The sequence below is a fragment of the Sarcophilus harrisii genome, chromosome 1, assembly GCF_902635505.1.
Source record: "Sarcophilus harrisii chromosome 1, mSarHar1.11, whole genome shotgun sequence".
NCBI classification, from domain to species: Eukaryota; Metazoa; Chordata; class Mammalia; order Dasyuromorphia; family Dasyuridae; genus Sarcophilus; species Sarcophilus harrisii.
In genome coordinates, this window is record NC_045426.1 from 183,792,243 (window position 1) to 183,864,331 (window position 72,089).

A 72,089-nucleotide genomic window follows, 5' to 3' on the forward strand; every position below is an offset into this window, starting at 1 on the left:
CTGTTGTAACAGTCCTGGGGAAAGCAACAGGTTCAGTGAATAATTAACCTTTCACATTGTGAAGTTTGGGCCTGGAAGAGTTGGATTGAGATTTTGTTTGTAATTCTGTAATTCCACAATTTTTGTTATTATAACATCATGTAGAAGTTTGGAAAAAATTGTTTGCTTCTCTTTTTTCTCTTCCAAAGAGCAGCCTTAAGAATGTGAGAGGGAATTATTAATAGATGAGTATGAGCGGGAAGCACTATATTACTAGTAAAGAATTATGCATAAGTGATGGTATAAAAGAGATTGTGAAAGATGCATGACCAAAGATAAGGTAGTCATATAGTAATAAGTAATGGGCAGCACACATACTCCACTGTTATCGGGGCAACATTAAAAGATCTAGAGCAAGGCCCCTCACATTTTGAATAAACCTCTTATGTAGGTTTCACATGAGGATGTGGATAATAGTATCAATGAATGACAAGTTAGATGACTTATAATTTTCATCATGGGAAGAAGACCTTACATTAATGAGATCATCCTTTCACCTGCAACCTGTATGGAGATCTTAAAGAGATAAATGCTTGGAATCCCAGATCAGTAAGGAGTTTATAAAAGCATTTCTCTCTTTCTTCAGTGAGTTTGTCACCAAGCCTAGATAAACTACATCTTATGACACTGAAAAAAAAACTGCTAGGTATAACTGCTGAGCTGCTATCACTAATCTTTGAAAAATCATAGAAAATGGGAGAGTTTCATAGCAGTAGAACGCTGCAGACAAGACAAAAATCATCCTCTCCTTGTGGATAAAAAATGTTATCTTGATAATAGTACTGTTAGATGGATTCATAACTGAGTGAGTGAGTGAACCTACAGAGAGATATCAATTTGTGAATCAATGTCAACCTAAGACAGTTTCTTCTCAACCTTTTTGTATGTCAAGGATCTGTTTGAAAGTTTGGTGATACATATGGGTCCATTCCCAGAATAATATTTTTAAGCATATAAAGTAAAATACATAGGCTCACAAAAGAAACCAGGATAATTTTTAAATTAAAAAAAGTTTACAGATCTTCTGAAATCTATTCATTTTGAGTATTTACAGACCACAGATTAAGAAGGTGATAAATGTCCCAGAACCAGTAGTTCAGTCCTTTGCTATTCATTTAACCCATTATTTGAAAGAAGACATAAAGGTTGAAGGCATAGCTAACTTAATGACAACAGACAGCTTCCAACAAGCTACACAGACCAAATAAAAGAAAATTAATTGTATTAGGAATAGGCAGTGTGGAGAGAGAAAATTTTGATGAGAAAGGCCTTTACCATTATTCAAATTCAGGTTCTAACAGTAATTCTGTGAATTTGGGCAAGAAACTGTACTTTTTTGTGCTTTGAGCACCTCCTTAACACCTCTCTGTTTAGTCACAGACAAATTTCTATCTGCATCAGAGGCTAAAGTTCCCACATCATGAATTCCCACATAAAAAATTGCATATTCTCCCTCTCCTCACTTCCATTTTTTTGAATTCCTAATTTCATTCAAAGTTAATTAGGTTCAAACATTACCTATTATATTAAATATTTCTTAATTCTCACTTCCAGTAATATCCCTACTCTGAAATGACTTTTTATTTGTTTTTTATATACGAATATGCAAGAATGTGTGTCCCATTTATATTCTGGCTTGGAGACTTGATAAACTATGTGTCTAAAACAGGATTTTATAGTTGCTGTTTTAATATTCTTGATTTTTCAAAAAGTGAAGTTTAAACTACAGTTGAAAATGTATTTTTCTTCTTCTAAGTACTGGGCTGATGCTAGGGATACTAGGTTAGGCTAAAATGAAAGAAACTTTCCCTGAAGATGCTTATATTCTATCTAGGGAAATTGTATATACATATATAAAAAGTAAATATAGACACTCAGATCTCTAATTAACTAGCTTCCTCTGTGTGTGTATATGTATGCATAAAACCCACAGGATATGCCAAAGTCCCTCAAATAATCTAAACAGACTTTTTGCCTCCTTTAGTTGAAATACCTTGACTGAATACAGATATCCAGACTTTGTTCAGACCCAGTTCACACCTCTAAATAGACTGATTCAATTGAGCTGGATTCTCATCTGAAATAGGTATCAAACTATATTTTTCACTTATTTTAATTGAGAAGAAAGTCCATTCCAGACATAGGAATATGAACATAGATGGCAGATACAGAACTGGGTTTAAGGAACAGAGAGAAGGTCAGTTTGGGTTGGAGGCAGAATGTCTTCCAAATAAGATTTGTATTTATGACCTGTGGACTGCTAGGTGGCACAGTGGATAGAGTTCTAGGCCTGGCATCAGAGAAGGATCTTAGAAATCTAAAACTGTGTGACCCTGAAAAAGTCACTTAACACGGTTTGCCTCAGTTTCCTCATCTATAAAATGAAGTGAAATAGAAAATGACAAACCACTTTAGTATATTTGCCAAGAAAATCCCAGATGGAGTCTTGAAGAGGTGGACACTACTAAATGACTAAACAATGGTGATAAAGACACTCATGGTCTTCATTTCTAATTCAATGAAATTCTAACTTGATAAACTCCAATCCATTTATCCCCAAGCTCATCCTGTTGTTACATTTAAGTTTCCCTTGCTCTTTTCCATCTATCCAAATCCTATTTTCTCCAGCTTTCCCTGGGAACTTTTTCCATCTACCCAAATTCCACATTGATGTCTCCTATCTCTAGGAATAGGACATTGTCTCTCCCACTTGTTGGGCAAATACTGAAATAAGTAAAAGTGTTTGTCTTTATAATTTTTCACTCATGCACATGTGTCTTATCTGTCTGATGAAATTATAAACCTTGTATAAACCGTGGGAGTAGTACCTTAAATTTCTCTTGTAAATCACACTTTCTCAAATGGAATTAGTAATTTTAATTGGTCTTACCTGATTCAGAAACACTATAAAGTAATTGTTTTTAAATGTGTATTTTTAACAAGCTTTGTGTTTGGATTCTGAAGCAGACTGAATAAAGACACAGATTTATCTGGTACTTCTGCATCCATTTTTCATCTGGCTATAATAGCATCAGCTGGTATGCATTCATACATGTGTCAATTATTATTGCATATTTTCTATTACCATTTTCTCATGTATTTTAAAATAGATTTTTAAATTTGTATCTTTTGGTTTTTTACACCATCTAGATTACTCTCACCTATTTATAAATATATATAAATAGGAAGGAGGGAAAAGTCACTTAACATTTCTCTTCCTCAGTTTCCTCTTTCATAAAATGGGGATAATAATTGTATGTGCCTTTCTGATCAATACATCTCCCAAATAATTTATTATATTGCAATTTTCCATATTATGGACTCCTCAGCTACTATAAAGGAGCAAAAGGCAATGTCTTTTCCTATCTAATCTTTGGTTATTATAAATGTTATCTGTCCATTTGGTAAGAGGTGTGTGTTTTATTGTTATACATCCCTATTAATGGAGCATTTTTTTGCTGTTTTACAAATTTCCCTTTTACTAAGGGTATGTACATACTATTATCTGAGCATATAGATATGTTAGTCTTTTTGTCAAAGCAGCCTGTCAACTGATACAATGATTTGCATTTTACTATGCCAGCTGTATATAACATTAATGTTAATGTGAAACAAGTGGTACAATGGGATGATTACCTGTGATATTGGGATAATTACCCTAGATATATTGAATGCCATTGCTTACCATGATGTCTATAATGTATATTTGCAATAATATTTTTACAGGAGCTGCAAAATTTTGAACTGGAGAAATAAATGTATTTGGTGCTTCTATGTTGCTTTTTTTCATCCCTATGCTAGAGTTCCTGGGACATGAGGCTGCATAAAGTTGAAATAAGAAGGTATAGAAATACTCAAGACAACACAAAATAGACAAAATTTATTTTCTTGACTAAAACGATGATCTTCCATTTAATTCAACAGTCATTAAGTTTCTTATATCTGCCATTCACTTTGCTAGGCACAGGAGATACAAAACCATAAAAAAAGTAAATAATTCTTTCCCTCAAAGGTATTGCACTTTGTGGGGCTCTGTTAATCCATTTGATATGTCAGAATTTCAGAAATTAAACCATTATTGTCCTGTTTAATTCCCACAAGGCTTAGGATTTTAAAATATATTATGTTCTGGTGACTACCATTGAAATATATAAACTCAGGTTTCTTCACTCATTTCTGGTGGCAGCCAACCACACTAGATGTGAAGTCATAATTTTAACATTGATCTTTTGGGAAAAGTTTCACTAATGAAAAGAATAGAACATTAAAATGTGTTTAAATAAAAACAGCATTTCTTTTAACTCATACCAAATAAATGGCAAGCATTCTCATCCCCCCAGATATTACTAAAATATAGAATTGTTTGTTGACTATGAGAACAAATCTCTTTTGACAATTTCAAGCTGTGACCCTCTGAGTCACTGGACATTAAACTTATTTCAAATATGAATTGGTTTAACTAGCAAAGTAAATCTGTCAATCTAGTTGCCATTCATCCTTCCAGGGCTGTCAAAGATGATAAGAAAAACAACCTCAAGGAGAAAGAAGTAGCAAGAATCATGGAGACAGTGATGGAAGTTAATGGTTCACATCCTGCATAAACAGCCAATGAGAAACAGAATCCTAGAGAAAATTAAAGGTATTTAGAATGATTTCAGTCATATTGTTTAAAACTAGAAAGTAAAAAACTAATAACTTCTATCTTGAATCCTAGACGCTGAATAAAGAATATTTTTGCCACAAAGATTGGTCTTCTCTCATTGGGCTTCATTCTGAGAAATGTGCCAGGAGAGGTAGAATCAGTACTGTGATTATGTAAGAAAGTGGAAGGTGCTATGCAGTCAAGTAGTCTGCTCTTTGTCAGACACCAAAGTGATATTTCATATTCGAGCTGCACTTTAATTAAAACCAGTCATATCCTTTTGTTTCTGTTCAATATCTACTCTAACTTGAAATAACTCAAGCAATTCAGCTATTTAAAAATATATACATATATCTCTGGCTGAGTTTATAATGGTGGGTGTAAGTTCTATCATCATCAGGATTTAATTGCACAAATCATTTCAGTGGGAGAATAGAACCTCCAAGGTATGCATACAATTAAGAGGCATCCACGACCTCTATTATCATTGTGTTAAAGCTGACTAGTGTCTGCATGAGTTATTAGGGAAAATATAATAGTATCCTAATCATCATGCTTATTTCTCATGAAGGACTGATTCCAATATGAGCCACTAGCCTTCTGTGCTACTATGAAGTATGCAATTTTATGAAGGTGAATTACATTAGATTTTCTTAAAGGTAATCAAATATTCAGGATTCATACTCTATAATGCTAGATTATATTGCTATTTTTGCTTTCTATCTAAAACAGGGATTCTTATCTTGAGTTACATGATTTTTTAAAAACTGCGTTAATTTTATTTTGAAACAAAATTGGTTTCCTTTGTTATCCTATGTATTTTATTTTGTTTTTTGAGTTTAAAAACATTACTCTTGAAAAGAAACAAGTTCTTAGGTTTCGCCAGAGTGTCAGAGGGTCCTATGACACAGAAAAGGTTAAGAATCCCAGATTTAAAATTTTAAATAATGCATTACGTGACAGTTTTTTTCTTAAGCCAGTGTTTGAACTCTTTCCTTTGACTTCAGCTGTGTTTCTCAATGAGTAATACATCATCCAAACACATTTTAGAAATTAGACCTTGCAATCCATTATGCATTCAGACATTTATAGCTAGATGATAAACCTGTCTCTACCTCTGGGAGTTAGCTTTATAAATCAGTGCTTCCTGTAAAAAAAAAAAACACATTCCTATTGGAAATTATTGGGATTTTATATCTTACATATTTCTGCTTCCTGTTCAGAAATATGAATTCCAACAAAGGGAAAAGATACAAATATTTGGATTGTGACAAAATATATACCTCCCTTGAAATAAAACTGATTTAGGTGGGTTTCCTTGTAGAACTTTAGATTATTTTCTAAGTTTTCTATTAATTAAAGAACTTAAAATAATAGTCCTTCTGACAGGCAGAATTCTCTCTGGTTTGAAATGGTCTATACAGAGAACATGAGCTAAAAGATATTGTTTAATCTTTTTTAATCACTTAGAGAATTATTCTTGAATAATAATGGGAGAAGACTACATGGTAGAATAAGATAACTCATTCACTTCCCATTCCTGGTGTTATATATTTAACATCTAGTTTACCAAAAATAAATAAATAAATAAATGTGCTTATTTTAGCAAGACTTTATAAATCCATGCCAGAGTCCCATCCAACAAATCAGGATTCTACAAATAGGTATTAAAAATGTATCTTCACTAAACTAGTTGCTAATGTTATAAATTCTTGTTTTGTTTGTTTTTTTTTGAGTCAATTGGTGTTAAGTGACTTGCCCAGAGTCACACAGCTAGGAAGTGTTAAGTGTCTGAGGTCGGATTTGAACTGAAGTCCTCCTGACTTCAGGGAGGCTGCTCTACCCACTGTGCCACCTAGCTGCTCCTATTATAAATTCTTTATTGTCACACAACCCTTTTCAAAATGCTGGGATTCCCAGAGAAGATGGCAACACAGCTTGCAACGTCTCATCCCCTTTCAGAAAAGAGGGGAAGCTCCTCCTGACAGAAAGTTTGGGAGCAGTCCCCTGATCTCAAAGACAAATATAATTCAATGTTATTTTTTCTGGTGATTTTTCCACTCCTGAAGGAATGGGTATGAACTTGTATGGAGCAAGAAAAAAGAATACGAATGTCTATAGTATATAAGATTGGAAAGTATAATAGAATAAGATATTCATATCAGTTCTACAAAAGTCTTCCCTAAAACTAGAAATTATCCATCACTCTTCTTGCCTTGTAATTTTTTTTTAGTTTCTATCTTCCATCTATATTATAAAAGAATCATTTGCTATATGTTTAATTACATTATATTATATTTGTTATATATATGTACATACAAGTGTATGTATTACATGTAAATATATATTTAACAATTTTCCAAATACATTTTCTTATCAGAGAAACATTTCCATTTTTTAAACCTCCCAATTTCCCAAATTATGCTTTATTCTAATCTTTTATTTTAGTTTTTAACTACATTTTATGTTCTGAATATTTATTTCAATATTTAAGCTATCAAGTGTTCAAATATAATTAGTTAATTTTACCTATAGAATTTTACCTTTTGTAGTTTCATTATAGGGCTGATCTGCTAAAATCAAGGGAAAATTTGCAAGTTCAATTTTTTTTCAGTGCAAATGGTGATTTAATTTTGTAGATAACTTTTTTCTACCATTAGCAGATCAACACTGTTTTGAAATTTATATTTTTAAATAACTGATACTGAAACTTTAAATGACTTGCCCAGTCATATAACCAATAAATCAGTCAAGTCTTGAACCTTCTTGAGTTTAAAATCATTCTTCTATCCATGACACCATGCATCTTCTTGAGTTAGGCCTACTATAAAATAAATAAAAAATGAGCACATATTGCCCCATGTATTGTAATTAGAAAAGAGATAATAAAAAAGCAGGTCTTGATTTTAATAGTTTTAACTTAGTATCAATTCATTTTATTTTTGCTTGTATTTTTTTTCCAATTGAATTTAAAATTATACCACCACCACATAGATTCCCAACAAGCAACAAGCAGGTCAAACACTCATTGATATAGGACCAATATAACACTAATATAATATATTGATATTATATTTCTGTGGGAAAAGGGAGAAGTTTCATTATGGTGGGACAAAAAGCTGTGCCTTATATAATACATGTGGCAAAGAGACCTATAAAGGGCAAAACTAAACTGGTATAAAAATCCTGTTGATATTGTTCCAAGACACTGGGCACATCCTGGAAAATTCTGACGTGCCTGAATATAACAGCATGTACTTTTTACAGAGCCAGGGTCACTGCAAGCTTTGGCTGACCTTGCTTTCTCCTGGAACATGAGACCAAACTCTCATTTGTGGCTGGTATTCAACTAGGGCTTAATAGCCACTCACCACCTTGGATACCTATGAAGTTTCTTTCATTTCAAAGATGGCTTACAATAACTCTGCAGTAAGAGTCCTGTTTTGCTCTTCAGAGTTTCCAAGTACTACATCTGTCTTTATGTAGTACTTTTATGAAAACCTTTATGAAACCTTTCCAGATTTCCTCATCCCGATTCAAGTTAGATACCAATGGCTGCCTTTTAAATTACTTTTTATTTATTTTTTGCATTTTTTTTTTGTATGCACACATTGTCTCTCCTGGTAGAACACATGCTCCTAGAGGACAATAACTGTTTTGTTTCTGTCTTTATTTGACCAGAGTTAGGGATAACATGGTTGCTTAATGAACCAATGTGTTTGGTTGCTTATGAGTACACATATCTAAGGTCTAAATAATTTACATTATCAAATAGCTTATATTTTTTATCAATATTTATATGTTATCTATGAGAATTGGGAGCATTTTTTTTTGGCTGAGGCAATTGGGGTTAAGTGACTTGCCCAGGATCACACAGCCAGGAACTGTTAAGTGTCTAAGATCAGATTTGAACTCAGGTCCTCCTGACTTCAAGGCTGGTACTCTATCCACTGCATCACCTAGCTGCCCCAGGAGCAATTTTTAAACCATGACCCACCAAATGAAAAAAATTTCACTAAAAGCTTTCAAGTCTCTTGTTAGTGGATTTTCTAAGTATTTACTATGTGTCAATCACAGGAATAAATGATGAAGATGCAAATAAAAGCAAAAGGCAGCCCCTGTCTTCAAGAAGCTTAGTCTAATGGATTCAACATGCAACCAAGAATGTACAAACATGCTATCTAATGATAAATAGAAAATAATCAACAGAGGAAATTAGAATTTAAGAGAGGGCCTCAAGCTGAATAATTTCTCAAAAGCTTTCAAGGAGATTCTGTAATATAAATACTAACTTCACCTTGAACACAATACCAAGTCTAGTCACTGGGAGTTAATGAATATTTTATTTTTTGCAGAAAGAATCAAGAAGTATCTTTTTTTTTCCCCACTTGGTTACATGTACATGCAAAAGATAGAAAGGATAGGAAATAGAAAGAAGGGAAGGAATCAGGAAAATCACCTAGGCAGGGACAAAGGAATAAATTCAGGTCAAACATTTCAGAATTCATGAACATAACCAAGTAAAAATGTGAATATGCATATAACATATATAAGCCCATTTATAATATATATGAATGTCTAATATTTGCAATGTATATATTTAATTTATTATGTGTTACATATTATAAACACACACAAATATGTACTTAAATTTACATAGTTTATCAGTTTAAAACATATGCATCTTGTTTTTTCCAATGCTTTATTTCATTATTTATGTGACTTCATATATTTCAATGAAGAACACCACAAAAACCCACAAAGAGGGAATATTTTCCCCCAAATATTGACAACCCAAAAATTATATTGAAGGGACTATGTTGGAATATTATTAAATAGGGAAAAAATAATGTAAGTTGTCCATTCATTCTTTGTTTTTCATTTTGAAATGACTATCCTTATTTAAAATGTCAGAAATATCTTTTTAATACATATGTAGCACACTTGCTCAAACAGGTACCCATATGGCTCTTAAACCTCTTGATATTTCCCAAGATCTTTTGCTGGTTTTGATCAGTATCCTCTTAAATCTACAGCTGAGTCCCTACACAATGGCTCTTACCAGACCAAGACAAATGACACAGGAAATTAGAGTAAGAGACATTAAATTAAAACTAGATAGCAAAGTAAATAACAAGGGAGCCTCTCACTAGGCTCAGAGTGGGAACTATCTCCCATGGATTCTCACACCATCTCTTAGGAAAAGAAATGGTCCTTTTGAAACAATCACATTACTTATTTGTGTCTTGCCTGGAATACTACTTATACTCATGGTTCTATCACCACTTTATGCCAGCAACTCATTGTGCTTCCATGCTGTTCTCCACTTCTCACATAGCTACTGGATACTTCTCTACAAAGTTTCTATTCCCAACCTCTACTTAGGCACATTTTGGCCAGGAAAAGGCCCATCATCAGTACACATTAGCTCTTGTCAAGCCTATAGACATACCCATACAACACTAAAAAGAAAAAAAAATCTTCTCTTCAAATTTTCCTTTTTGACAGTCTTGCTTCCTCTCAGTGGAAAGTGCTTAAATTGAGTAAATTTTTTCAGGGTAGCTAGGTAGCTCAGAGGACAGAGCCAAGGAGATTTGTCCTCCTTAGTTCAAATCCTGCCTCAAGTAGTTATTAGCTGTGTAACTTGGCCAAGTCACTTCCTCTGTTTGCCTTAGTTTCCTTATCTGTAAAATGAGATAGAGAAGGCTATGGAAAACCACTCCCGTATCTTTACCAAAGAAACCCCAAAAGGGGTTACAAAAAGACTAAACAAGAAAAAGAATTTTAACTCCTTCATGCCCTGGCAAGCTATCAGACAAATGCAAATTACTCTGAAAATTCACTTGGCAGTTCTAAAGCAGCATGATATAATTGGGAATTTTTGCTTTGCTTTGCAGCTACAACCAAATTGATTATACTTATACATGAAACATGGGATAGCATAAGTCTTAGTTATCTTGATACAAAATACAAGTCTTGTAATATCTTCTTATTTCCAATCTCCATTAATCAAAGTATAGACTTTCAGGACCTGGAAAGAATGCTGGCCTAATACCCTTGATTTTCATAGCCTTCCCAAATAAAAATTGGGGAAATTTGGAAATTTGGAAAATTTTCCCTTTGGGAAAAAAAATAACAGATTTTTTTAAAAGCCTTGGCTTATTTGAACAATATCACCTACCTATTTATGAGATCTAATGGAATTGGGGTTTGGAGTGCTTTGTAACTCCAAAACAAAGATGGGGAAGGAGACCCTTAGTTGGCAACTATCCCTCCAAGTCGGGGGGGGGGGGGAAGGGAAACAAGGCATCAAGTTTTGTGGTCCTCATAATAAACCTCATAACTGAACCTGAAGTTTTGTGGCAGTGACTCTATGAATACTTGCTTCTAAGCAAACTTTTATGAGATTAGTAACTAATAAAACAGTGGTGAAGAAAGAAAAGCCTCAGTAAGAAAATAATCCTAATCTGACACAATGTCCAAGAGCTCTGATGTATAACAGAGAGCCATGTTTAGCACTACACTGAAAGAATTCTTGAGTCCTTTTCCTTTGGTAGTCATGACTATCTATGACTAAAAAATGTTTTACTTCAGCAATTGTTATGTGGTTATGACCAGACAGATGGAAACTAACCAACTGAGAGATAGAAAGCAGCATATGGGTCCCTCTCCTGAATACATGAGAAACTACAGAAGGAATCAAGGTAAAGAGCAAAGCCTCATTTCACATGCAGGAAAAAATAGGAACCAATAAGCAAAGCTACTTAACCCCAAGCAGATAACTACGAGTATTGCCCCCCTTACCTAGTCAAGGTTAGCAACTAGTAGGAATACTTTGTCTTTAATAGTAGGAAATATAGTGAAAGAACCTAGTATTTAGTACTGTAAATGACTAGGCAATACATTTATCTTAGGGGGAAAATGTTGTTCATTGCTTCTGTTTTGCTTTTCCCATTCATTTGATAAAATTTCCCTTCTTCAATATTGTGAACTGTATGATTCAAGGGGAATCAATCCTCGTATCCTTGGAGGAGTGAAGACCTAATTTTTCCTAGATTTTTCTAGGTGAGGAACCATGAACTAAAATAGTAAAAAAAAAAAAAAAAAAAAAAAAAAAAAAAAAAAAAAACATGCTATGAGAATCTCTGACACAAAGTATGCAGAAGAATATAACAATTTTGTTTTATAATTTAACATTCACAATTCACTGTCATATATACTAAGTAGTTTTATCTTCAGTTAGGACTTATTATTCCCAATTTGCAGATAAGGAATCCAAGGAACAGTTTTTGTTATTTATTCAGTCATTTCAATCATGTCCAACTCTTCTTGACCCCATTTGGGGTTTTCTTGGTCAAGATACTGGAGTGATTTGACAAATCCTTCTCCAGTTCATTTGACACATAAGGAAACTGAGGCAAATAGGAGTAAGTGACTTGGCCAGAGTCACATAGCTAGCAAATATTTGAGGTCAAATGTGAATTCAGGAAAATGAGTTTTCCTAACTCCAGGCCCAACAGGCCCCAAGAGACAGCAGTAGCCTCTTTTAAGTGCAGAGTCTTAAAATCTAGTAGAAAATTCAATTCAATTCAACAAACATGTATTAAATACCTACTATATGCAAGGCACCATGCTAGGAACTGGAGTTATAGATAAAAAATAAGACTTTTTATAAAAGATATATGCCTTAAATTAACTGTCTCCTAAAGGCATATTGCTGTGGGGCTAAATTTCTACTTAAATTTTCTACCTAACTCTATTTTGGATTTTCCTTTATATTTCTACAGGTAATTTAATCTAAATAGCTGGGGAATAGTACTTACTTCATATTAGATCTGAATTCAAAATACCAATATCAAATTAATGAAATTTTACAGATTTCAAAAGCTCACAGTGACTACAACTCTAAGAGAAATGATGTAGATTATTTGTAAAAACTGGTATAGTCTCCAGAGTAAATTGGTTGCTTTTTTTTCACAGAAGGAACTGTAATCTCTAGAGCTTCCTCCATACCATTCATCACTGCATATAGAGTACACCAAGCTACAAAACAGGCAAATGAATCACCACACAATAACATTCAACAATGATTTGAAAGAGTTAACATCCCTAGGGTGCCAAATTTGAATAAAGCTATAAATTTTAAAAGATGGGTCAATACAGATCATCACTTTTAGCATAATTTTATCATATTTTTATCATACATATACATATTTAAGTAATAGGTTTATATCAGGATGGAATCTGTATATTAATTCTATTAAAAAGTACCAAATATATAATAATAAAATCATAAATAGAAATCAATAATAATAAAAACTAACATTTATATAATGCTTAATAGTTTACAAAGTGCTTTTATAAATTTTACATCATTTGATTTTTCCTTTTCTTTTTTCTTTTAAATCTCTCCATGTCTTCTATATTATAAGATATAAGGGCCATCAAAGTCTGAATTCCATTGCAGTTTGCTATGAAAGCTTTGACCACTTCCATTTTCAAATCTGGGCTAGTTCACATCCAGAGATTCACTAGATTGGCTTAGCTCCTGTAACTCAGAACTCTAAAGTTCAAGAGCTCTGTTATCCTCATACTCTCCAATGGCAGCAGCACAAGTATGTACCTCATTTGATCCTTACAACCACCTTGTGAGATGGGTGTTATTCTTTTTTTATGGATGATGAAACTGGATGAGACAGGTTAAATAACTTACCCAGTCACACAGTCATAAAGTGGGTAATTTTACTCCAAAGGGATGGAAATAATAGATATAAAGAAGAACTCAAGTACATTATTGAATGCAAAATGGATAATTTTGATTATATTAACTTAAAAAGGTTTTGTACAAAAAAAATCAATGCAGACAAGATTAGAAGAGAAGTAATAAACTGGGAAAAATTTTTGCTTTCAAGGTTTCTGATCAAAGTCTCATTTCTAAAATATAAAGAAATTAACTTTATAAGAATACCTTCTTATAAGGTATTCTTGAAGAATTCCCTTCTTCAGTATTGTGAATTGTATTTTCTAACTGATAAATGGTCAAAAGATATGAACAGCCAATATTCAGATAAAGAAATTAAAAACATTTCTAGTCATATGAAATCTAGTCATATGCGCTAAATCACTACTGCTCAGAAAAATGCAAATTAAAACAACTCTGAGGTACTACTAAACTCTGAGGTACCTCTCAGATTGACTAAGATGACAGGAAAAGATGAGGACAAATGTTGAAGGGTATATGTGAAAACTGGTATACTAATACATTTTTGTTGGAGTTATGAACTGATCCAACTATTCTAGAGAGCAATTTGGAACTATGCTATCAAACTGTGCATACCCTTTGATCCAGAAGTGTTTCTATTGGGCTTGTATGCTAAATAGATAATAAAGGAGGAAAAGCTCTTTTGGTAGTAGTAAGAAACTGGAAACTAAGTGGGTTCCCATCATTTGGAGAATGGCTGAATAAGTTATGGTATATGAATGTTATGAAATATTATTGTTATATAAGAAATTATCAGCAGAATGATTTCAGAGAAGCCTGGAGAAACTTACATGAACTGATGCTAAATGAAATGAGCAGAACCAAGAGAACATTATATAAGGCAACAGCAAGATTATATGATGATCAATTCTGATGAATATGGTACTCATCAACAATGAGATGATTAAAGCCAGTTCCAATGGTCTTGTGGTGAAAAGAGCCATCTGTACCCAGAGAGAAGACAGTGGGAATTGAATGTGGACCACCACATAGTATTTTCACTCTTTTTGTTGTTGTTTGCCTGCATTTTGTTTTTTTCTCATTTTGTTTTCCTTTTTGATCTGATTTTTTTGTACAACTTATTTGTGGAAATATGTATAAAAGAATTGCATATTTAACATATATTGGATCACTTGCCTTCTAGGGGAGAGAGTGGGGGAAGGGAAGGGAAAAATTAGACACAAGGTTTTGTAAGAGTAAATGTTGAAAATTATCCATGTATATATTTTGAAAATAAAAAGCTTTAATTTTAAAAAAAGAAAGAAATAGGCAAAAAAAAAAAAAAGAAAGAAAGAAAGAATAGGCATTTCTGCATTAAAAGACAGTAATAGAGGACAGGAGCAGAGTAAAGTGGTTTATTAGTTCCTATTATTATTAGTCAAATTAATCACTGGCCCCTCATCTATAGTTCCCTTAAAAAAACATAATTAATTATTGTAATACTTCTGTGATAGATAAATATTTTTAGTTTTTTTTCCTTACATGTTGATCCTTTATTTTCTATCTAATAATTAGAATATGAACTCTTTGCCAGCAGGTATCATTTCTATTCTATTCTTCATGAGTCCTTACTTACTCATGGTAAAGCACTCTTGACATACGAATGAATTTATCACTCACCATTTTCAGTCTCAGATAATTTCATTTCTAAGATCCTATGTTTCTATTTACAATGTTCTAAAAATGTTTGAAAGTACATGATCATGACACTATAGTTTCAGATATTATTCTTGGCCAAGGAAATAGTATATGTGAGAGTGGCTGGGGGGAGGGGAAAGGGAGAATTAAGTTTTATATAAAGTACATAGATGTGTTAAATGATCTTAAATTACTTAGCCCAGACACTCATATACCAGGATATTAAAAGGCTTTGCCATTGCAGTAACTGAACAAGCATACAATTACAACTCTTTGTAGATATAAAGTAAATGAAAAGGGGGGGGAGGGAGAGAAGGGGGACTACAGATGACCAAATACTATAATTAAAAAAAACAGAAAAGAAAGACCATAGAAAACAGAAATAAATCAATAGATAAACTAGATAGTTTATTAAACAAGTAGTTGTGAGTCCTTGAAAAAGGAAGTAATGATTTCTTGGAGGCAATGCATATTCATGAAGAACAAACCATGCCACATAATCTTATTTCCATTTTTGATAGGATTTTCAAATAGATTGAAAAAAATACTTTAGAAATAGTATATCTGGGTTTCAGCAGTATAAATGACAGCATTTTTCAAGCTAAATGACAGTGCAAAGAAGTGCAGTCCTAGCTGGTTGACCAGCCATACCCAAAGAATGTTAATTAATAGATAATGTTATTTAATGGACATCAGCTATCTGGAAGGTGACTATATTAAGCCACAGATCTCTGACCTGTATTCTGGTTTCATAGGATTTAGGACAGAAAGAGACATTAAAGATGATATATTACAATTCTCTCATTTTACAGTTAGGGAAAATGAAGCACAGAGAAAATGGAGAGCTAGGATTCAAATTTGGTATTCTGATTCTACGACTAGATCCTATACCCATTCAATACTGTATTCATAAAATGAAGGAAGATAAAGTAGGATTTACCTATTTATAGATAACATAGAGTTGAGAGGAACAGCTCATATATAACTGAGAGGTTTAGGTATTAGATAAGGTTTTTCCTCATCAACCTTCATAGAACTCACCCACTGGATCTTGTTATTGTTGTTGTTGCTCAGTCATTCTTTTTCATCTCATTTGGGGTTTTCTTGGCAAAGATACTGGAGTTGTTTGCAATTTCCTTCTCCAGGTCATTTTATAAATAAGAAACTGAGGCAAAGAGAGTCAAGTAATGTGCCAAGTCACACAAGCTAGTAAGTGTCTTAAGTCAAATTTGAACTCGGGAAGATGACATTATATTAAGGTTGATGGGTTGATTGATGGCCATTTCACACAATTGGTTTAACATCTTGCATTTGGTCTTTAAGATGGAGATAATAGATGGAGAGAGAGAAAGAGAAGAGTGATATGCACATATACTCATTTCCCTCAAGGGGAAACGTTATCTTCATTTTCAAGGGGCAACATTTTCAAAATCTCTCAAGTCTCATTGAAGAAATGTGATAGATGAATTCTATAGCACATGTACAACATGCTGCTGGACAAAAAAAAAAATGAATTAATGTAAACCAGTAGTATTGAAAAAATAGAGGCAATAGAGGTCTTTGACCAAGGGAGAGCTAGAGCCAAAAGCAGCAAAAACAACAAAACTGGGTTTTTCCTTTAACTAGTGTTGAGTTATGGGGACCTTGCAAATCTGAGGAAAGTGGTAGTCTTGCTAGCACTCCTCCTGACTTTCCCCTAAGAGCCCTAAGTAAGTAAATAAGTTGTCACCAGAAATACTAGGGGAGTCTTGATTAGTTCAGGTATAAGTCATTTGGATTTTTCATTTTTTTAACATTCCTAATAACCTTTTATTTTGTTGTTGTTTGCCTAAGTACTTGATTGGTTGGCTAATGTTCTCCATGTTCAAAGAGAACCAATATGACACCATTCTGTTGGGGTCAATTTACAATAAGTCCATCTGTGACTAACCAGATCAACATGAGCTCATAAAGCTCTATCACCGTTCTGACACATTCATATGAACATTTGGGGGGAATGTCTCTAAATTTGTGTCTCTCAGATTCCTTTTAAGACACTGCTTTGCTCATGGAGCATAACACATTCTTTGATGCAGCACACCCGACTGGATACTCCTGTGCCAGTGTGCCAACTGTGTCTCATAAAGTTCTTCAAAGAGACCTTGACATTGTCCTTGCATTAGTTGTCCTGATCTCCATATGAGTGTTCATCTTGTGGGAATTCTATATAAAATAGGTAAATGTATGTCTGATATTCAAACAAGGTGGCCAGCCCATCAGAATTGTGCTCTCTGCAGAAGAGTTTGAATGCCCATCAGTTTAGCTTGAGAAAGGACTTCAGTGTCCAGTACCTCATCTTGCCAGGTGATCTTTGAAATCTTCCTAAAACAATTAAAATAGTAATGATTCAATTTCCTAGCATAGTGCTGGCCAGGGTTCAAAGAGAATAGAATAATGGGTCAGTAAAATGTAGACCTTCAGTTAGGTAGGCAGCCTAATATCTTTCTTTTATACATTTTCCTTACATTTGAAACCTCACAAACACCAAGCTAGCTTTAGCAATAAATGTGTCAATCTCATCATCTATGTGTACATTCTTGGAAATTAAAGAGAATTTTCCACAGCATTCGGAATTTCCGAGGGGAGGAAATCCCAGCCTATTAAGTTAGGCTTTGGCAAGAATCTTGTCAGCAATTACTAAGAGAAAGACATTCTCCACTCTCTGATTGTCACAGGACAACCTATTTCCCTTTCCTTTATAGAGATGAACAATGGAAGCATCCTTGAATTCCTGGAGGATAACTTCTTCTTACCATATAACCTGAAAAATTTCCATCACCTTTAACATGAACAATAGATTTCCTTACCTTATAAATCTCAGCTAGAATAGAATCAGTACTAGAAACTTTGCCACATGAGAGGAGCCTAATGAAATTCAAAACCTCTTCTTCAATTGGATGTTCAGCTAGAAAGACATTGACTTCAACCTGAGGTATACAGTCAATGGCTTTGGCATTGATTATGACAGTCTATTGAGAACATTATAGAAGTGTTCAGCCCAGCTGTCTAAGAATATGACCTTATTACTAATCAAAGTGTTTCCATCAGCCCTGAGTAGTTGAGATGCATCATCTGGCCAATAAATAGCTTTCAGTGCATCATAAAAGCAATTTGGGTTGATTTCTATCAGCATAAAACTGAATTTCATCTATCTTCCTACTAAGCCTAAAATTCTTATTTTTCATTTAGCAGCTTCTGGAGTCCTGTTAGACCAATCTTAATACTTTCTAGTTTTCTAATCCACATGAATCAATGAGATGTTATACATCAAATATCTTAAAGTTTTTGCTCCACTATTGTCAACTGTGTGTTGACTCAGCTTTCCAACAAAGTGTTAATGTTCAGAAAAGCACTCTAGCCTTTGACTTTAAGTCTTTTGGTAGTCATTTTGCCTTTAGACTGCTGGTTTTATTAAATGCAAATGTTTAATTTAGAAAGGATAAGTCTATGATTGGTACATCTACTCTGCACCACACATTGCCTTCATCACTCTTACATCCTGTCTCTCTCTTCTTCCTATAATGACATAGTCTGTTAAACACCAATGCTTACTATGAGGGTACATCCACAAAGTTTTATTGCATTTAGATAAGTGGAAGACAGTGTTGGTGATGAGAAAATCATGAGATGCTCAAGTCTTCAATAAGAAGTGGCCATTGCTGTTTCTATTTCTGACTCCATTTTCCCTAAGAACTCTCTACCATGTCTAATAGTCTGTACCTACTCTGGTATTAGTAACCTAGAATTACAAGTTTGTCCTCTCAACATATTGATGATGAGAATCTCCAGGTCTTCATAAAATTTTTCTTTGACCTCATTAGGATTTGTCATGTTGGGAGCGTTCTAATGATGGTGGCATGACATATCCCTGCATTGGGCAATCATATTGTCATGAGTCTGTTGTTCACTCTTTGGGGAAGCATAATTTTGATCATAAAACCTATGCCAACTTTATGGTGTCCCCCATCACTATGGTCACATGTGTATCCAGCTGATTTCACTAATCTGGTGTTCATTTGTGAGCTTTACCTCATTCAGGGATACTATTTGGATGTTGTACCTGCTGAGTCCTCTCACAAAAAGAATGGTTCACTTTTCAGGTTTCCTGAATTTCATAAACGTGTACACATTCCATGCCAACAACAAGTGGAATCATCTTCACAAAAGTTTTTGTACATTTTTGTGGTGTTTTGACAACAGAGTAGGGTTCTACCTCCCATGATAAGCAGGCTAGGATTGGGTAAAGCAGACAATTTTAGGGAACTTTTTCTATCCCCTTCCTCACACTAAGAGGTAAGCAAGGTGTTACTTTAAAAAGGCTACTCAGACATGCAGGAGGCTGCTGAATGTCAGTGCTGCTTCAGTCCAGTGAGAAAACAATCCTGTGGCTTGGACTGCCTCTGTGCAGGATTGCAACCACACCTCCCAATGTATTAACATCTGCTGCTTTGTCACTTAACTGTTGCCACAGGACTTTGAGGTAAATAAAAATGGTAAAATGGAATGAATCATAAGTTGTATTTGAGTGAGACAGGGTTACAAGTTGGTCTCACTTTTTTTCAGTTATCAAAATCCAATGGCAAGATAAAAAGATAACTAACAATGGTCCAAGATGCAGTAGATGACATTGGCATGTTAGATATGTGGCCAAGCTCTAAGCACTCTACAATGTCTGCTTCAGATGTCTTTATGGTCATTGGAACAAATTGTTCTTATCTATCCATTCTAACAGAGAAAATCTTTACATGCTTAGGGTAGATACACCCCTAATTCACTAAGGGGTTTGAGAGCTCCCAGTTACCCCCAACCCGGTTTAGCCCACATGCCAAAAAGGTTTATTTAGTAAAGTTTCTTGGAGCCACAGGTGAGTTGAATGGATCAAGTGAACATCAAGAAATCCATGTCTGAAAGCTGCCCTGAAAAGAACTTAGCAGCTCTCATCCCAGATATTCCAATCTTCCTTGAGCATCCTATCCACAACCTACATGTTTACATAAAAGCTAAAGAAGTTTTGTCTTTGTTTATGGAGATCTGTTCTCCATATTCTGATGATTCCAGAAGAAGTTCTGGGTAGTATTTAGATGAACCAAAAAGTAATTATTGGATAGTTTCCCAAGAATTCAAATGTCCAGATGAACTTTGATTTGAAACTTTGGTCCTGGGCCATGGATTTTCAGTAGCAAGATTAAATTCAACAATCAAAATCACTCAACTGCGTGCAAAGAAAAAAAAATGTTTCACTTTTTTAGTTGACTACAATTCAGTGACATATCATTAACCAAAAGTTAATTTGTTATCAGTTTGATCATAAATAGATTAATAGAAATAATGTCAAGAAGGAAGACTAAAATTCCATTGCATTTAAAAGAATATAAGCAACTTGAGGGCAGGAATTATTTCATTTTTATCTTTGTATCCTTTAGGACATAGTAAGTGCTTCATAAATGTTTATTGATTGATTGATGTTATTGTTTTGTTAATAATATTGCTACTACATAATTAACATATAATAATATGTTAATACTTATAGAATTAGGGAAGAATGGAGTAGAAATAGTTCCTTCTTTTCCTAAATATGAATTTCCAGATCTAGTAACTATAGATAAATTAAAGGTTAGAATTCAGGTTATGTTGATGTTAATGCTAATATTGTTAATAAATTATTAATTACATTGTCACAACATTGTTATGTAACATTGTTACATACATTAATACATTGTTAATATTGTTAATACAAATATGTTAGCAATAATAACATAGATTGTTAATAATATAATATTGTATTAAGATAGTGCTTTAATGCTTACTAATCATGTTATCTCACTTGCTACTTACAATAATATTTAAAGATATATGATATTATTATCCTCATTTTATGAAAAAGGAAACAGGAGAAAAATTAGGTGACTTGCCCTGGGTCTGGAAGGTGCCTGATGTAGGACTCATCTCCACCTTGCATCTAGCTGATATCAAGAGGATCCATGCCTGGAGTATGAGTATAAAATAAATGACAAAACTCTGTGATGTTCAGACTATTCAAAGTAGACAAGGCAACTTTGGAGGCTGCTCTAAAAGAACACAGTGCTTAAAACAAAACCCAGAGCACTTATTTCCTCAAATGGGAGAAGCACTTCTAATTCAGAGGCCCTGTCTCTCTTTTTTTCCACAGTTCAAGCTGTAGTACCCCTAGCTCCATGAAATAAAATGTATAACCTTGGCATAGATAGGGCAATTTGGGCTAGTGCAGTGGATCAATCTCCAGGGATGTATTGAGTGACTCTTCAGTAAATGCCAAGCACTGGAAAAAGGCACCATGGAGGTTATGAAAGGAATTTAAGACCCATTGTTCCTCTGGGAGCTTATAAAACAACTCAGCAATTCCTACTCTGGAGATGGATCTGAGCATTTTTAAAACATCACTGGCCTAAATATTCTGGAAATCATTAAATCCCTAAAAGTAGGGGGTGTCCCCTAACAATCACAATTAATCAAGGTCTTTTAAAATGATCAGAAAAGAAATATAGACTTCACATATTTTTGGACATGGACAATATTGGAATTGGTTTTGCTTGCAAATCTTATTTATTTTACAAGTATTGTTATTTTCTTCACTGATGAGAAAGGTGGAAAGGAACAAAAACGTTTGATGACTAAAAAATTTAATTTTAAAAATTAAATATAGGTCTCAGAAAAGTTGAGATATCACAGAGAAGTTAACATAGATGAGCAGGAATAAGATGGACCTTCACATTTGAAGAAATTTCAAGTTGTTTCATAGAGAAATAGTATTAGAGAAGAAAAAAGTGGGAGTAAATCCATCTTTTTCTAGATACTGATTTCCAACTCCAACTACTATAATTATATAAAGAGATAAGTCTAGGGCCATGATCCAACTTCATTGGTTGAAAAAAAAGTGATCCAATACAAGGTGTGGGCACAGAAGGTGGGCACTGTCAGTATACCAAGCCCATTATCTCTGTATGCTTGTAACAGCAGTATTTGTGAGAAACTTAAACTTTTAGATTAAAAAGGAAACATCTGTTTCAGATGTTCACTAAAAAGCTTGCCTTCAAGTTAAAAAAAAATAGTCGATGCATGTGTGGTGAAATGTTGTTTTACCTACCAGATTATTTGGAAAAGAGAAATATGTTGATAGCAGCTGCAGTATAGCCTTGATTATTAATTTTTGTTTGTAATTTTTTTAAAAAGCAAAACAAAACAAAAATCATATTCTATAGCAGAGGTGTCAAACCCACTGCTCTTACTCCCCACACACACTGCAGCTGGAGACAGATTAAAATGCAGTGGGGAAATAACTAACAAAGCAAATAAAAATACAATAAAAGATAAATAATGATAATCAGTGATTTTCAAAGTTGATATACAACAGCAGAGATGCTCATGTACTTTTTAGTATCCCCTATTTCTATTTAATAGAGGGGGAGAAGATAGAGAAGTGAGGATAAGCCAGAGCAATGACTCATGAATTTGAGACAGAAGAATGATTGGAAGATATCCAGGATCTTTTGCCTTAAGGGTGTTATCCCAAGATTTTTAGCCTAGTATTTAAGGTTCTAGATCTTGTCGTACATACCACAATTTGCACTTACCTCACTCTACTACCTTTCATAAGTAGCAGGTGGCTACTACTGATGTAAAGGACAAAATTTGTCTGAAGAGGACTTTTCCTCCTCCCACTAGAAAAGGGGCAGAGCTGATTCTTCCAGGACTCTGTCTAGGTCCAGCTTGCTCAGCCTTGACCTTCCTTTGGTTCCCATATCAATTGATCCTTCCATGTCAGAGAGTGGAGATTCCCTAAGGCTCCTTTGTTCTTATTGACTGTATCTAGTAGCAGCAGAGCCTACAGAGCTTAGAAAAAAAAGAAAAATTCCAAATACCTGTCTTTTGGAAAAATTAATCAAAATTATTAAAAATAACAACTAAAAGATCATATCATGAATACATAGCTCATCAAACCTTTAAACCAGAATGTTCTGAACACTAGGACAAGGCTAGACACCCCAATCTATTCAAATCTTGTGCACTTCAGCTAGATCATCTTTCTACTCAATATGTCCTCTCTGTATGCAATTGAAAACATAAACTTAAAATAATAATAATAATTAGCATCATAAAGTACTTTAGTGTTTATAATATCTCATTTTATTATTCTAATGACTCTGGAAGATGGGTGCTATTATCACTATTTTACAGATGAGGAAACTGACGCAAACAACAATTAAATGACTTGTGCAGTCATGCTGCTAGTAAGTGAATGAAACAAAATTTGAACTCAGATCTTCCTGATTTCAGGACTATATATATTATATCAATTAGCTGCCTTAAAAGGTCCATGAAAAAGCAATTATAGTTAATCTCATAGAGAGAGATCTATCTATAAAGTATTGTAAAAAAAAAACACAAATGAATAGTTTAAAAGGAATAGATGTAAGATTAAAAACCTCGTCTTTTTGGACAGAAAACATGTATTGTTTAGGAGAATTCCATTGCCTAGGATGGGGAAGTTCCCCAGTGATTAAGATTGTCCCCAACTTTAATCATATAGTTTTGCCTACTCTAATGGAGGAATGTTTACGATTTATTTTTTTTTTTTTTGGTCGCTGTTAATACTCATTTTTATGTCCATGTTAGGCTCCTCCCTTCTTATTTGCCCTCTTTATTTTTTTTTTTGCCTTCCTTCCACTCCTGTTGTCTCTGTGTCTCTGTCTGTTTCTTTTCTTTTTTCTCCCCTCCCTCCTCTCTTCCTGTCTCCTTTTTCTTCTCCCCCAATCTTTTTCTCCCTCTCTTCTTTTCCCTTTCCCACTGCTTTTATATCTTATCCCCTTTCCCCAACCCTCAATTTCCTTTTCCCTCTCCTTATTCCTATTCCTTTTTTTCCTTTCTTTCTCTTCTTTCTCTCTTCTTCTCTGACCCCTTTCAGTCTCTGTTTCTCTGTTTATCTCTTTTCCCTATCTCTCTGTATTTCTGTATGTATCTCTCTCCCCTTTTTTCTTCCTCTCTTTTCCTTTCACCTGCCTCTGTCCCCTTCCCTCTTAATCTCATTCTCTCCCTTTCTTTTTCCTTCTTCCTCTCCCTCTCTCCTCCTGTTGTTCATTCCTCCATCTCATTTCCCCCTCCCTTCTCATTCTCCTCAGCCCCTTTCTCTGTTTCTCTGTGTATCTCTCTCTTTATCTGTCTCTCTTTCTGTCTCTCTGTCTCTGTTTTGTAAAAGAGAGATCCATTCATACAAAATGCTTGAGGAACTTTTGAGGTGAGAAGAACCTCTATACTTTTGTTCATACCATTTCCTATATCTGAAATTTGCATCCCATCCGTTCCCCCCATTAAAAAAAAAACAAGAATCTATCACTAACTTTCTATTCATCCTTTAAGGCCTGGTTTAAATAATATAAATCTTTTAATAATTTTTTTCATTCTTAAATTTTAGAACTTAATTTGTCTTTCTCCAATCTTGTACTTATGATCATAAATTCAGAACCACAGAAAATTCTTGAGGCCACCTCAAGTTATAGACAAGAAAATTGAGGCCCAAAAAGTTTAAATTAATTTATTTAATAAATGCCTATTAAGTATATACTATATGGCAGGCACTAAATGCCAGACATTTGTGAGAATACAAAAAAAGAAAGAAAGAAAGAAAGAAAGAAATCCCATCCTCAAAGGGCAAAAGTTCAGTGGTGGGAAAAGACAAGTATATGTGTATATGTAGAGGGCTAAAATTATTAAATTCAATGCACTGAGGTCAGGACTACCGAGCACTTGAGGCTAACTACCGATTAGATAATACTCTATGGGCATATGCTTGGAAAATGGTCCTTCCCATTATCCTGTGCTGGCTCAATAATTGGTGTATACAGAGGATTGTAGGAGGGACTAAGGGGTGGAGTAAGAAGATCCAGAGTCACACTTTGGCCATAGACAAAAGAGAGAAGGCAGTTGCAGAGATTCTGCTTCCATCCTGTTCAATCCTGCATCTAAAGACCAAGAATAAAGACTAAGGACTTTTGCTTTTGCTGACTGGCTGATTCTGGTGTGTCCTGGGTGCTAGCATGGTCATCACAATTTATAGATAAACAAATATAAAATATGACTGAGATGGGGAGAGGAAGATGAATCTACTGAAAGGATAAGGAACTAAAGTGATAACATTTAAGTTGAGTCTTAAGATACTTCCCAGTATACACAGAGAGTAAGTGACAGAGATAAGATTTGAGTTCAGAATTGGGAAAGATTGATGGCAATAGGAAAAGGGGACAATGGAGACTAGGATGGATAGTGTCATGGAAGCAATGAACATGAGCTTGGACAGATTTCAAGAGATAGTGGAGAGTAGAAGAGCTTGGTATGCTCTAATCCATGGGTCATGAAGAATCAGACAAGACTGAACAACTGAATAACAGCATAATTCCACTTACCAGTCTTATAACTCCAACAAAAACCTTCTTTCCCAAACTACCATTATCTCTTCCATTAGATCCTTGAAGGTCAGGATTGGTTCACTTTATGTCTATGCCCAGACTTGTCACAGTGCTTGGTACATAGTCAGTATTTAAAAAATGCTTTTCATTCATTTATACTATTCCAACTTCTTTCCTATGCCCTGCTTCTATATTGTTTTTATACTCCTAAGTACTTGTACTGGAGTCTACTGCTTCTAGCTTTGTTAGGATTACAAAACTCATGAGAGTGGGGGTAGTTCTCTAATTGTCTTTGTAAATCCTATAAAAGCTAGAATAACTGTTTTTCACATAGAAGAAACCAAGTTAAAATAAAATAAAAAGCATTTGAATTAATGAATTGAAAGTTAACTTTTTGAATAAATATTTTTACTTTACTGGTTCTTTGGACAACATATCAATTGTTGGGGTATTTAAAAACCACTATTGCTTAAGTTACATCAAATTTAGGGTTAGAAGTGAATTTAGGATTAGAGTTAGGATTAAAATAATGGAAATTACCAAGCAAGGGATACAAAAGTTGTTTTTCTTTATTTCAGACTAATTTAATGTTTAATGTCATTTAATTTAATTTAATTTAATTTAATGTTTAATATTTAATGTCATTTTGGTTCTCCTTGTAAAAGTTCAAAACAAATTCTGTTTCCTTTAATTCTCCTGTCTGGTTCACTAACTAGATAGTAGGTAACCTTTCCAGCAAAGGCAGGATTTTTTTTATTTTAACTCTGCAAGTCATTCTCTTAGCCTGCAGATCTGTTAAAAAAAAAAACACTCCAGTCCCCTGGGATCTGGTGACGTTCACAAAATCAGGATAGGGATGGAAGAGAAAAGAGAAGGGAGGAAAAAGGAGATGTAAAAGAGGTTAATGTGATGTTTTATGCATTGAAATTAATTTAAATATTAATAGTTACTATGTTACCAAGCTGATTGTATTGATTTTCAATGATAAGTACTAAATACGCTTTTTTGAAAAGCAAAAGAGTGAAGAGGAGCACACACACACACACACACAAAAAAAAAAATCCATCCTCATTCTGCTACAAACACATCTTACAGGGTTCAGTTTTCCATCTGTCAATTTAAAGTGCTGAAAAGATTGAAATTGAGAAAGTATACTGTAAGTTTGTTTCTCCTATATGAAATCTAAATTGATTCCATTTTTTTGCAGAAAAAAATCTAATCTATTGCAATGGAAGCCAGGAAATTATTAATATTTTATCTTTTATAACACAAGGGGATTCATTAATAATCATTTATTGAGGCTGTTTGCCTCAAAAGGCTTCAGTATAGTGTATTTGTGGAGATCAGTACACACTCCATTTAGTTTCTTTGAAGGGCCTGTCTCTTTGTTTAATGCTCAATAAATACTATGGTGCCTTCCCTGTGGCTATTTGGGGAGCTTATGTGCAAAATCTTTTCATCAGTTTACTAACTTCTAGGGTAATAAGGTTTCCCTGATTCATGAGCGTTAGTCATTACTGACATTTTTAGTACTAACCTAATCAAGCTTCAGATTGATAGAGTTTCAACATCTGTTTTAGTTAATGTACTGACACTATTCTTTGTGTATTTTACTTAAGCAAAGATGTTGAAGATAAAATACAGTAAAAGGATCTGGGTTTCATTTTTTTTTATTTTTCCACCCAAATAAATTTCCTGAATTTCTCTCATCAATATTAAAGACCAAGTCATTATGTTAAAATGTGGGTCCTACTCTGACAACACTATAACTCTACCAGTAACCCAGGCAGAACTCAAAATTATTTGCCCTCTAGTCTTTTACAAATCTCCTTTCAAAAATGAATAGAAGTAGAGAAGTACAAAAAAAGACAGCTAAGGAGATTTTCTCTTCCTGTCTCCTACTGTAAAAAGGATTTCACAGGATGTTTACAAAGTTGACTAAAAAAGAATCTAGGAGTTTGACAGGCTTCAATCAAAACTGACCATCACAATTTAGGAAAACAAACAACCCAACAAAATTTTAAATTGTGATTTGGAAGTGGTAAGCAAAATGTTAAGTGTAGGGGAAAATGGATATAATTGCTTTGGTGGCTCAACTAATGACCAAATAGCTTGAATTAATGGTCTTATTGTAATACCAGGAAATTAATTAGAGCCTACCTAACAATGCAAATAAGCAAGACATATCAGAAACTATATGTTCATGTTTTTCACTCCAATGTTACCATTTTGGATGTAGACATGTTTCATCGAGTAAAGATCAGCAAAAATAGACTTTAAGTCCAAAATGACTTACTGATATGAGTACTGCCCAAGGAAATGATTCCAAACACTAAGGAAGAAGCATCTGGTTTGTCACATGTATTATATGTTTGTATGTGAATGTATAAGTATATGTATATAGATATATGCATTTACATTGTGTTGGAGAGGAATTAGGAAATCATGGAAATGGCTTCTACAAAATTTAAATTGAAGAGAGATTAAAACATAGTCACTTTGTTGCCCAATGGGCCTACTCACCCTTTATAATTTCCCAGGGGGAAAAATACTTTTCCCTGGCTTCCACTGCCATATATGTGTTGTTTTTCTCTACTAGAATGTAAGCGATTTAAGGCCAAGGATGGTTGTGATTTTTGTATTTGTGTCTCTAGTGTTTATCATAGTTCGCTGCACATAGTAAATGCCTAATAAATATGTTTTCATTCATTAAACCATAGTTAACCAGAGAATTACTTGTGGTTAATGTTTCTGGGAAGAGGGAAAGAGGAGAGGTGGAATGGAGAAGGGTCACATAATTAGAAAATTTATGCTCCTTTTATAAATGCATGTTTTAATTACTGAAAATTCCATTCTTCATGATACGTGTATTCTTATCCTATTGTATGTATTATAGTATACTATATACCTATATATTACATATTATGTGTATAATATTATAGTGAAAACTGAGATCTTTTAGTGGATAGTAACAATAACCTAATCATGGTAATGGGTAGGTAGGTGGCACAATGGATAGATAGGGTCTGCAGTCAGGAAGATTTGAATTCAAATCCATCCTCAGACACTTGCTAGATGTGTGATCCTGAGCAAGACATAAACCTTGTTTAACTCAGTTTCTTCATGTATAAAAGGAAAATCAACTAGAGAAGGAAGTGGTGAAACACTCCTGTATCAAGTCACTTAACCTGTTTGATTCAGTTTGACTCAAGGAAATGGCAAAGCACTCCAGTATCTTTGCCAAGAAAATCTCAAAAGATTTCACAAAGAGTTGGATATGACTTGGAAAAAAGATTAAACAACAAAATGGCAGTCTACAAGTAGAGGAACTTTATGATTGAACCAACAAACACAAATGTCATTTTCTGGCTCTGGTTTTCCCTCATCTACATGCCTGCATTTCCTCTTTATTTAGGTGTTGTTGGTGTTTTGTTTTGCTTTTTTGCAGTGACTAAGGCCAGATGTAATTTATTAAGAACTTTGAAAGTTCTTTAATTGGCAAGATGGCAAGGACTTCTAAAGAAGGAAAATTTTGCCAAGTTTATAATCCTTAAAGTTAAATCAAGATAAGAAGACAGAAACATGGCACAAGGTAAAAGGGCTAAAAAATAATATTAAGGAGTTGAAATATGTCAACTCCCACTCACCCTACCTTCCCCCTAGTTTATCCTGCTCTGTTGGATCTAGTTTATGAAAGCAGGCTTGGGTATCAAGATCCAGATATTGTGGCCTCTACTCTTTCCCACCACTCAGATGCACAGATTGAAATCTCAATAACCCATAAGAGAAAGAAGATGATCTTGTATAGATATGCATGGAAATGAAACTATGTTAGGGAAAGAACAGAAGACTGATAGTACAGAACTGTTAAGAGGGAAAGGGGCACTAACCTCACTGTGGTTAGTGTCCACACTTTAGAGCTTACTCAGGGAAGAGAGTCAGTCAATTAGGAGAGTCTAGGGCAACCCAACCTCAGGAATCTATGCAGCAGAAGATGTGTATGGACCATACCAATGGAATGATTAGAAGTCAAAAAATGAAAAAAGAAAACAGAAAAACAAAGAAAAGGTTGAAATGCAAGAAGTAAGAGAAAGGCTATATGTATAAATCTAAATCCCAACTAAATAAACCAAGACTCATAAAGATAAAACAGAAAATGACTAAGTTTTAAAGAAACTATAATCAATGACTAGGTGTTATACTTTAAATGAAAATGAACCATAGCCATCTTTAAAAAAATTGAAACATTACATCTATGATTTCATTTATATAGAAGGAATTTATGGTTCAAGAAATGTCTTCTTATTAATAAGTGATTATGTCCTGTGCCTATGGTATCTAAACCTGTGATGTTAGAGAGTTTCCCATAGTGCTGAGACATTAAGTGATTTGCTCCAAGTCATATGTCAAAAATGGGCTTTGAACTCAGTCTGGTCTTCCTAGCTTCAAGGTCAATTCTTTAACAACTGAACCATTTTACTTATCATAAAAGAAATAGAAACTAAAATAATCCAGGGGATCTTCGAAACATCATAGGAAAAAATTAGCAAGAAACACTAGAATAATTCAAGAAGTAAATAAAACTTTTAAGAGAGATTGTTTGAATGAAAAATTATGTCAGAAACCAGAACTCTAAGAATAGAAATAACAAAAGAGATCATTTAGAACAAAAAAATTTCTCCAGAGAGATAGAAAGGGATTATGAAAAGGATAATAACTTATCTAGAACTCAAAGATTGAGAAGTTGAAGAAAATGCAGTAGAAAAGAATCAGAATATATATTAAAAAATAAAAACCATAAATTCTATCCAAGACAACTGACTCTGAAGAAAGGAAAAAGAAAAATAATTTCAGTCATAGGTCTTTCAGAAAAGTATAGTACATTAAATAACTAAACACTATTACTAATAATAATAATAACTGTCCAAAAGTTTTGACACATAACAAATTACTGATTATTTGAATCTATAGTATACAGAGTGACCATACTCCAGTAAAATTATCTCATCAGATGTGCTAAATAAAGCAGGATTAGGGTAACTGACAGGCTTCACACTTATTGGTGAATTGGGGAGAAAAGAGGTATCTACATCAATCATGTGAAGACTTCCCCTAACAGGATTGGGCAGAGAAGAACAATTTATTCCAACAGCCACACAGGTGGTTGAAGCAAGCTCTATGAGGTAATTAGAGTTTGGTCAGCTATCAAAGATGTCAAGGTAATTTACTACATCCAGAGTCATCATCAATTATCTGGACTTTGGTCTTGCCACTGGATTTTGATTACTCTAGAAAAGAGAGTGGAGTTGATGACTGTGTAATTCTGCCTCACTTAAATCCAATTCACATGCAAGTCAAGGCATAACCCTGTGATTTCACTGGTTCTCTTTGAAAATGAAGGACAAAAAAGCAACACATTATTATTATGGAAAAAGCCACACTACAAATCAAAAATTGTGTAAATTAAAATTCAAAATTTCACTGCCAACCAAAAAAATGAATCAATTAGATAACAGATTGCTTTTCAGCTATGAAAGAAATTGCCCAGAATTATTATACATGCATGATAATTGAAGAGAGAAATCAGTAAGATATTCCTAAAAGTAAAAGAGTTAGGGATGCAACTCAAAATAACATATCCTGAAAAAATTTAGCCTAATCATCATGAAAACAAGGACCTTAAAAAAAAAGATAGTAGTTAGAACTTGAAAAGATCTTAGAAGCCATAAATCCAACTCCCTCATTTTCTAGTTGAAGAAATGAGAACCAGAAAGATTAAGTGACTTTCTCAGGATTACATTGCAAGGACGTTTCTGAGGTGCGATTTGAACCAATGTTTCTGCTTGTAATTCCACTGTCCTATTCATTATGTTATTTGGGATATTGAAGAAAAAAGTGAATAGAGCATTCAACTTTGAGACACTAAAAACAAGAGAAATAGAATAAGGAAAATAAATACAATCAAGAAAAGATTAAGCAATAAAAGTAATTGAGATTAAGCAATTCAATCATGTTTCTAGGTTTTACTTTTTGTTATTGAGAGACTGGATTGAATGGGTTAAAAAAAAAAGGTTCATCAAGGTCTAAAAAAGATCTTACGCACTAAGCTAAAGAAATCTTGAAAGGAAGAATAAGAAACTAATTTAATATTCTATAAAATTTATACCACATTTCCTCATATGTGAATCAATATCTTTTGGAAGAAATAAGATAATAACAAAGCAGAAAGATAGTCCAGAAAGGAGAAGTAAGACAAAAAAAGAAAGGAGCTGGAGATGCCCTCTCATCAGGTTTAGATGAGAACAGAGAACATTAAAAGAATAGAAATTTCAGTCATCTTTTGACAAACGAGGCACAGGAGAGAAGAATAAAATCATTTGATGAAAAGATATAGGAAGGGGGCAGAAAGGAAATTAGTTTCACCCTAGAAAGGGAAATAGAAGAGTGACACCACAACCTATTCCCATTGGGAAAGTGCTTGACATCCCAAGACTTCATAATGGATTTTGTCAAGGTCATATAATTACCTTAGGATAACACTTTCTCCAATTAAGGGTTTTTCTTTCTTTTTTCATATCTCCCCCCAAAGCAGAGTAAATATAGAAGACTTTGCTGGAAATGCACAAAGGATAATAGAAAAATTATAGATCAAGAATTGCACATTAAGAACATGGTATACTTACTCCCATCCCCACACACTAATAAAGGGGAAGAGAGATGGGAAGAGATCTACTAACATAGACACAAAATAAAAGAGGAAGTTCAATTTTTGTATTCCAGAAATCCAACTTTCATGGGGGATACAGAAAGGGAATGGAAGAATAGAATTCCTAATACCCTAGAAGGGGATAGAAATAAGGAAGAGAACAGAGTAAATTAATATTTCTTGGAAAAGGATACCAAAAAAAGAATATCATTTAAATTAAAAGATATGAAAGAGAGCTGTATCCTTGTCAGGTCATATTTATAAAATATATAAACATGCAAACATGTGTATATATACATATATATATATATGTTTGCATGTTTATATATTTTATAAATATGACCATATATATATATATATGTATATATACACACATGTATATGTATATATTATATATATATACATATAAATGAAACATACAAATATGTGTATACATCTACTGTGAGCATATATTATGCCCCAAAAAGAAGGAAAGAAAGAAAACAATTTATGTAAATTCAAAGAACTTGAAATGGGGTAGATATATGAAACTCATAGAAAACTTGTAAGAAAAAAACTACCATCAAATTAGTGTCAGCAAAATTGATTACAAGGAAAATGTGATATCAAAAAGGAATGAATAAAATGAACAAGAAGGAAATGTGTGGTATATGGAAGAAAACAAAAATCTAACAGTCATAATGTCAAATGAAAATTATTAAATAATTCAGAAAAATAAAAAAGTAGCAGAATACATAAAAACAAATTTTTAAAATCCCCAAATTCAGTTTATAGAAGAAGCAGGTCCAAAAAGCAAAAACACATATAGAATAAATATGAGGCTTGAAGAAAATTTGCTATGTATGAGGAGTTACAATCACAATATAAAACTAAATAAAAATTAAAATTCACAGTCAAGATAAATATATAAAAATATTATTCTTATAATTTATATAATAAAATCAGAAAATTAAATATTAATGCAATAAATGTCATGACATCCAAATTCACAAGTAAAAAATTAATAAAATTTTTAAAATATGATAAATAAAATAGTTGAAAGCTAATTTAATTTTTCTCTCTACATAGACTTAAAAATATATAAATCTAAACAAAAAAGGACAAAAACAAAATTATAAAACTGATCAGAGAAATTATAATTGAATGACTCATAGCTTCTTATGAATGGAAATATTTTAAAAATACATATTTCTCAGCAACATATGGTTCATTTATACAATACATGTGATAGAGCACAAATAATTTGTAAAAAGAAAGAAATATCAAACATGTCAGGTGCAAACTATAACACAATTAAAATAATAATATAGGGAGCAAAACAAAAAACTAATAACATTCTGTATAATGATTGGATCAAAAACAAATCTTAGAATTAACAACTGTGTGAGACAGAATAGCAAGGAGACAACATGCCAAAATTTGGAGATGCAACTAAAAAGAGGTGTCAGAGAAAAAGAAGATATATATACATACATATATTTCTGGGAACACACAATTAAAAATAGAAAAGAAGATTAACAAATTGAATGGTTTGTATTTTTTTTAACAAAGCAATCAGCAAGTTAACAAACCTAAATAAAACATATACACAGACATGTTGAAAATTAGAAAAGAAATATGGAAATGAAAATAACAATAAGAATGATAAACTCATTTTTGATTCTCAGAAAAGACTAACAAAATCAATACATTATCAAATAAATTGATAATAAAAAAAAAAGAAAATAGACCGCAAAATCAGATTGCTAACAAAAGAAACCTTAACAAAATAAAATCACAACACAGGGGAAAGAAAAAGAATTTCTCAACAGCTATATATTAATATAACTAATCACGTAAATGAAATAGAAGATTACCCACCAAAAAACCCAAATGCCATGATTGAAAAATAATCAGAAATAATGATCTTAACCTTTTCTCAGGAAAATTGAACAAGACAAAGGAATCCACAAAAGAAAAAATTCCTATTTAGGTAGGTTTATAAGTGAATTCAATTAAATGTTTAAAGATCAAGTAATACCAGTGATACAAAAATTATTCTCAATAAGTGAGAAAAAATATTTCCCAAAGTCCTTTTATGAGCAAATATGGTCATACCACATAAACCAATGAATGATAAAAGATTAAGAAAATTGTAATCAATTGTCACTTATAAACATTAATTAAAATGTTCAATAACATCCTAATTATTAAAGCAACATAAACAAAGAATTATTCACTATGAAAAAGTTGATTGATATCAGGGATGCAAGAATGGTTCAAAATTCATTTTTAAATAGCTTACTTAACTACATTATAAATAAAAAGTAACCAAAAACACTGTATCAATAGATGGAGAAAAAGCATTAGACAAATTTAGCACTCATTCATGCTTTTGAAAAAAATGCTCCTGGTATGACAAAACAGATATTTCAACTCATTAATGTAGTTTCGACAGAACCCATCTTCTATCCCCTTTATCATAGCATGAAATTTCTCTGATCAACTTGAAGCATCAGTCTGAGGAACTTGAAAGAATAGTGGTGAGAAAGGACAAAAACAGAAAAACTCTTCTCATGTCTACTCCCACATCCCCATTCTGGCTTGCATCAATATTCAGTCATTCACGTATTCATTTATTTATCTAACAAACATTAAGCACATATTATGAAGAATGCTATTTACTGTTCTTCCATTGCATTAGCATCTGGGTAGTGCTTTGGGTAGGGTGCAGGACCTGGTGTCTGAGTTCAAATATGGTCTCAGACACTTACTTATAACTTGTATGTCCTGAGGCAAGTCACTCAATCCGGTTTTCTTCAGTTTCCTCAACTGTAAAATGAGAGGAAATGGCAAACTATTTAGTATCTTTGCCAAGAAAAACCCAAATGGATTCATGAGTCATATACTGCTGAACAAGAACACTAAAATGTACTTGTGATTTCCTATATCATAGTTCTATGTGCTAGTGTTTTATTTCCCACTTAAACTGTAAACTCTGTGTGAGCAGGGACTATATCTAATCTCAACTTTGACTTTCTCCTATCTGTGAACTCTATACTCTGATTACTGTAGGGTCTCACTAAATGGTCCTTGGGCTTGTGTTGTATTTTCTTTCTGCAAGATTTCCCCTCATAATAGTAGCTGCAGAAAGTTCCCAGGGGTATTGACCAAATTAATGCTCACCATTAGCATCAAAAGACAATCAAGAATTGACCATAACATAGTCAAGTTGTTTCTTCTAATTACTTCCATCTGTATTTTCTCTCTCAAATTATAGGAATTGTCCTTCAAATTCATTAAGGAAAGCAAGTCTTATTTACTTTTCCATTCCTTTATCTATTATACGGCACCTTATAAACTCTCAACATTGCAGAAATAATACAATGACAGGATTCTGGACATTGTGGTTAAATAATTGGTGCTATCTTGATAGCTACTTGGAATAATGTAGTTAAAGTATGACTCTCAGTTGTGTAATTAAATAATTAGAGTTGTCTTGCTTGCTTGCTATTTTTATTATTAGCTGTTTTCTTTTTTTTCTTCCCCGAGGCAATGTTGACATGTCTCCAGAATGTACTGTTCTTCTTTGGCTGTTTCCTAGAGTAAGATCTTTTCTTTTCTCCAGAGATACTTTCTTTTTTTTTTTCTTTTTGTCTGTACAAAATATCAAGAATTGGATCAGTTGTAGAAGAATACGAGAAAGGGCAAGTGTAGGGTGCCATAATTCCTGGATTCTAGGAACTGATCAGAATTGATATAGAATTTTAATTGAAATAATAATGAATGGATGAAATATTTACTACTCATTTAATATGTACAGAGCATTTTGCTAAGCACTAGGGATACAAATAGAAAAATAAAGTTGTCCTTTTTTTTGGTAATAAGGTAAAGCAAGCTTCAGTGGCTAAGGAACAATAATAAACAAAAGAAGTAGAAAATTTCAATGAAGTGACTTCTCATATATACAGAACTCAGCTATCCAACCAATAGTTTTTAGAGAATAGTCAAAAACCAAAAAGGAAGCAAAAATATTTTCTTAGTAACCAACAGAAAAAGTTATCAGAAAGTCCATATTTTAGATCTTATTCAAAAGAGATCCTTTCATGACCTCACTCAGAGGCTTTTTTCTTTTATTTTATATGCAATTATTTTTTGTTTTTTTGCTTTTTTTTAAGAGGCAATTGGAGTTAAGTGACTTGCCCAGGATCACACAGTTAGTAGTAAGTATTAAGTGTCTAAAATCAAATTTGAACTCAGGTCTTCCTGACTCCAGGGCTGCTGCTCTATCCACTGTACCACCTAGCTGCTTCTTTACATACAATTCTAACATGCCAATGGAAAGCAAAATCTAAAAGAAGTCAGAGTGGAAAAGAAAGAAGAGTCAGAGCAAAATCAAGTATACTGACATCAATAAGATTAAGAGATGAGAAAAAAAGCAAAAAATAAAAAGCAATATTAAAAAACTCACAATATTCAGCAATATGGGTCCATGTGATCATTATCATAATCATAACTAACATTTACAGAGTGTTTATTATGTCACAAAATTCAACCAGAATGTCTCATTCCCTGGGGATTCTAGATAGGTAAATTTGTCAGTATTTTGCTTTTTTCAAATATGATTGTCATAACTACTAATGGTCACAAAGTCAGTATCCCCCATCTCATCAATTCTCCATCAGCAACATCTCTCAAATTCCTTCCCTTAATTCCAGTCACATAATCATCACCTTTATCCACACCTGCATCATCTCTTACCCAAACAAAGGCAATACTCTGCTAATTGATCTCCCAGCTTTCAGTTTTTCCTCTTTCCAAGCCTTCCTTCACACACTTGCTAAAATAATCTTCCTAAGGCCCAATAATGGATAACATTTATAGAGCACTTTTAGAGTTTGAAAGATCTTTATATATAGTAATTCATTTTATCTCACCTAATCCTAGGAAATAGGTGCCATTATTTTAACCTTTTTACATAGGAGAAAACTGTGGCCTTGAGAAGTCAAATAACTTTTCCGGGATCATACAGCTTTAAGTGGTTGAGGTAAGAACTTCAGTTTCCCTGATTCAAGGTTTAATACTTAATCCACTATATTATTAACCTGATCATACCACTGCCCTTCTCAAAAATCATCCTGCTTCAGGTATAAAATATGAACTCCAGGTTTTGACTAAAAGTCTTTTATTCTCTATTTGGTGACAGCCTTTTTTTTTTCAAATTTTATTTCACATTATTTCTCTTCACATACCAGAGGCTCTGGTCAAACTATACATGTTGTTCTTGTTATTATGTCCTCTGCATTCCATCTCCCATTCCCATGTCTTTGCTCAAGGCTATCCTCCCCACTATATAAATCACTACCTCCTTAGTGATGCTTCTTAGAATATCCAGTTTCCTTTATTTCAAGACTCTAGTCATCTGGCACCTAGAATGGGGGAAACATTTTCTGATTTCTCTAGTTATTAGTGCTTTCTCTCTTTTTAAATGATCATATTGAAACATATCTATTTACATATTGTCACACATATACCTAGCTCCTAGAAAGTGAGGTCCTTGAAGACCAGAACTTTTTTTCCTTTTATATGACCATTGACTAACTCTGCTTTGCACATAATATAGTTGCCATAATACAAATGTGTGTTGAATAAGATTGAAATAGGATCAGAGATTTAGAACTTAAAAGGGACTTTGGAAGTCATTTAATTCAATCCTATTATTTTACAAATCAAAAAACTAAGATCCAGAGATGTTACTGACTTGCCCAAGATAATACAGCTATAAAGTACCAGCATTCATCAGTCTTCCAAGAACATTTCAGAAGCGTATGGAAAATGATTACATTTACTAAGGTCATGTAATTAATGAGACAGTCATTAAAAACCATGTTTTCCAAGGAAAATACTGGTGTAATGTTTAACATTTATTGGACTACTTGCCATCTAGGGAAGGGGTAGAGGAAGGTGGGGAGAGAATTGGAACACAAGATTTTGTAAAATATTGAAGAATGTTCCATGCATATGTTTTGAAAAATAAAAAGCTTTAATAAAGAAAAAAAAGAAAATACTGGTTTATTCTAAGTGGGATATAACCAACCAACTATTATTTCTCAAAAGTCTAGCAACTAGTCCACAGGGGATAGAATACTGGGCCTGGAATTAGGAAGAGTTAGTTCCAGCCTTAGACCTTTACTAGCTCTGTGGTCCTGGGCAAGTCACATAACTGCTGTCTGCCTCAGTTTCTTCATCTGTAAATTGAGGATGATAATAATAGTATCTACCTTCCAAGACTGTGGTGAAGATCAAATGAGATAATTTTAAAATACTTAGCACAGTACCTGGCACATAATAAGCACTTTGTAAATTAAGCTAACTCTTTATTATTAGATGTTTTGCTTCTGCAATAAGAATATCACAGAAAATAAATTAAGCTAATTTATAGTCCATTTCCTGATGCTGACCAATTCTTTGATTTGACAAATAATGATACCTGGGATTTGAGTTGTAGAGGTCAGGTGTAAAGATAACATCTACTGGAGGTAACAAGATGTGCATTAGGTATGTCAGAGAGTAGACTTATCCCTATTTCAGCTGATATTGTGCCAAAGACTAAATATTGTTAGCTTGGATCATCTCAAAAGGGGGAGAGAATTCAGAAATGTGGTCTGTGTGGATTACATATAGATTTTAAATATATCCCTCAGATTCCTCTGTTTTGTTCAATGAGCACCAAAAGATGCAAAATAGTCCTAGAATAGAATACGTAAATGGAAAGGCAAATACTTAATTTATTGCATAGTGAAATAAAAATAGTGCTGGATTTGGAATTGGGAAGCCCAGAGTTCAGATCCTAGCTCTGAGGCTTATTTCCTGTGTGTTCTTCATAACCTAACTTCACAGGGCCTCAGTTTCCTCAATTGTAAAGGTCTTTGAGACACATTTCTATCGCATTGATTGTGATAGTATCATGATCAATCATAGTTTCCCCCGCCATGGTTTAGAATAATCTCTCCCCTCCCAGACTCTCACTTCAAAGGAGACAATGCTGTCCCTAGAACTTGATTATTCTGGCAACTTCTAGGTAATTGTTGACAAGACTGATGCAGATTCTTAGTCACCTATGGGTAAAAAACAGCCCACTGAGACTTGGCAGATGTCTTGATGTCTCTCAAGCCTCCACACTCTTCCCTACTGACCAGAAGGACCTTCCTAAATGCTACCATTTCCTTGTTGAGTGTTCTTCCTGTCTGTGAATTAAGCAAATATCCTTTTGTGAACCATTAAATGACCTATGAAAGTCTCATTTCATCTCAACAGCAAACCTAAGCTAACAGTATACCAATGTCTCTTGGAAATAACTAAAGGACTATAAATCTTTCCTTAATACCAGTAGAATATAAGCTCTTGTTCTTTGTTCTTTGATTTTTCACATCTAAAGCTTGTTGTAGCCACTAAATAATTTTTTATTGAATTGAATTGAAGGAATGTGTTCAGACAAAAGGTAACCTCATTATCATTTAATCAGTTCACTACAGTTTTAGGTACCCATAAGAGAATATAATTCCATTTTGATGTCTCTTACCTTTGTTTCCCTACAGAACACACCTATATACTCATCTAGCTAACATCACTTAAGGCTTTTAAAATGCTGGCTGGAAGCAGACTTTTTCCCCATGTCTCAACATACAGATTTTGAATTCAAAAAGCTATGCTATAAAAGGAATGTATCACAAAATGACTACGTTAATAACTGATTACCCAAAAAGCCCAATTGTGTCATGTTTGCAGTTTCTGTTCTTCCTTCCACTGCCCTAATGATATCTGTGCATGATTTCCTTGCATCAGTCACTCAAACCACCCTGTTTCAAGTTCTGCCAAGTATCAAAAATAACATTAAATGCATTCTATATGATGTATCTATATTTAATGATAATGGATGAGATCTATTATGACTTTTTTTTTATTTTGTCTGTTTCTCCTCTTGGAAAAATGCCTCATTTGATGTCTGTCTGTGTTTATACTCCTCATTTTGAGAATATAAATTCATGAGAAGCAAAAATCATTCTTAGGCTAATTTCTGCAAAGTCTCTACTACTTGGAGGAAATTAACAATAAACTTATGTTGAGAAGAACTGGCTTCTATAAGTTAGAATATAAAGAATGGCTGTATGAAAACACAATGTCTCAAAAATGGAGACAATGAAGCTTGTTTAAAGGAGGCCTCTTTGTCCCAGACACAAGAAAGGCAATAAGCAGAAAGAGCTAGAAATACAAATAGGTCTTTTAAGTGATGCTAAAGAAATTTTGCCAAAACCTGTGTTGATCCTTCTCTAGTCTCCTCATGATAGGTGCAAAGTTACTTGGGGTCTTCTTACCCAAGTATGTTGAATTCACAAAAAGTCCCAGGTCTTTTTTTCTTTTTAAATATAAAGCTACCTATCCAAATTAACTACAGATAATCCAACTCATCATTAAATTCTAGGTAGGCCTAGTCTAGCTTAATTTTGTGCTTTCATCCCTACCAAAATTAGAACCAAAATGAATTGATTCTCAAAGTAGCAGAATATAGATAGGTAGGTACACATACATACACACACACTTAAATCTAAATACATAGTTAGTGCCAGCTCTTTCTCCTCTCTCGCTCTCTCTCTCTCTCTCTCTCTCTCTCTCTCTCTCTCTCTCTCTCTCTCTCTCTCTCTCTATTTCTCCCCTCCTCCTCCTTCTTCTTTTTCCCTGAGGCAATTGGGATTAAGTGACTTGCCCAGGGTCACACAGCTAATAAGTGTTAAGTGTCTGAGACCAAATTTGAACTCAGGTCCTCCTGACTTCAGGGCTGGTGCTCTATCCACTGCACCACCTGTCTGTCTGTCTGTCTCTGTCTCTGTCTCTTTCTCTGTCTCTTTCTCTTCTCTTCTCTCTCTCGTTAACCTTTTTTTTCTCTTTTGTCTCTCCCTCATTTTCCCTCTTCTTATCTCCTTTTCTTCCTTTATCCTCACACTTTATACTTTATACATGTATGTGCATGTATGTATACATATGTGTGCATGTGTATAATGCATTCTCCCTACCTCCTGCCAGAGACACAAGGAATTGAAAACACAGAATCAGACATGTATTTTGGATGTGGTCAATAAAGTAACTTACTTTGCTTGACTATGAATAGCTATATCTAGATTATACTCAGACTTTCTCTTCTATGCCCCAGAAACTTCTTAATCCTTGGAGATCACTCACTCCAATCCTAGTATTCACACAGTGGAAATACCCACTACCCCTTCCACCTCTTCCTCTGATTGAATCCTCCAAGAAGTTCCACTTAAGGACAGTGCCCAGACCAGGCATGTCTCAGACTACACTCAGAACTTTCTCTACCATGTCCCCATCCTCTCCCCCAGCCAACTTTCAGCTCCCTTTTTCATGCTATTTTTCCCCTCCCATTGGATTATAAATTTCATATGGGCAAGAACTGTACTTTTTTTTCCTCTTTGTATTTGCATTCTTTGCACTTAGCACAGTGTCTGGTACATAATAAGTATTTAATAAATGCTTGTTGACTAAATTGCTTTTTTTTTTTAACAGGAATCCTTTTCCCTGTTCAATGGGTAGAGTGGAGGAATTAAAAATAAAATAATTCTTAGTAGGAAAAATTAAATCATTTTTAAAAAATAAAAAGAATAAATCTCAGCTAGGAGAACTTGGCCCATCCTCAGTTTTATAACACTTGCCTTCTTATCTGGATGTGGTATCCCAAGTCCCAAATAGCTAAAAGCCATTCCTTTTTAGAGCTCTTTCTATAGTCCCTCTAGCAATGGTTCAAAATAGCTGGTAGGTGACCCCCAAAGAGACAAAGCCTAAAAACAGACAATAGGGAGTAAACCCAAAAGTAATTGAATCTATCAGTGTTACAGTCTCAATGAAGGATCTAGATACCAGAAGAGACAAAAACTTAGGTTTATTCAGAGATATACTTCCCAGTAGAGGGCAAGATTAGATAGATAGATATACTAGATAGAAAATAGAAACTGGGTGGGGGGGAAGGACTGGCCTAGAGAAAACCACATGTTGTAATGAGATCACAAAATAATCAATAATCCAACAGTTTCAAAGATGTGAGAAGGCCCTCCATACTTATGGGTCTGACCATAAATGTTCCTAATCCCATGTATGATCTTGATGCATTGCATTCTTACCATTTCATTTTTCCACTGATGGTATATGTATTTATGGGAGATATTCCTCAGGTTTGGGAAGGAATGTTCTATTTCTACTTTTCTTACCATATTTGCCTTTGATTTGAACCAATTGTGTCATCTGACTTACTAGTAAAAGTGTATCAGTAGAGACTTATGCAGTATCATACTTTGAATGGATATAGGTACCACAGTTACCCTTGACCTTGAAGTAACTGTCCTGAGATAACAATTGCTACATTTATTACCAACAAACTCTATTAACAGATCCATTGAATAAGATATTTTTCCTATTCTTTAAAATCTTAGACCAGACTAATAAGACAAAATGTATATGGAAAATTAAGTGTTCTGGGGAAAGAGGCAGCTATGGCTCTTTCACTCACTGATTCTGTAGCATTCCATGATGTGAGCTAAGTTGTAGACAATGGGGCTGTCACTCCTAGATAATAAAAAGGAAAAAAGGGGAGGGGCACAGGTAAATATTTCTCCCCTTTTTTAAATGTGTATAATTTATATTCTTCAATCTTCAAGAGCCAAAAGGAAGACTTTTTGCCAATTATCATCATATGTAGTGATCCTGGTTTTTTTTCACTTCGGATGAAAATTTTTTGCAAAAGAATAGTGAAGTGGAAAGACCAATGGGGCAGGAGACCAGCTAGCTCTATTTCTGATTCTGTGAGTTTGAGTAAATCTTTGTTTCCTTCCCAGTAAAGTGGTAGCTGTGATATCTGCCCTACCTATTTCACAGGGTTGCTATGGGTACGAAATGAGATTGGATATGGGAAAGAACTCTGGAAAAAAAAATTAAGTACTATGCAAATGCAAGGTATCTGAGATGTAGTAATTGAAGCTGGGAAATGAGAATGAGAGCCAAATGATGATCGGCTTCCTTTCTTCCCTCTCTTCCGATGCCATCGTTATTATTAGCTAAGTGCATCAGACTAGGGAGCAGACATCACTTGTGCATAGTTCTACAGGAAGCATAATAGGTTTCATACCTGGAAGAGGCAGTTGGAATCATCTATTCTGGGGTTCCAAATCCCATTTTGATGTCATGGACTCTTTTGACAATTTGATGAAACGCATGGGTCTTTTCTTAGGGAAAAAAAGTCTTAAATGCATAAATCAAGATACATGGGATTACAAAGGAAATTAATTATACTGAAATAAAGTTTTTAAAACATATTTTTAAAGATTAGAAGGAAAGCAGGGACCTGGAAAAATGCTTACAGCAAGTTTCTCTAATAAAGGTTTCATTTCTTAAATATATATTTCTTAGTCAAATTTACAAGAATATGAGGCATTTCCCAATTGCTAAATGTTCAGAAGATATGAACAGGCAATACAATGATCCACTGTGAATGTCTTAGCTATCATTAGCAATACAATGATCCAAGATGATGCCAAAGTACTTATAAAGAAAAATATCCATAACCAGAGAAAGAACCAATGAAGTCTGAATGAAATTCAAAATATATTTTTTAAAAATTTCTTGGGGGGGTTTTAGATCTGTTTTCTTTTGCAACATGACTAATATGTAAATATGTTTTACATCATCTCACATGTATAATCTATATCAAATTGCTTGCTTTCTCAAAAAGAGGTGCTGAAGGGAAAAAATTGGAACTTAAAACTTTCAAAAATTAATATTATTTTTTACATGCAATTGAGAAATAGTGAAATAAAAATATGTCAGGGGAAAATTTTTTAATGTTTAGAATATCCAGGCTAAGAAAGCCTGACCTAAAGCAATTTCTTGGTTGTACAGATTATGAGTTATAAATGAACTCATTGTTTTTCCTCTGAAACTTCTACCACTACTACTTTCCCTTTAAAGGACTACACCATTCTCCCTGTCCATCAGGATCACAATCTTGGAGTCATCTGAGGCACCTCACTATCTCCCAACATCCCATCCCACTCCATCCAATTTGTTTACTATGTCAATTTCATCTCTCAAATATGTCATCTTCTGTCTTTTGGAACTGCTAGAGTAAGCCCCTATCATTCCACACCTATATTGCAAAAGCTTTCTGGTGGGTCTGTCTGCTTAAAGTTCCTCCCCATTCTAGCCTTCCTCCTTCAGTCACCAGTAATTTTCCTAAAACGAAGGTATAATCATATCACACATACCATCCCCCACTACTGGCTAAACTCCAATGGCTCCTTATCACTTTCAGAATCAAGCACATAATGTTTCGTTTGCCACTCAAAGCTTTTTATAACCTAGCACCCTCCTACTTTTCCAGTCTCCTAATCTCTTATTCCTCTACACTTACTCATTGTTCCAGTGACTGCCCTTCCAGCTTGTTCCATGAACCATATACTCCCTCTCTCAGCTTCAGGCATTTTCTCTGGCTATTTCCTGTGCCTAGAATGCTCTCCATTCTCTACTACCTCTGACTTCCAATCTGATTTCCTTTAAATACCAACTAAAACCTTTTTTTTTTTTACTGGTAGTCTTCCTCAACCCTTTTTAAATCTATTTACCTTCCATTAGACTCTAAGTTCCTTGAGGTCAAGGACTTGAAATGAAAGTTTCAGGAGTCCTTTGCCATTTTTTTAAATCCTGAATGCAAGGCACAGTGAGTACTTAATAAATGTTGATTGAAACTAGCTAACATTTACATAGCACTTGAAAGTTTTCAAAGGCTTTACAAATATTATCTCATTTTAGACTCCCAATAATCCCAGGAAGTAGGTATTATTATTATTATTCTAGTTTTACAGTTGAAGAAATTGAGGCAAACAGGGTTAAGTGGCTTGCCCAAATTCTCAGTTAGTAAGTGTCTAAAATTGGATTTGAACTCAAGTCTTTTTGACTTCAGGTTCAACACTCTCCTTACTGGACCACTTAATTATCTCTTTCTTCCCTTAGATGCCATAAAGAATTCAGAGAAGTAAAGTGACCTACTGAAAGTAACACAGAGCCAAAAGCAGGGCCAGGAGAGGTTAAGTTTCATTTGCATATTATTTTTAATGTTTTCAGGAACTGATTTTGATTAAGGATATAAAGACTATCTTTAAAAAGCAAGCAGTTCAGTATAGGATAGCATTGTTACACAAAGTTTCTCTCTCTCTCTGCATCTGTCTGTCTGTATATCTAACTCTCGCCCTCCCTTTCTATCTGTTTCTGTCTCTGTGTGTCTGTCTCTCCCTCCCTTTCTCTCTCTCTCTCCTCTTCACTTTCTCTTTCTCCCTCTCTGTCTCTCTATATCTCTATGTGTGTGGCTGTCTCTGTCTCTCCCTCTCTTTCTTTCTCTCTCTCTCTCTTTCTTCTCCTCCTTCATCTCTCTTCCTCTCAAAACACACAGCCATACAACAAAACTTCTATTTCCCAATTCAGTTTACTGATAACTATCTCATCTTAAGTTTTAATAATACCTTAATGCAGAAACTCAGCATTTTTTGTATGTGCCACAGATGTCCTTCACAATCTAAACTCTTTTAATAATAATTTTTCTATCCATAAAATAAAATATATAAAAGAAAAGAAAACCAATTATATTGAAATACAATTATCATTTTTAAGCTTACAGAACCTAGCTTTAAAATCCCTGAATATGAAATCAGAGAGAAAGGAATATGATAATTCCTTAACCCAAACGTTAAAGTTAATATATTAGAATTTCAGGAACAAGATTGGGAAAGATATTTTGGCCAACCATGCCACATAGATGAGAACCTATTCCACTATGGGTATGACTTGCCCACCCTACAAGTCCCAAATTTATATCAGAAGGCAAGTTAGAACAAGAGCCATATGGTGATTAGCTTCCTATGGGATACTTTTGGCTTTTAAAAAATAATTTCTTATTGAAATGAATAATAATTTTCATATTTAGAAGTTACATTCTGAATTACTTTTGCTTGTTCACTGTTGATACTCTCAGTCTGATGAGTCTAAAAGTCAGCCTTGAGGAGCCTTTTCAAGATACAGCATATCATCTTATCACTCGATGACTCATGAACAGGCACATGATGACTCACACATTGCTTCTGTCATAACATATCAGACATGAGCCAAAAGTCTTCAGTTATATGAAGAGATGTTGGATAAGTGACGGTGAGCAGCTTTTCACTGTTTCTTCTGGGAATTAAAAATAAAAGAAACAGTAATGGACTAGGTTGCAGTAATGAACTAGACATTTGTAAGAACTTACCAACGATAAAAATAGCAAGAGACTGAAATTCACCATCCAGTGAGAATGTAGAGCAATGATTGCAAGCTTCATGTGCAAAAATATATTTATCATTTGCCAGAAAGTTTATGGGAATAGGAAGGGTGGACAGCCAAGCCCCAGTCCAAAACATGGCATAGTGTATAGCTGTCACTTTATCCCTTCCAATTGACAGTCTCATCAAACACTTTGGGAGGAACATGGTGAAAAGCAATCAGCTTAATTATCAGGTACTTGTTTTTTCCCTACTGATTTGGGATTCCTGTTGTAGAGTAGTTTTCTCCAGAGATTTTTGTATATAGGTAAATCACTAGTTTTCTAGGATAGTTAAAATTTAGCTCTTCCTGGAGAAAAGGGAGTGAACTAGAAAATCTTATGATGTCCTTTCAAGTCTTCTTATGAAGAACATTAGAATATTCTGGTCCTGACAGCCCTACCTAGCTATGTTATCCTGGGCAAGTTGTTTCACTTTTATAGATATCTTAAGCTCAAATAGAAGTCATTATTTTTGTCCCAAAATTTATCTCTCTTCTTAATTTTTCCCATTTCTATTGAGAGTACCACCATCCTTCCAGTCAATTTCTCACTCTCTCTTACCCCAGTCTGGATGCTGTCTTTTCTATATATTTCATGTCTTTCCCTTTTCCCTCTCTCCCACAATCACTACCAAAGTTCAGGTCTTCATCACCTCTTACCTAGATTATTAGGAGCCTTCTAATTGGTCCTATTCTACTCCATCATCAATACAACTGCCAAAGTTATTTCCTAAAAGTGTAAATTTGATTTTGTCACTTAATTATTCAATAAATTCCACTGATTCTTGATCATGATATATGCATAGACTATGGAACCATAATCTGTGCTTGCCTAGGGTCCCTATGACTTTTTAAGATTAAATATAAATTCCCCATTTGACTTTTAAAGTACTTCACAACATGACTGCAACCTATTTTTCCAAACTTATTGTGCATATAACCTCAGTCCCAAAGTCCATTGGTAATAGTCTGTCTCCTGATTAGTGGAGATGGATGCTCTGCTCTTACATGAAGGATAAGACAGAGATCTAGAGACTAGAAGAGAGGAGATCTTCAAACTTCATTAAGCTTTTTTTTTCCAAGCTGAATATCTTTGAGCATAGCAGTCATTTGGGGCAATTTTAGGTTCAAGACAGAAGATGGAAAATGGCCATGATACCTTCACTTCATGTTGTCAAAAGAAAAGACTCTGGGGAGAGACTGACATGTGAAGACTGCAGCTCTTTTGCTTCTTCTAGATTCGTTTTATTTTTTCCCAAAGAGGTGAAATGGATTTGACTTCTTCCATCTTCTCTTTCAAATGTGGAAGCCATAGTTGGCCAAAGATACTCAGCTCACAGAGCTCTCCTCTCTCCCAGTCTCTCAAACCCCACACCACCCTCATGCAGATTTCCACCGATCAGGAAACAGTCTTATACCAATGGGCTTTAGGAATTACTACCCTTCCCTAATTTCAGTCAGATTGATCTTGTTCCTCACACATGGCACTCCATCTTCCATCTCTGAAGCTTACAGAGATTGCCCTTGTTTAGAATGTACTTCTTCATTTCTACCTCTTAGAATCCTTAGTTTTCTTCAAATTTCAGTTCATGTCACCTTCTACTTGAAACTTTTCCCAATCAGCTCCCATCCAGCTGCTAATGCCCACCCTTGTGTTATTACCTTGTGTTTATTTTGTATGTATACTGTATAACATGAAACTCTCTAAGGTAATGAGTTGCAGATCATGCATCACTTTGAATCCTTCAAGTGAATTTCTTATAGATATAAAAGCACAGATTATATACATATGGCATGTATGTATACATGTGTATGTATGTGTTTATATATATGTTATATGTATTTTTACATGCATAAGTTACCTCCCTGATGGCATATAAGCTCTTTGAGTCCGAGGACTGTTTAATTTCTATCTTTGTATCTCTGGCTTTAGCACCATACCCACATGCATTGTTGATTATTAAAATCTTATTAATTGATTAATTAATATCTGGGCTTCCATCACTAATCTACAAGATAAGGACTTGGATCAGAGGATCTCTAAGACCTCTTTCATCACTAAATTTTTGTTGAATGAATTAGATGATATTATCATAAATTTCTATACTTATCTTCTTTGAAACTGAAGAAAAAAGTCCTTCAGTTGTTTGAATGTCTCAAGAAATAGGATTCCCTACCACCTATTCAGATGGGCCTCAGTAGCTAATCATCTGAAGCTGAGAGGTATTTGAAAAGAATCATTGAGTTTAACCATGTGTTTGCTTCTTGATGCTACTTACCTCTTATTTAATGGACATAATTGGATCTTACTATAAAACAGAATTCTTTAATCATTTTGTGACTAAAATGAATTTTAATGGTAGGTGAATCTAACTTGCTAAAAACCAGCTACCACTACAATACAAAAATGGGGTCTCTATTTTTAGTGCAACCTAACTTTCTAGTAGCTGAGTTCAGCCTCCAAACTGCATTGCAAGGGAGAAAATTTCTGAAAAGGACTACAATAGGCCAGAAGTTTCTAGGACCTTGCTTATCTAGCCTCCCTAGAAATCAGGATTGCAATGAGATTTAATTCCCTATCCTCAACCAGGGTTAGAACTTTATCAGGCCTGTGCAAGGGCTGAGTGCTGCTAGTTCAAGAAGGAAATCCTCTAAATGATTTGGTAAATGCTAAATGGAAAGCCTTGGATATCTGACATGAAATTCAAAAAGTAATAGCAGCAGTAATGCAAAAAGGAACTTGGGTGTCTCCCGGGAGGGCATGTTAGGCTAAGTGAAAGATCGCAACAGTTTCAGCAGCTGAAACCCTGAACCACTTTCACAGAGCTAAAGTCCTGCCATCTTAGAGACATTAATGGAGCCCGGATGGGAATGATTTCCTTGCTTCATCATGGAAAACGGCAAGCCACACATCGATGTGTTTACTTCTTTTTGTAATAATCAAAAACGCTTCCACAGATAAGTGTCCTGTCATTACATGTAAAAATAGTTTTGAATCTTTTTTTTTTTTTTCTTGCTTGCAGACACTCTGTCTTCAAGCACCTATAGAGCTTGAGCTAAACATTCTGTGCTCTTTCCAGTAATCAGGGTTCAATCCAGTCAAACACAAGTTTGGCTCAAAAATGGCAATTCAATTTGGCTCCACATATATAAATTGAACCTAAATTTCCATAATAAGGAATACATTCTGCAGAATGGAATGGGGGTGGGGGAAGGGAAGGAAATAGCTTTCCCTCTAATGAAAAAATTATGAGCCTCTTAAATGGAGCTTAAAACAAGTGATCTGAATCAGGTTTTAGTTGTGACCTCAGGTATTTCAGTTCCTAGGGTCTTCTATAAAAAGGAGAAAGTTATTTGGCAAAAACGTCATTGAGACATATTTGGCTTAAGCTTTTCTTTAAAAGGTTAAAACACATCCTTCAGCTCAAGCTTTTCCTTAAGAAGCAGTTAGAGATCTATAATAAGGAGCATTCACTTCATCCATAAAGGAGTCTCTGATGAAGCAAATTTTCATTTCAAAACATCACTGATCTTCTTAAAAACAAATGCAAACAAAATTCCCACATCCAGAACTCAATTATCCCATGACCACACAACTCTAGAACATAGTTGAGAACCAGGAAATAAAAAGGAACAATTTTCAAGCAGCTGAATTAGAAGAAAGTCAAGAAGTCTCAGTATTCTTGTTCTAAGAGAGAGTCTCATATCCTCACTCCAAGCATAAATGCTTTTGCTTTACACATAAATGTGACAAATATGATTATATGTGCTTTGAGTTCCTGAGAGATTATAAGCAGAAATTTAGAAAGAGAGTAGGGAGAGAGAATAGGAAGTAAATAGATGCTCTATGTTGAAAATAAGCATATTCAACACAATTGCCAAAATGATATTACTGAATCAGTCTTAACCAGATTACTATTATATTCTCCTTTATGGTGTCATTAGAAGGACCAGGTTTTATAGATACCTCAAAGTACCACATTGTGTCAATTGATGCAACACATTGTTTTTTCCTTACCATAAGGCAAAGAAAATGAAGATAGGGTGCTTCTATTTTTTTCTTTTTGTTTTACTTCCAAGGAAAATTTTAACAATTTTTTGTATTGAATGATGTGCCTGATTCTGATTACTTGTTCAGTGAGAAGTTTTGCAGAAGAGAGCCTATTCCCTGGCTGGATCATTGAGTTTTTGAAAAGGATCAATATGAAATAAATCTAAAAAGGTAGGGAGCAGAAGAGGGAGAGTAAAATAAACATTTATATAAATGCCTTGTAGGGCACTTATAAAGTGTTCCAAGTCATTGTGCTAAGAGCTTTTTTACAAATATTACCCCATTTGATCCTTATAAGAACTCATCAAAGAAGATGCTATTGTTATCCTCATTTTACAATTTAGGAAATTGAGGCAGATAGAGGTTAAATGATTTTCTTGGGGTCACACAGATAATAAAAATGTGAGAACTTGGATAAGAATTCAGATCTTCCTGACTCTAAATCCAGAATGCTACCTAACAATGCCAACTTAGGTCTTTGAAGGTCATTAAATGCCAAATAAAAGAATTTTTATTTGATCTCAGAATATTTAGGAAGCTAGTGGAAGTTTCTAAGAAAGAGGGTTATTAATAAACTTTCAGGAAATGGGTAAAATCCTCTATCTCCACTTCCATAAGATGTTTAATCTTCAATACCCCTAAATCTATTGGACTTCCAGGATTCCTGGGATCTTTTGACATTTATCTTGGCATACCAATAAAGCTGAGCTCACAAAATAACTATAAATTTTTGTTCTAGGAAAAGAAATTTATAAACGGTATCTCAGAAAATAGCCCATAGAAAGAATTCTTAGCTCAATAATAAACATTGTAATCTAATGTAAGTTGAACTACCAAGCACTTGATTCATGGATGACTAAGGGAATCTTTAGCTTAACAAACCTAATTAATAATGATAATAATAATGATAAAAAATCTGTAAATGCTGAGTACTATGTAATAAAAATATAATCCATAACAATAATCCCAAACAGAAAAGATATTCTGTTATTCTTATATATAAAGCATGGTCTTAGGATAGCTTTCCTTGCTTCTGTAGGTATTTTTGGATCATGATTACCTGGAAAGAGAACAAAAAGAAGACAGAACAGACCACCACTCAGCTCTGCTCTAGTTCAGAGAACATCCAGGTCATCAAGCAAGGTCAAAAGAAAGGCAAGTCAAGGAGGAACAGAGTCACTAATTTCTCATTCCAATTTTAAATACACAAGGAGAAGAGTAGGTGTAAGAACAGAGCCAATGGTTTCTTGCTCATAAGAATAGCACCAACAAGAGAGGAAATTAGAAGAGATAAGGTGGTCCATCATAGAAGCTCTGGCACTTATTCTAGTCAACAAACCATATGCACAATCATGCACTTACTCTCAGCTCAACTTCCCTGGAGGTGATGTAGTATCTATCTGTATTGGAAATTTCTGCAAACATAAGCCAGTTTGAAGGGACTCTGATCACCATTAAAGGAATCCATTTTCCTCTTTAGGGTTTACAATATAAAATCAAGAATCCTGCCCTATGTCCAAGCCAACACTTTAGTCTTTGATCCCTCAGCTTTAAATAACTCAACTTTAAACATTCTCTTGTATTTGCACTGAATATGTGTATCTACTTATTCATACTTGCAAACAAAAAGTTCTTGATGTTATATCAGCTCCTTCAGGGCAAGGAAGGATCTTTATTTTTGTATCACTAGCACCCAACAAGTACTTAGAACATAGTAGGGGCTTAATAAATGCTTGTTGATAGATTAATTTCTTGACTGATATTGACAGCAGCAAGAAGTGATAATTAACCCTTTAAAAATTCCCCAAGATGAGATGGATTCATAAGTGAATTCTACCAAACATTTAAAAAACAATTAATTCCAACAATAGACAAACTATTTAGAAAAACAGACAAAGGAATCCTACAAATTCCTTTAATGATGTGAACATAGTATTTATTGTTAAACCACAATATTTAAAGTAGAAAAAAGAAAACCATGGATCAATTTCCCTAATAAATATTAATGCAAAAATTTATAATATTAGCAAGGAGATTATAGCAATATATCACAAAGCGCACACACTATGACCAGGTGGAATTTTTACCAGGATTAGGAAAACTATTTGCATAATTGACCAAATCAATAACAAAACCAAGAAAAATCATATAATTATCTCAATAGCTATAAAAAAGCTTTGACAAAATACAAGACTCATTCCTATTAAAAACACTGGAAAGCACAGAAATAAATAAATCCTCCCTTGAAATGATGAATAGTATCTTTTTAAAACTATCAGCAAGCATTATCTGTTAATGGCGATGTTAGAAACATCTCCAATAAAATCAGGGATAAAACAAGGATGCCCATTATCACTTTTGTTCAATATCATACTAGAAATGCTATAGCAATAAGATAACAAAAGAAACTTTAGGAACTAAAATAGGCAATGAAGAAGCAAAACTACTATCCTTTGCAAAAAATATAATAGTATACTTAGAGAATCCTAGGGAATCAATTTAAAAAACTAGTTGAAATAATTAACAGCTTCAGCAAAGTTGAAGAATATAAAATAAACACACATAAATCATCAACACTTCTATATATTATCAATGAAGTATAGCAGGAAGAGATAGAAAGAGAAATTCTACTTAAAATATTTGCAGAGAATTTAAAACAAATCCATTAATTGGTTCCAGAAGGTATGATGAGTGCTGAAAAGAATGAATACCAAATGAATTTTTTCCCATAAAAAGCACATCTCCAATGCACAGCCTAACCATTCCACTTTCTGAGAAGAAGAGTGACCTTTATATTCTTCCCACAACCTAGATGAGGAACTTCGTTGGGGTAGGGAGGGTGAGAGAGGCGGATGTGGAGGTAGGAGTTATGATCTTGTGCCCTCTGCTACCCAGGACTTTGGCTGCCATCCACTACTACTGCTCTTGCTCCTGCTGCTTCACCTACTAAGCATGTTGGCAACTCCCTGCCCCTTCCAGAATTGTTTGGGGAGCTGTGAGACTAAATTTCACAAGCACATAGTCCTGTAGGAACTGCTCCACAACCTGCCTGCTGAAGCACACAGCCTCAGCATAATTGGCTCCAATCTCACAGTCCTGTTCGTTCCCCTCTTTTCCTAGAAGGAGCTGCCATGGAGGAGGGCAACAACAGTAGTAATGAGAGCTGTGTAGTAGTACTAACAATCCTCACATTCCTATTACTCAACCAAGACAACGACCAAGGAGAAAGAGTACAAAGCAAATGTTAAGTGCTGAAGCAGATTTTTCTCACTGAAAAGTGTTACATATCAAATTTGTTGAATTTCAAAGCAAACAAGTGCCAAAGTATCACTGTTTATGAAAAAAAATTTCACATAAAGAAAGATCTAAACTAGAAAAATATTAATTTCTAATCCAATATAATAAAAAGAAAAAGTCTACACAAATTAATTTATCCAGTGTCAAACTAATCAAATTACCAAAAATCATTTTGTAAAACTAGAAAAAATAATGACAGTTAATTTGGAAGAACAAAAAAGTCAAGAGTAGTTGGAAATCAATAAAAATAATGTGAAGAAAAGCAGCTTAGCAGTACCAGATCTCAAATTTTATCACAAAACAGTAATCTTCAAAACACTCTGATATTGACTAAAATATAAAGGGATAGATCAATGTAATAAACTAGGTATACAATACACAATAGAAAATGATTAAAGTGATTTAGTATGTGATAAACACAAAGATCTAAGATTTTAGGATGAGAAATATCTAAAAAAAATTGCTGGAAAAACTGGAAAGTGATTTGGCAGAAACTAAGTATAGCACAGCAACTCACACAATATACCAAAATAAAGTCAAAATGGCTATACTATTAAGACATAAAGGATATCAAAAGCAAAGTAAGTGAACATGGAATGTTTTGCCTGTCAGATTTATAGCTAAGGGAAGAATTTATGATTAAATAAAAGATTGACAGCATTACAGCATGTAAAATGAAAATTTTTGATTGCATCAAATTAAAAAAGGTTTTGCACAAACATAACCAATGAAGCCAAGATTAGAAGGAAGCAGGAAAGTGGTAAAAAATATTTACAACAAGAATCTCAGATAAAGACCTCATTTCTCAGAGAGAACTGAGTCTAAATTATAAGCTTATGAATCATTCCCTAGTTCATAATGGTCAAAGGATATGAACAGGAAGTTTTCAGAAGAAGAAATCAAAGCTTTCTATAGTCATATAAAAATGTTCTAAATCGCAATTCATTAGAGAAATGCAAATTAAAATAGCTCTGAAGTACTAACTTACTTATTAGATTGACTAATGTTATAGGAAAGGACAATTTTGGACATGTGAAAAAAATGGAATACTATATCTCCCCCAAGAAATCCTATTTTTATAATAGGAAAAGGACCCACATATGCAAAAATGTTTGTAGCAGCTCATTTTTGGGGGTGGCAAGCAATTGAAAATTGAGTAGATGCCCATCAGTTTGGGAATGGCTAAATAAGGTATGTTATATTCGTGTAATGAAATATTATTTTGTAAGAAATGATCAGCAGGCTGATTTCAGAAAAATCTAGAAAGACTTATATGAACTGATGCTGAAAGAAATGGACAGAATCAGTAAATCATTATATAGTAACAGCAAGATTATGTGATGATCAATTACATAGCTTTATCTCTTCACAGCAATCCAAGACAATTCCAATAGACTTTAAAACAATAAGCTAGATAGAAAATACCATTTATATCCAGAGAAAGAATTAGAGACTAAATGCCTGACAATCTTCACCTGTTAGTGTTTTATTTTTTTTTTCTTTCTCTCATGATTTTTCCATTTTGTTCTGATTTTTCTTTCCCAACATGACTTCTATGGAAATATCTTAAAATTTATTGTACATGAATAGTTAACTGACAGAGCAAGAAAAAACTGAAATTCAAAATCTCACAAAAATGAATGTTGAAAACTTATAATAGTAAAATAATATACCATTAATTTTAAAGGGCCTCTAACACACTGTTGGTGGAATTGTAAATTATTCTAATCATTCTAGATAACAATTTGGAACCATGCCTAAGGGCTATAAACTGTGCATACCCTTTGATCCAGTAAAACTGCTATTGAGTCTATAGTCCCAAAGAAATTAAAGAAAAAGAAAAAGGGCCTACATGTACAAAAATATTTATAGCAGGTTTGTGTGTGTGTGTGTGTGGTAGCAAAAAATTGGAAATTGAGGTGATGCCCATCAATTTGGAATATATTGGAACAGTATTGTGCTATGAAAAATGATGAGCAAGATGCTTTGAGAAAAGCCTGGAAAGACTTACATGAACTGACACAAAGTGAAATAAGCAGAATATTATACACATTAACAATAATGCTTTATTATGATTAATAGTGACTGACTTAGCTATTCTCAGCAATACAATAAATAAGACAATTCCAAAGGACTTATGATGAAAAAGTCTACCTACTTCTAAGAAAGAAGTAATGAAGTCTGAAATAAAATCTTACTACTTTTATTTTTAAAAAATATTTTGGGTTTTTTTTTGTTCCATGTTTCCTTTTATAACATGACCAATATGGAAATATGTTTTGAATGACTATATATGTAATAATTCAATATGATCTATATCATATTGCTCAGCTTTTCAAGAATAGAATGGTATGATAGGGAGACAATTTGAGAATTTTTGTTTGAGAATATATATTAAATATATAATTTAAGAAAAGTAAAATTATATGAGTAAAAAAGAAGTGATAGCCAAATAGGAAAAAGATCCAAAACAGTATAAAAAGAAAACATAAAAATTCAGAAAGTTCAGCAATCTAATATAAGGCAGATAGATTCAAAAGTGAATTCTACCAAACATTTAAGGAATAATTAATTCCAATACTATGTAAACTATTTAGAAAAATAGGTAAAGATGGAGTCCTGCCAAATTTCTTCTGTGACACCAATATGATACAGATACCTAAACCAGGCAGGAAGAATGAAAATAAAGAAAATTGCAGACCAATCTCCCTAATGAATATTGATGCAAAAATTTTAAATAAAATATAAGTAAAGAGATTACAGCAACTTATCAGCAGGGTAATACACTGGGATAAATCCCAAATGGGATTTATATCAGGAATGCAAGGTTGGTTCAATATCGGAAAACTATTACCATAAATGACCATGTCAATAACAAAACCAACAAAAGTCATATTATAATCTCAATAGATATAGAAAAAACTTTTGATAAAATATGGCAACCATTTCTATTAAAAACACTAGAGAACATAGGGATAAAGGGAGTTTTCCTTAAAATAATAAGCAGTATTTATCTAAAACTAACAGTTAGCATTATTTGTAAGGGAGAGAAATGAGATGCATTACCAATAAGATCAGGGTAAAACAAGGATGCCCATTGTCACCACTATTATTCAACATGTACTTGAAATGTTGCCTTTAGAAATAAGAAAAAAAATTAAAGGATTTAGAACAGGCAATAAAGAAATAAAACTATCACTCTTTGTCGAAAATATGATGATATACTTAGAGACTCTTAGAAAATCATCCAAAAATCTACTCAAAAAAAAATTCAAAGATTTAGTAAAGTTGTAGGATAGAAAATATTATTCTCTCCCAACATGACTCATAAAGCAATGTGTATTAAAAATAAACTAAGTGGAACAAAAAAATAATAAAGTATAGCAATCTAATATAGGGGCAGACCCCTGACACAACTTAATCATCCTTCAGAGAATCACTTGTTTAGAGCACAGTTGAATAAGTGATGTTCATTAAAGATGACCCTGAGTCATAAAGAAGAGAGTTAGTTCAGTTGAATGTCCTCTTTATGAAAGAAATGTGTAATTTGAAGAAAAACACTTTTTTTTCAAAATAATTAATTTAAAATAGAGGCAATGATGGTATAAGCTTTAGTTATGTCAAGTGCAGTCTGTAAACATTTATTAAGTTCTTAGGAACCAGGAATTAATTATGCTAAGTAATGAGAATTCAAATATAAGCAGAAAGACAACCCAGGCCCTCAAGAAACTTACATTCTAATGGGTAATGATAATACATTAAAAAAAGTCCAAAAGCAGAAGTGAAGCTGAAGGTGTCTGGAGTATTATAGAGAAAGTCATATGGAGATTAGTCAGCAATACAATCTGGAGAATAATGAAGATAGAACTGGCCTGGGTCTGTTGCTTAAAATGAAGGGTCTGGGAGTAATTAGCCAATCAAAGACAGGCCCTGCAGTAGAAGGTGGTACTTCCAATTTGAGATTTACAACAGGATTGAAATGAGCTTTCTGAGCAAAAAAGTCTCTATGGCATGGTAAAGAATATCCCATAAAGAGTCAAGAGAGCAGACAGGGGAGGAATTTAAAGTTTATGTGCAAATAATTTTGTTCATTTTTTCCCATAGATGCAAAAAGATCTTTATATTTACTTTCAATGAAAGCCAAAAAGTTGTTCTTTTCTGAGCACTCCCTGAAAAGGTAATATCAAAAGGAGGAGGGGAAAATGTTTTTATTCCTAAAATAGGAATATTTCCTATCATCCTGGTTTTCGTCTAATTTTTCCAGCACTTATATCTGTTACCTAATGAATCCATGTACTATAACAAAAAACCCCAAGTAGGGGGGAAAAACTATCTTGTAACAGAGTCCACATCTATGGAGATCCCAGTAACTGAGTGGCCTAGTAATTCAAATCAATAATGCAACAAATATTTATTGATCAGTTTATAAGTATAGAATACCTGGGTAGCAAGATTTGTTTTGGGCTTTTTTTGTTGTTGTTGTTTTTGCAGGAGGTAGTAAGGGAGGGAGATAAACTTACAGATCACAAATATCATGAAGATAACAGAGAAATAGTAGGATGGGAAAATGGAAAAGGATTTTACCTATATTAATATATCAAGAAATTGTGATTTCCATTGCTATAGGAATTTTGGATGTGGGAATCCCCTTTACTGAGGCAAATGTAATATAAGTTGTTTGGTCTTAGAGAATTATTTGAGGCTTAGAGAGGTTAAGGAACTTGTTCAGTTACACACCTAGTTAAGTATGGTGTTTAAATTAGTAAGAAGCAGAGCTGAATCTTTCTTAACCTCACTTCCAAGACTATTTCCATTAATACAAATTAGTACATGATGAATATATATATATATATATATATATATATATATATATATATAAATTACAAAATACTAGGAACTGGAGCATGGAGAGTTGATAGAAGGCAAATTCATGGAGGAGGTATTAAATGAGTGAGCCTTTAAAGTCTAGATTAGATTCTTTCAGAGTATGGAGTCCTTCATTAATTAACCCCATGTTCCTTATCTCTCCCACACAAGAGATCAAGTTATGGTCAGCTTTGAGTTATCTATGTAAGGATATTATACTTCTTGTGAATTACACATGGGCAATTTTGATTCTTAGACATGGTGCCCCTCACCATCCAGATGTTCCATTTTCAGAAAACACAAATTTCAACATGGATTTACAAAATCCATACCAAAGTCAAACATAAAATTTTGGTGGGAATATTCATTACTCTGAATTAATGCATAATGCATAATAATTAATTAATCTTGAATTTCAGACTTCCTAACCATATAACAGAAAAAAGTCACTTTAATCTCTCATCCTTAGTTTCTTCATCTACAAAATGAATATGATACTTATACTACCGATTTCACAGAGTGATGATGAAGAAAATCTCTTTATAAGACTTCATGTCATACAAATGTAAGTATTAAGAAATGATTACTTAAAAAACAACATGGGATTATGCAGAACCACAACCTGAATCAATATCCAACCATTATCTAGTTTGTGGACTGCTAACCTAATTCTAATTACTTGAAAGATGGAACTGGGTTCCACCAACTAGGAAACTGACAGCTCTTAAGCACTGAAAGGAATAGCATATGAAAATGGAAAACATGATCTTGGTGATAATGTGAGCCAAAATCTTGCCCTACTTGCTTTAAATAATTTGATCTTCTATATCCAAGATGAAGCCTATGGGAAGTGAAAGATAAATAGTTCCTATTTATTATGTAAATTGTCCAAATTATGGTGACAAACTCAAAAGTTCAAAGTTAAAGAGAACAAACCCTTCAAATCTAGACCATCAAAATACTGGGTTGCAGATGATGTTATCAAACAATTAAATTGGCATACTTGAAGGGAAGAAAAAATAATTCTACAATATATGATTATTTATTTATTTTATTAATTAGTTTGATCTCTGGGGGAGAAATCAGTAAAGTAAATTAAGAAAAATCTTTCAAAAGTTTCTTAATCTAATCATTTATTTCCCCTGCTCCTGACTCTTTAATTCTCTTGATAGTTTGGCTTGTAATGATTCATAAGGCTTTCTTTTATTGCTATTTAATTTCAATTTTGAAGCCAACAACTTTGTAAAGAAGATACAATGATTTGCTTCGATTTTAAGTTTAACATTTACCTTACTCAGCTTTCTCAGCCCTGTTAGGAATTCTTTACTTTCAAAGCAAGCTGACTATGTGTCTCCTTAGACATTCCAACAGCATTTTGTCAGCACTGAACTTGAACAGTATAGCTACTAGTAGATCTAAGATGGATAAACTATTTTATATATATATATATATATATATATATATATATATATACTAATTCTACTCCTCTATCACTCCTCCCCTCAAAGAAGATAGGTAGAAAGTAGCATCACGACAACACATGCACAATAGAGAAATCAAAAATTGGGCAGAAATCCTCATTCCTAATATCTATTCCTAGAGAAGTTGATAATCTCAAAGGAAAAGAAACAAAGCAACATGTCAGTTCTTCAAGCTTTGGGAAGGAAAAGGGATTCATGGTATCTAAGAATTATATAGCTATAGCTACCCACATAGCTACCCACATTCTACACATGTCTATGACTCATGAATAATAGCAGTAATATTCATAATATTTATTTGAATTTCAGAGAAAGGGATAAAAGGGATTAAAAAGAGGCTCCTTGCAATAAATAGAAAGAAAAAACACCTTTAAAATCCTTGGATTCCCCCCCTAAGACTGCCAACTGTCCCCACCCCAGTGATTTTAGTCCTTATTAAGATGAAATTGCTTATAAAAGTTTTTATTTATTTATTTACTTTAAATTTAAATAGAAATAGAAAAAAAGAAAAAATTGTTATGTGCAAAGTAGAACATGAGAAGATTCAAAATATAAGGAAATAAGTTTCCATTTCCTTGGAAAGGCTATATTTAAGTTTTTAATATATACATATATGTCTTTATACACATACACAATACATATACCTAGATGTCTATAATTATACAAACATGCACACTTATTTTTATCTGCTGTAGTTGAATTGTTTTTCTTTCTTGCTCTTAATATTTTCTACCTCAGGGGGTTTTCAGAATTTAGCTATGATATTCTTGTAGGTTTTCTTCATAGGATCTCTTTCAGGTAATTACCAGTGGATTTTTTTTTTCTATTTCTACTTTCTCCTTTAGTTTTAACACTTAAAAAAAGCAATTTTCTTTAATTATTTCTCATATAATTGTATCAATATTCTTTTTTCATTATAGCTTTCAAGTAATGCAATTATTCTTATGTTTTCTCTTCTTGATCTGTTCTCTAGATCAACTGTTTTTCTTAAGAGATGTCTCACTTTCTCTTCTATTTTTTCATTATTTATATTTTGTTTTATTATTTCTTGGTCTCAACTTTTTTGAGTTCCCCTTGCACAATTCTAATTGTCAAGGAATCATTTTCTTATTTAAGATTCTGGAGCTCCCTTTTCCATTTGGTTGACTTTCTTTTCATAATCTTGTTTTTCTTGAGTTGTTTTTTTTTTTTTAATTTTTCCTTAATTTCTCTCAGTTGATTTTTAAAGTCTTTTTTTGAGTTCTTCTACTAATTGACCATTTGACATTACTCTTTGAGGTAGGGGAGGATTTTTGTTTCAGTATCCTCCACTGGAGATGAATTCTGATCTTCTCTATCCCTAAAGTAATTTTCTATGGTTGGGCTTTTCTTCTTTGCCAACTCATTTTTTTAAAATGTATAGCAGTCTGTTACAATCATCTCTAGTCCCTGTAGTGTAAGAGGGAGTATTTCTGACATCATCATCATCCCTGGCCCACTGCTTCTGCCCTCGCCAGGCTGTGTGCTGATTCTTTCTTGCCCAGGACCTCATCTCAGCCACACAACTGGGCCTGGCATCCCTTATCAACAGAGGTTCTCTCAATCTTTTCCTACTCAGACACTAGACTCCCCACATTGCCTGGGAAATGAAAGTTCCTGTGCCTGAGGCTAAGGCTATCTCCCAACCCAACTAGCCCCAGAGCTCCCATTTGCCATTTCTATTGTGGTCACCTGGAAGTTCTGTTATGGGATTTTTCTTTAGATTGTCTCCAGTTGTCCCAGAACAACTCTTCTGCCACAACTCTTGTTTATTTTACCACTCTATGTACTGAGGTACTATTTTTTCTTGTTGGGAGGAGGGGAGGAATCTGAAGAGTTTGGAATTTTTGACTTACTCTGCCATCTTCCCACAATTTTCCTAAAAGATTTTTTTAAGGCAAGACAAGAAAACAATGTGATTGTTTTCATAAAATACTAGAAAGATTTCTATACTTTCTTATATAAGTTTGGAATTTTGTCTCTCCTTTTTCAAAAGGTCACTGGGGAAAAACTTGTTCCTTGTACATAATTGATCATGACCTATGATTTTGTCTGTGTATAAAACAAAAACAGCAAGTAAATTTCCTCAATGAATGGAAACTCATCTGTGTGATTAAAAACTATCACAATTATAAGGAATATATTGATTAGGTACTGTTGCCAATCTCTAAATGGATGACACAAAGAGAATTATCTGCAGATTTTATTTACACTCAGAGTATAGGCTCATCTGGATGGGAACCAAAAAAGTCAGAGCCCAGAGAATCAGCTTCAGCAACCTTATGTAGAATGTGAAATACAATCAAAATTGGTTTCAGTAGAATTTTACAAAGAGCAAAAGGGGAAAATAAGAGTATATACATCAGAATGGGAAAGGTAAGGAGTCCTGTCAGTGAGAATGAGTTGTTGCTTTTTCCCAACCTTGACTGTACAGTTGGTGAGATAGAGACAATGTGGTGACAAGAACCTTGGCCCAAAGTTTCTATTCCAACAGTCTTTCTCTTAACACAGCATCAGCAAAAGGCCTGAGTCAGAAATTCTCTCACCACACCTTTAATCCAGTCTTGGATAGTCACCTGTTACTAAAAGGTTAAGCTATGGCCACACAGTCCATATATATAAAATAAAAGACTTATCTTTATAGTATCTGATACCTATCAAATGTGGATTTTTTTGTGCTTTACATTTATTTGGAATTTAATAAATATATCTTCAAATGTATTAACAAAACTTAGGGATGAGGGAAACTACTATCAAAAAAGGTTACTCTCTTTTAGGAGATCCCAATGAAATAGAGTTTTCTAAGAGGCTTCTTATCGCTTACTACATTGATAAAAGTATAGAATAAACTCTAGAAGCTAGTAGAACAGTTCTCTTTCTATAGAACTCAAGGAATTGCCTCAGTCCTGGTGATCCTGATAATAATTATTAGTTTAAACTTTGGTCTTGGGAAAAAGCCTTTTTCCTCATAATCTACCCAAGAATCCCAAACTTATCTCATTATGTATCCCTACTAGTAGCAGAATATTTTGTTTCCTTTTTCCAATTCTCTCCATCCTTCTTCCTCCTATAAAAAGATAATTTTAAAAAACTATTTTCCAAAGAAAGAGAATAGTGTCCACTGTTGTATCTTCCCTAGGAAAGAATTATATATATACATATATATATATACATGTATTATACATATATACATATAAATACAGTCCAAGCCTTCATTACTTCAAACCTACCTGATTATAGCAGCTTTCTAATTTCAATTCAACATTTTTAGAGTAATCTTCTTTAAAACATTACTGTCATGTCACCTACCTCCTGAAAAGCTTTCAACAGATCCCTATTGAACAAAGAAATAACTCCTTGATATGATGTTCAACATCCCCTGTAATAATCTGGTCCTAGCCTACTCTTTCCAACTTATCTCTCTCCTTTCCAAAATAAAACCTCTGTACTAAAGGGTTACTAAAGGGTACTAAAGGAAAGGGACCAGTATGTGCCAAAATGTTTGTGGCAGCCCTGTTTGTAGTGGCTAGAAGCTGGAAACTGAGTGGATACCCATCAATTAGAGAATGGTTGGGTAAATTGTGGTATATGAATGTTATGGAATATTATTGTTCTGTAAGAAATGACCAGCAAGATGAATACAGAGAAGCTTGGAGAGAATTACATGAACTGATGCTAAGTGAAATGAGCAGAACCAAGAGATCATTATATACGTCAACAACGATACTGTATGAAGATGTAATCTGATGGAAGTGGATTTCTTTGACAAAGAGACCTAATTCAGTTTCAATTTATCAATGATGGAAAGAAGCAGCTACACCCAAAGAAAAAACACTGGGAAATGAATGTAAACTGTTTGCATTTTTGTTTTTCTTCCCGGGTTATTTCTACCTTCTAAATCCAATTCTCCCTGTGCAACAAGAAAACTGTTTGGATCTGCACACATACATTGTATCTAAGATATACTAGGACATATTCAACATATATAGGACTGCTTGACATCTAGGGGAGGGGTTAGAGGGTGGGAGGGAAAAATCGGAACAGAAGTGAGTGCAAGGGATAATGTTGTAAAAAAAAATTACCCTGGCATAGATTCTGTCAATAAAAAGTTACTATAATAAAATTAAAAAAAAAAAAACAAAATAAAACCTCTGTTTTCTCCCTGGTTTCCCAACACACAAAATTAATTCTTGCATTTTGCCTTTGCTTTTGTTTCCTACTTTTAATGCTTCCCTCATTCTCTTGGCTTCCATATTCAAATTTTTCTCATCTTTCAAAGCCATGAAGTGTTCCCTCTCTTAAGTTTGGGAGGAAAATACATTACTTTGCTAAATTGTTATGAAATTGTATCATTATTATTATTATATTATTTTCTTATGACTCTAGCATAGTTTTTGGTGAGCTCTGTATTATTATTTGCACCAGGCATTTTCTTTCATTTTCAGTTAAATAGGGTCTGATTGCTTTAATATATGTCAAAATATGTACAAGTAAGATAGAGGCTGTAAATGACTTTTGTTTATTTTGACTTTTTTAATACCAAGTTCCATTGTTTTCCCCACCCCATGTGAATTTCGATCCAAATAAGTAACCATTGGGAGAAATCTTTATCTTTTTTATTTCTTTCAAAGGGTTTAATAGTTATCAATTTTCTTAATCAATAGGTAAAGAACCTAGGAATATCAGGAGCAAGTCTCTTAGGACAAAAGGGGGAAGAGAGGGGGGTGGGAGAATTTATTAGGTGTTTACTATGTGCCAGACATTGTGCTAATTGCTGAGAACAAAAATACAAGTTAGCAAGACATTTCAGAGGCCACAAAAAAAAAAGTTGAAAAGAAGGCTGATTACATTAGGCAATATAGCATGAAGTTGGTCAAGAAATTACATGAAAACTTGGTTTCTTGCTAGATAAAGAAAAGTCACCTATTAAAGTCAGGGGACCAGAGTTAAAATCCAAGTTTGGGAGAGAGGGATGGAAAATACAGGATGATGACTGGTGCATATGCAATACAGAGAAGAAGAATAAAGTTCCCATGTGCCCCATCATAAAAATTTGTGAGAAAATTATGCCTTCTTTGCACTTGTTATTATGCTATTTCACATCCCTCTGTTGGAGCCTCAGGTATATATAAACAAAATGATAAAGAACAATCTGGAACCTCAGGTTCATCCAAACCTCAGACCATAATTGTGGCCATAATGAGGATAATCAGTCTAGGAAGCTCGACTTAGAATTTGATCATCTATTTTCTTGTGAAATTATTTGAAGGATTTTATATAGATCTTGATTTTCTCTGTATGATGCTAAGTTCCTTGAAATCAAAACCTATTTATGCTTGCCCATCTTGTGAGACTCATCTGTCTTTCCCCTAAATACTCTACCCAATGTAACAAGACTTCTCTAGATCTCCTGACAATTAATGGATACCAAATTGGAAAGTAATGATTAGCCATTGGTTATCTGTTACTCTCCCTACATGACTGATGGGCCTTCTTTTTCCAATTATATATTTATTTGATAATATATTTTATATTCCCCAAATTTTTTTTTGGTGTATCACCAACTGTCTTCTTCTTTGATGTTGGATTCTGGAGCTAGGCTATCATTGATGTTGAGATCCTCCTCTCACCTGTTGCACAACCATGAGAAATGGGAATACTCCCTCTTTACCAATGCAGATAAAAACCATTTTATAACATATTGTCTTAGAGAATTTCCTATGGGAACTGAGAGAATAAATTATGTAGGCTAGTATGTATCACAATCAGGCCTTGAACACAGTCTCACTTTCTCTGAGACCAGATCTCAGGTCTCTACCCCACACCATCTCTCTAGATTTCTCAGTTTCAACCACTCCAATACTAGACTAACTCAGTATCCTATAATATGAAATGTGAATTTTCACTGGTTACTGCTTCATGTCCACTAGTATCCTATCTTTTTTTTCATTTAGTTTCCAAGAAGTAGACAATCCATGATACAAAACTTAAAATATTCAGCAAAGTCCTAGAAGAAATTTTCTCTCCCTATAACTTTCTTTACCTACATTTAGAAGAAGCAAACAGTCCCATGGGAGTAACCTGGCTTCACTACCCAAGAAAGCAGCATAGACTTTTTGACAAAATTTATGCTCTCTTTTTGACAGGAAGTGAAAAAGAAATTTGAGTTGAGTGCATAGGAAGCTAAACAAGCTCCTGCCTCCAAAAAGGAAGGCAAACATAAGGATGGGTCTCCATGGGGACTTTTCCTTTCAGAGTAGCATCACTTTAAAGTAAAGGACTCATCCTCTTTCACCACCTGTTTCAAACATTCAAGCCATCTTTGGCCTGTTCCTGCAAGTTGTCTTTAAACCCTGGTAAAGTTGGGTTTCTTACATTCCTCCCACCTGCCACATTTTCTTAACTGAAAGCAGAAAGTGTTGCAATTGTATGTATTCCCGTGGGCCTGCAGAGATTCAAGGAGTTCTAATAGCACATTTCTTTACGTTTTTAAAATAGGACAATGCAGGGCTGAAAATAGTGAGGTTTGGGGGTAGATCTTTTTTAAAAAAGACTTAAATATGGTAAAATCAATCTAAAAACTGTTCTAGGCAGCTGAGAGGCAGGGGATAACATGAGCAAAGGGAATAAAAAGAGCTCTGAAGAGCCCATACCAGTTGCTAATACTTAATCTCTTTAAATAATGAATTAGCTGCTCATATCTACTGTGGCTCCTAAGAGAAAGCACTTTCTTTGTGGAGTGAAGTAAAGCTTGAATACCCATGAATTATTCAATATAAAGTGTGCCAGTTAAAATGCCTTGATATTGGAAGTCAAGTGTAAGATTATCTCTTGTCTGTCAAAAAGCATCTCTACCGTGTTACTGAGACCTGGGGAAGGGGGGCCAGGAGTAGGGATAAGAGAGAAGGCAAGCCATCCACAGGCGTAACAATGAAAATCAAGGCCTGTGGAAGATTGAGGAGCAAGCTCTTCACTACTTCTGAATCTTGATTCAATTGCTATCTTTCAAGCAAGTCTTGTTGCTCATTGTTGATGCCTTTCTTTTCTCAAGTATAGTGCATAAATCAAGGGTATAGATCATAGGGTTATAAATGGAGAACAGGAAAAGATCTTAGAGGTGATCTAGTCTCAGTGCCTCATTTTACAGAAAAAGAAATTGATGACCTGAGTGGTGAAATGACTTCACCAAGTTTCACTATGTTTCTATTGATTGGAAGCAATGCTAGATATTAATCAACCAGCCTTTGTTAAAATAGACAGAAAAAAAGTACTTCATGGCTGGTGTTTAAAATTATCACTAGATTTGGGGGATAATTTTGGGGGCCATTTAGATTTCATAAACTGACCATATCCATAAAGTACCAAATTTGATTGTAAGAAATATTTGGAAATGTCAGATTCCTAATATATAATACTATATCATTAACCATGCATTATTGCATTAGCAACCAATTTTGAGTTGGTTGTGTTTTCTTTTCTCCTAAAACAAGCTTTGGGTGTTATGAATATTTTACAGCAAAATTGTTGGTTCTGAGATTCTTTAATATCTCAGAGAAGAGAGAAAGTCAATGTGGGCCCAATAAAAACAGAGCCCCTGGAAATTCTTGTTCAAGATGTTTAAAAGAATCCAACAAATTTCTCCCAGGCATTTTATTCATTAGCATTGAATTCTGTGTGAGTCCTTATGGCTATGGCACTGTACAAAATGGCATCTATCAGGGCAACACATTCCACCACACTGATACATGCCACTTAACACCTGCAAAGAGAGATTTTCCACCTTTCAAAAGGAGCAGGAGCCACAGCTTGAATTGAAAATTCTTTAAAATTCTTCAGTTGGCATGCCCCTCCATAGCACATGGATAGACAGTCACGAATAACATTATTCAAACTGTCTCTGACAATATTATAAATCATTAATAATAATGCAATAGTTTATATTTACTTATTGTTTTATATTCGTTTGAATTTTGAGAGATAGATAAACTTTGACCCAGGGAAGTGAATATTAGTCAAAAGATCCTGAATCCTAAATTCTGTCTCTGTCATTTGTTAGCTGTGTGATCTTCACAATATTACTCATTCTCTCTGTGACTCTATTTCCTTATCTATAAAATGGAGATAATATTAATCTGTCATTAACTAGGTCATAGAACTATTGTGATGATCAAATGAGATACTAGGATTTAAATATTATATTTTATTCTCATTATAGTTTATTATCTATCATCATCATTATTTTTAGTCTGGATATTTCATTTAATCAATGTAGGAAATTACTAGTATGGAAATTTACATTTCCAGATCACTGGATCTGGAACACAGATCAATATATCTAATTAATAATCATAGGTTTGCCTAAGTTACTGACTTAGTCATTGTCACAAGTAAATAGTATGTTTCAGAGCAAGGCTTGAATCCATGTCTTCTGACTTCAACTCAAAAGTGCTTTTCCCAACTCATATTGCTTTTCTAAATCCAATTTACCCTATCAATAGAAAATCCAACATAGAATGCAAGATGCAGGCAGCACTGATTTAAACAGAGGATATTTGCCTCCTTAGGCCCATCTGGCCCAATCCATCTGTATTTACCATGCTTCCAAAGTATCTGCCTCTCCACTCCCCATCAAGGTTCCCAGAAACCCCAGCAGTACCACAACTCATAAACAGCAGCCCACGTTGTCTCTTCTGGATGCTAGGAATCTCATAAGACATTAAGAACCACATCACAGGTGCTACCCCAAATAACCCAGTCAGTTGCTGTGAATCTCAATTCTATTTCCCCTCTGGGTAGTGGGCATTAAATTAGCCTACCAGAGAAATTTAAATGAATATCAGAAAGGCTTCTCAAAAGCCTAGTTTTAGATGGAATTGAGCCCAGGAAACTTCTTTAGGGATTATGCTAAAGCAGCATTCATTTTAGCCTGTTAAAGAAGCTTGCTAGGCAATGGGCCTTCCTACCTTACTTGATCAGAGACCCACTAAATAATTAGACAGTTAATTTCTAGGTTCTCACTAGTTTTCCAAAGTCTCTATGGGAAAGTGGCCATTCTTTTAGAATCCTTAGCCCATTGCTTACTCATAATTCCTAATGTCTGTTGGTTTCTATTGGCCCGAAAGCTTTCTGGTGTTCTTGCTATGGCATCCCTATACTATAGGATATTTAGAAGGGAGTAATGCATTTGTTCAGAGAAGGGTCTTAGTGACTTGTATTCATTCATTTATTCTATATTTAGTATGTACCTCCTAGATGTAAATTCTCAGCAAGCAGAGGTTTCCTATCCTTGCAGAGTGGAGACATGGCAACCAAAGGTAATAACAATTTTATAACATATGTATAAGATCTTTCAGAAGAAGATGGTGGAATAATGTGAACAGCATTGCCTTATGCAAAAAAAAAAGTGACTATAAAAAAAAAAACTTAGTGAGAGATCCAAATAAGTTCAAGCATCCCAAAGGATAGTTCACCCTCCCTATATTCTCTTAGCTGAGAACTTTGCCTCATATTTTACTGAAAAACTGAAATGATTCACATAGTTTCAGTTTTTCCCTCTTCTGCATGTTATATCACCAAGATGCCTCCACCACCACTACCACCATCTTCTCCACTCCTGTATCACATGAGAAAAAGCTCCAATTTTTATTGCCAAGGAAAAACCTTTTATGAGCACATATGATCTTATCACATCTCATCTTCTCCAGTAAATTGTCCTCTTTATCATCCTTATGTTTTCACTAAGCTTCAATTTCTCCATACCTACTGACTGCTTCCCTATGGTCCACAAACATGCTCACATCTCCTAGATCTCCAGAAAACTTCACTTGCTAGCTATTATTCTCTATCTTTCTTCTCTTGAGGGGTCAAACTCCTGGAGAACGACATCTACAATCACGGCCCCTAATTTCTGTTCCTTTCAATCTCTTCTGAACTTTGTGCAGTCTAATTTCCGATGTCATTATTCAACTACTCTCTCTAAACTAATAACACTAAACTGCTCTCTGTAAAGTTACATTAAAATTAAATAGCCTCTTCTGAAACCCCAACTTTCTTTTTAATCTTTCTGAAATCTTTAATATTGTTGATCATCCTCTTGGATACTCTCTTTGCTATAGATTTTTATGCAGTTTCTCTCTTCTTCCCTCCCTCCCTTTCTCCCTCCCTTTCTCTCTTCCTCCTTCCTTCCCTCTCATCTTCCTTCCCTCTCTCCCGCCTTCCTTCCCTCTCTCTCTCCTTCCTTCCCTCTTTCCCTCCTTCTCTCTCTCTCTCTCTCTCTCTCTCTCTCTCTCTCTCTCTCTCACTTTGTCTTTCTCTGTCTCTGCCTTTCTGTTTGTTTCTTATTCTCTGTTTTTCACTTTCTACCTTTCTGTCTGTTTTTCACTCTCTGTCTCTGTGTGTTCCTTCAACAAAGTCATCCCACCTAGATGTATTCCAAAACTCAATCCCACTTGTCTTTCACATCTGTACTGTTTCACTTGGTGATCTCACCAGATTCCATGGATTCAATTATCATTCCCATATAGATGATTCTCACATCAATTTATCCAATCCTAGCCTCTCTCAATTCCAGTCTCAAATTTCCACCTGCTTATTGGACATTTCAAAGTGAATGTCCTGTAAACATCTTAAATTTAACATATCCAAAATGAAATTCATTATCTTTTCCCCCATAATCCTCCCCTCTTCCTAACTTTGCTATTCCTTTTAAGGGCATTATTATCTTCCAAGTCACCCAGGCTTGCAACCTAGGTTCCATTCTTGACTCCTCATTCTCTCATTTCCCAAAAGCAAACTGTTGACAGCTCTTACTTTGTAAGATCCTTCAAACATACCTCTTCTCTCCTCTGATACAGCTACCACCTTTATATAGACCCTCACCATCTGATGCTTGAACTATTGTTTTCTAGTTGGTCTCCTGACATCAGGCTCTGCCCACTCCAATCTACTTTCCACCCAATTATCAAACTTTAGTGCTTACCTTTTACTTCCTAGTCAAATATAAAATTCTGTTTGGCTATTAAAGCCCTTTGTAACCTGGCCCCTTCATACTTTTCCTATATCCTTTACATTTTATTCCTCTCCACATTTTTCTGTGATCTAGTGATAATGCCTCTTTGTTGTTCCTCAAAGAAAACACATCAGATAAAACTAGGAATAAAGCATTCTGTCTACTACAAGGTTTTATCTGCCTGGATGGAAAAGAGAAGTTATGTTTTTTGAGTGACTAAAGAACTAAAGGACATCACTGAAGATTTTTCCCTGTTTGTCCTCCATTAAAATTCTTTCTCCATACCTATTGTAGCATAGATGCACCCCTGAATCTTCCAAGATTGTGCCAGAAGAATATAAATCCTGTGGTGGCACTATCTGCCATTTAATGTCCAGCTTTGAGAAGCTTCCTTCTATTTCTTTTTTTCTTGTTGTTTTTTTTTTCACTTTTCCGCTTGTCCCCATTTCTTTCCTTCTTTTCCCTTCCCTCCCATCCCCTCCCTAATTTCCTTTTTTCCATTTCTCCCCTTTTTCTTCCTCCTCCCTTGTTTACTTTTCTCCTGTATTTTTCTTTCTTCCTTTCCTCTTTCGCTTTTTTCTTCCCTTCAATTGATTTATGTTAACAGAGACAATACCCACATCAATGAAACCACATATTTTTAAAAATGTTAAAGTTGTTCAGAACATAATTAGAAATTCATATGTAAGTACATTAACCGACCTCCCCCAAAA